General features: G+C 43.3%; 2 protein-coding genes across 2 annotated transcripts in view; one reads left to right on the top strand and one right to left on the bottom strand.

Moving 5' to 3' along the window:
• Positions 1–3,252, bottom strand: part of LOC142954476 (mitogen-activated protein kinase 14) — an 11,129-nt gene extending 7,877 nt beyond the window's left edge. The window contains exons 1-2 of the mRNA XM_076095514.1: positions 2,899–3,252; positions 1,592–1,721 (exon numbers count right to left, since the gene is read on the bottom strand). Of these exons, the coding sequence (XP_075951629.1) occupies positions 1,592–1,721; positions 2,899–3,032 (264 nt within the window). The 5' untranslated portion in view covers positions 3,033–3,252. The remainder of the gene's footprint in view (positions 1–1,591; positions 1,722–2,898) is intronic.
• A 35,232-nt stretch (positions 3,253–38,484) lies between these two features.
• plxnb1a (plexin b1a) lies at positions 38,485–71,879 on the top strand. Its single transcript, XM_076095409.1, has 37 exons — positions 38,485–39,385; positions 39,510–39,752; positions 40,914–41,096; positions 42,899–43,027; positions 45,716–45,816; positions 45,940–46,072; positions 46,175–46,331; positions 47,052–47,160; positions 47,330–47,438; positions 47,986–48,717; positions 50,693–50,791; positions 51,930–52,052; positions 53,256–53,349; positions 53,445–53,614; positions 53,850–54,001; positions 54,329–54,434; positions 56,042–56,178; positions 56,324–56,497; positions 56,713–56,947; positions 58,947–59,189; positions 59,297–59,473; positions 60,030–60,178; positions 61,164–61,264; positions 61,362–61,579; positions 61,773–61,951; positions 62,039–62,105; positions 62,550–62,696; positions 63,770–63,944; positions 64,945–65,048; positions 65,141–65,225; positions 67,094–67,266; positions 67,525–67,685; positions 68,119–68,266; positions 68,361–68,425; positions 69,855–69,930; positions 70,150–70,224; positions 71,775–71,879. Exons 1-37 carry the CDS (start codon positions 38,522–38,524, stop codon positions 71,877–71,879), a joined length of 6,498 nt encoding a protein of 2,165 aa, XP_075951524.1. The 5' UTR covers positions 38,485–38,521.
• The last annotated feature ends 210 nt before the right edge of the window (positions 71,880–72,089 follow it).

The following is a 72,089-nucleotide window of genomic DNA, read 5'->3' as shown; positions in this document are numbered from 1 at the left end:
GAGTTCCCATCCAGTGCAGAGTCCGTAACATTGCACAACCCTGGAGTAACACCTGGTGTAAATGTCATGTTTACAGTGCTGATGTTTCCGTGGCTCCTGCAGCTCTGTTTCTAAGGTATCACAGTCACTGTTATGTTTCTGTCATGTATTATCCAGAGATTGCTTGTAAAGAATTCATGCATCCGGGCACTGATGTTATCGTTCTTGAAATTTCTGTTTATGAAGTTTGGGCTCATGCGTGCAACGGTTCTGAAAAGTGATGCTAATGCTGAAGTGCCTAAAACATGAATTCTCACTAATGGCCACCAGGGGGCGACTCCTCTGGTTGTATAGAAGTCTATGAGAAAATGACTCTACTTCTCTCTTGATTTATTACCTCAGTAAACATTGTAAACATGAGTTTATAGTCTCAATCTCTAGTTTCAAGTCTTCTTCAATACAGCATGATGTTCATTTAGTGAATGATGTTCCATTTAGAGTCAAATAGACCATTAAGCAGGGTATGCTTTAGGGCGGGGCTACCTGGTGATTGACAGGTCGCTAACTTTAACCCTTCCACAGTGTTTTCAGATAACGAAAGTTAATTTCTGGATCACCTGAAAATGCCTTTTTCCGTGTTTGGCTGTACTTGTGCTCCACCCTCTCGTGTCAATTCTGGTTCCGAAAAACCAAGATGGCCACGGCAAGAATGCCGAATTTGTTATATACAATCAATGGAGTGTTGCTAAAAAGTTAGCTTCTCTATCTATTCTAAAAACAAACAAAAAAACTAAAACTGGTAACACATGATACAAAATGAATCAAAATTCTCCATTTGACAAACAAAACACAAAACTTATAAAATGAACTCATTGAAATTGGTCCCTTCCAAAGGTTATCCCAGTAAAAGGAGGTCATGTAGTGCGTAAAGTTCCTCAAAGGTTTTCAGCTAAAACACTGAATCATGAGTGTTAAAGAAGCCCAGTCGTGTGTCTGTAAGCTCCTGAGGTGCTCCTCCCTCGGAGTAGCCTGGTTGACGCGCTTGCGGTAGGCTATGCTAAACTATCTGTGAGGTGTGGTGCTTTTGACACATCACAGAGACCTTTGTTTGCTGATCGATAGCACATTTATTTTCGTCGTGGAACAATGTACAGAAAGCCACTCTTTCTCACGATGTTGTAAAATGTGTATAGTATCGCGGTCAAAACCCTTTGCCCTTCCGGGGTCAAACACCTGACAAACACAGTGATTTCAGGACCTATATACCCGAGCCCCGGACAGGAATACAGCGCCACCCAATGTACACACAAAGAAGTACAGTCGTATTTATAATACCATTTTTGGCTCTAACAATGAGGGTTCCAACAATACACAACACTCCCAGCTTGTCAGGGGGCATTAATGAGATTAAGGGCTCTTGTTGAATGGTCAACACAGTTTGCTTATCCTCCCTGGTTGAGTAAGGACTGAACAAATACAATAGGATCACAACTCCTTGTCTCAACAAAAAGAGTACCTTTGGCCGGCTATTGTACTGGATTGTATCACATCAATTAAATTCTCATGTTGTTGTGTCCAGCCACAAATTTAAGAAGAAACTCGAAGTTCCTACATTTTCATGCTGTATGTGTCGGAGCAGCCTGAGTTCCCTGTAGGCCCGTTTGGTGTGGATGAGGGACTGGAACGGACGATACAGCTTCTTGATGGCCACCTTCTCCTTGGTCTTCTGGTCCATGGCAGAACTAAGAGAACACAGTGTAAAGGGCACACACAGTGATTCATAATCCAGGGCTCCAAATAATAACCATCGGCATAGAGTCGTTTTTTGTTCATTTGTAAAAAAAATTGATGAATCGTTTCTTCTATAAAATGTAGGAAAATGCCCATCACAAACTCCCAGCGACCTCAAGATATTAAATTTTTGAATCATGTAAACAGAAAATAAATCTGCATAAAATCGGCACTTTGTTTTGCTAAATGACACAAATGATTAATCTGTTATCAAAACGTGTGCAATCATTCTCACTTCTCTGGCGGCTCCATTGATTGACTCGTCATTTCAGCTCCACTGTAATGGTGCAGAAATGAGTTCCCTTTCTATTTGCTTCCCATCAAGACATTTGAAGTTTCCGTTGTGGTTTATGGGGTAAAATAAAACACATCTTGGATGTGCTCTGGTGTCATTTGAAAAATGATTTGTGCTCCTTATATCTCTACTACATAGTAATATCTGAAATAAAACTTTCAAATGACTCAGGGCTGATGTTCCCTCTGTTATCTGGTAGCCCCCCCCCCCCCCCCCCCCCCCTTAAAGTCAGTGATAAGATCTCCTCTGTCAGTGGCTTATCATTAGATAGAATGTCTGAGGTATCCTGGATTCCTGGCTGGGTGTCTCCGCTTCGGTGGAGGAGATTCCTGTCGTATCGGAGGACCTGCATCGACTTGCTGACTTGCCTCGGGCGGACAATAGTGCTTCTGTTAGCAGATGTCAGAGTAATCTGGGACTCTCGGACTGTCTGGGAGCGGAATGCATACTTGAGGCTTAAATAGCCGACATGTATAAAACCATGTGATGCCAAGTATTGAAACACTGATAGTGGACAACAAAAAGTGTTAGTACTGTAATAATGACTTATGTGTGTTGGAGGTGGGTCACTGCAACTTTAAATGCCTTATGTGTTTTATTATGTAAAGTAAAACATTTTAATGTCCATATGGGGGATAGTTATTATACCTATAGGATGGAATTCATTGTGAGTAACATTATTATTATATCCAGTATGTTATGACTTCAGTCATGGATGTTTATTAGACCAAAAGATTCAAGCACCTTGCACATTTCTGTCCACAAAAAAGTACTTTCTTTCCTTGTTAGAATAGCCGAAGTCATGCAGCCCCCCCTCCTCCGGGCAAACTCACCAAACTGTCCCGTAAGCTCCGGAGCCGATCGGCCGCAGCGCCGCGTACCTCTCCGGGACGTCCCACGTCGTTTTCTGGACCTCCACTCTGAGGAAGCCCGGTCTGACGGGGGAACCCTTCAGGGGAGACTCCATGGCGCTGGCTCGTTTCCCAGGGTATGGGTTTTCAAGCAATAGAGAGCGTTCTATTTGTAAGAGCTTTGCGAGTTTCAATCTGGCAGGTGAGAGGGTGTAAAAAAAAAAAAAAAAAAAAAAGGTAAGCGCTCGGAAACGCCCCCTGTTCCTCCACTGCCCTGCCCACTCGGGTCGTCACATGGTTGAGCTGTCATTCCCACACTGAGGACAGTGAAATGTATCTGCCGTCCGAAACATGCCGACAGATGTGCTGCGTTAAATAAACTCGAAGCCATTCGAATAGGGCATAAATAACAAGAATATATAGCGTGGCGCAAACACAACGCGTGCGGGAATTAATTCTGCAAAAAGTATAATGTTGATGAGTGAGGAAAACAATTTTTTTATTGTATGTTTTTGGTTACTGACTGAATCACCGGACTAGTTCATGGAAGAATAACACGGTTCAAAGCAGACTGCATGTTAATTATTTGATTTGTTCAAATAACTGTTATTCATTCTAAAATATGTATCTAAAACTTTTTGTTTTTGTTTATGATGTTCATATTTTTTGTTGAGGTTGTTGGGAATGTGTAAATACAAGTATATGCTTATTTAGTCGGTTGCGTACATTATATCCTGTATTAATAAAGTGGCTTCAAGTGATCTGTTATGTTTTCAAAGGATCCTTTTGGGTGAATCAAACCGACCACAGACCAGCAGAGGGCAGACGCACGTCATTCTGGTGGGCTAGACAAGGAGGGGAGTCCCGACTCTGAAGTCATTGTTCATTTTCATCTCGGAGGATTTCAAAACCATGATTTAAATCATAATATATATATATATATATATATATATATATATATATATATATATATATATATATATATATATATATATAGTATATTTCAGCTGTTTGCCACGACTGAACAAAATGACTATCAATCTAAACAAAGAGTTGTTATCGGAACATACAGTGTGCTGTATATAATTGACTGGTATGGTCAAACAAACAAACAAACAAATCTATACTGGGGGCTGGGAATCAGAAATACTGTTAACCTGTCAGCGTGCACACATCCACATTACTATGTGTTGTTTGGTGGAAAAGCACTTTACAGTGTGAACAGGATCACTGAACCAACACATCATATTATATTTCAAATGAGTTTTAATTACGTTCATGTTTCCACAATCAATCCAGAGTGCCATTGGCAAACTGGGGCTTACTGTCTGAACCGGTCTCACCGCGCAAAACTACAGTGTCAAGCCGACAGAGGCATGGCGACACTTCTGAGTAGCATTTTCAAAATAAAACTTTTATGGTGTAGTCCAGTACAGTGAGGATACAAATTGATGAAGACAAACTGAGAGGACATACTTTAAAGCCAGAAGTATTGCAGAACTCAAACTTATTTTTGTAGGCTTCTTTTGAGTTGTTGTTATCGGGGAATGATATGATGTACCCAGATTGGTTTACTTCACTAAAAATAGCAATACTACAATGTAGAAATACCTTGTCAGAATGTATTCTAAATTTTATGAGTGAAAGGTATTTTAAAGTAAAAAAGAAAAGAAAAAAAGGAACGTACTTATGTATTGGAAGGATCACTTAATGTTGCACTGATGTTGCAGCTGGTGAAGGTGGGGCTAATTGTAATCTATACTAATATTTAACAATTTATTAAAGGGGCAGTGTGTAGCATTTAAGGAGACATATTGGCAGCGATGGAATTCAATATTAATAAGTAGGCTGTGTTTTCTTCAGTGTATAAATCACCGGAAAATAATTGTTGTATTTTCGTAAGAATGACTGCTCTGTGGTCGCCATTTTGAAGCCTGGAAGTTTGGCATTTTGCCCGCGAATTATTTACCTCTCAGTTGCGCTTTAGGGCAGCCCTTAATTATATATACTTGTACTTTTACATATTTTCCTTTTCGGGCTTTATTTTGAAGGCGACCCAATAACATTTCCTGTCCCACCCTTTCTGACTCCGTGTATCTTGTCTCCGCTGTCCGCTGCCTCTCTGACTGTTGTTGAAGCCTCTCAGATGCTGAGACCTGCCCGTCCTGAGCGCGAGCTGCGGCCGAACAACCGACTCTGGTTCTGACACACACACACGCGCACGCACACACACACAGTTTGTGGACTCGGAGTTTGTTTCTACTTCTACAGCGGTGACTTCACATAACTGCGCCGCATTTTTTTTGAGGGAATAACCAAACAGTGTGTCGTGAAGTAACAAGCTGGACTTCATCAGGTACATCGTGCTCGTTGGCTAGCGTGGATGTGAGGCTCGGTTCCAATCAACGCCATGGACGGCTGATTCACACGTCTCCACTGACCCAACAGGTACGTCCAATGCCATCATTTGTTCAAATGGAAAACAAAAAAACGAGAGGATGTTTGGTTCGCGGTAAAAAACAAAACAAAAACTCTTCAAAGCATCAGTTTTACTTGTAACAATAACTTACAATAACTTAATATCGACTGGCTCGGCTCGCTAGTATGCTGCAGGGTGTTACATTCAGAAGTCCCATTGTCATCATGAAGTGTTTCATTAGTCTCAAAATGGAGGGTGCAGAAAGTGTGAAAGCACTTGTTTTTGTTTTTTACACCCAAACACCAGACGAGCACACACTCCGACTAGACTGTTCAATACAATGGGTATACATAGCTTTGGACTGTGGTGAGCACTGGGCTTCACGCCACACACACATGCACACACACTTGCATGCACGCCTACACGTGCACATGCACAAACATACACGCACATGCACATACACATTGGCACACAAACATGCACATGCACACGCATACATGCACATGCACAAATACACATGCACACACACACCATGCACACGCTCTTTTGTCAGCTGATGTAGGAATGTGTGTTAGCCAAATGCCTTGTTCACCTGCTAGCATTCTGCTGGACACGCGCACGCGCGCGGGCAGCTGCCTGTTTATTGCTTCACTTAGAAAGCACAGAGGATGTGCTTTGACAATGTTCATTGAACTTGACACGAGTTCAGCGGCTTTTTAGATGTGTGATTAGTTTTCTGGAATTCCATGTCATTGGTGGGTTATGATGACGATGATGATGATGATGACGATGATGACGATGATGGGCAATGATGGAGTTGGGGCTCTTCGCATCGCAGCCGGTCACCCGTAGACGTTACCGATGTGTGGGTGCATGCTGGATTTTATTTCGGGAAAGAGACGGTGGTTTAGAATGTGATCAAAGCCTCTTCGAATATCAACTCCCCTTGTCGTGAAGCAGTCGCTGTTTGAGTGAAGGAGGTTTATGAGGCACATTTCATACACAACCTTTTGTTAAGATTCTTTTAAAACCCTTAAACTTCATTCCACTCTTTTCTCTGCTTTTTGTGGATTTTTGTGCTCGGGGTCCCGGCATCCAGACGTCTTTGAATGACTGGCCATCTGCTTGCTAAGGGTCTGCTCCAGACACGCGGTATCACGTTACCCCCACTTGACTGTGTGTGTGTGTGTGTGTGTGTGTGGGGGGGGGGGGGTTATGAAAGCGTTATGGCGTTAACAGAGACGACTGTGTGTGGAGAAGTTCGATTGTTCGCAGACGAACACAACTGAGCACATGAATAAATCATATTGTGTGTTAACTAAGTGAAATGCATCGTGCTTTTCCCAATCAGCTGGCAGAACGCAGCTTCCTTTCTTTATCCAATCACAGCAGCCTCCTGGTGTTAGTCACGTTCACTGTCCAGGACATTACTTTACAAGACGTCATCATCCTTCAGTAGTATATTTAAGGCGCTACAGTGCTGCTAATGTGAAAACTAACAAGCTTTAGATTTATAACGTATGCTATTTTTTTCTGATACGGAGTACCGATCTGATACCAGTACCAACACCCGGTCCAGCTGTTTGAGTCAGTATCCCATCGATGCTACACTTGCATGCAGTACACAAACACAGCTCAGCCATCTCATTACCACAAGTGCTCAGAAAATTTAATAATGTGTTGAAGCAAAAGAAAAGATATTTCAAGATAATGCATTCAATTTAGATTTATTTCAAAAGCAATACAAATTTGATTTACTTTACCAATTGATTGAAAGTAAGTTCATACACTCCATGTAACCATTGAACCAACAGTACTATCTATTTATCCTGGACACATTTGTGACTTGTCTGATAGACATCAGTCACTTTCAGGGGCTCCACATAACCGGAGATCCAAAAAAAAAATAGCAGGACTCTTGCCATTTCTGCACGCGGTGCTTTTCAAATCAAACTGTGTGGGGGTGATTATTCTCATTAGGGTGGCCCGCAGGAAGTGGTTAGGCTTACCATCCGGACCTCAAACCTCTCAGACACACACACACACACACACATAGAGGGTGAATGGGTCGCAGGCCACTTCAGCTGCAGCTGGTCATTGAAAAGCCGTTTCTCTGCAGCTGAAAATGACTCTTCTCCAGCCCCGTTCGCCCTGAAGAAGCGATGCTGCTGGGTGCGTGTGCAGCAAGGACGGAGTGTAATGATTCGTAGGTGTCAAGTGTCGGGAACACACCGTGGGTTAAGTCGTTTTTTCCTTACAACAGCGTGAGACTGAGAATTAAAGGGAGAGGAGTGCTGTTGAAAGGATACGGCGAGCTGTAGTAGGATGTCTGATATAATTTTAGCGCTTTTGTCGTACAGGCATGTCAGTCTGCTGGGTGGTGCATTCAGAATGATTGAGTTTCCGATAAGCTCTTTAACTTGTCAATGAATGACTACGATGGTGACTTGTTTTGGCGAGACCGGTATGATTTCATTGTAAATATTAGCTTAACCCTCACGACCGGCAGGAGGGCATCTAGATTGAGCTGATGGAGTGTAAAGAGCCATGTTGATCTTAGGTGTGTATGAGAGAGAGGGAATGCATACATGCCAGATTTTGATGATCGAAGTATTTATGGTGTTCCCCATGTTGGTCACTGCGACAGCTGGTGGTCCCTCATGCTACATTCTTCTGTGTGTGTGTGTGGGTTAGTGCTGTAACGGGGTGTGGGAGGAGAGATTCCACAGAGAACACTTGCTGAGGCAGCACTGGAGCCACAGGCCTCCCTGAGAAGATAAGGAAAAAGCCCAAACCCTCTCCTCTGTGTACCATCATTGTGACTTGAAGCCACTTCTTGATCTTTTTTTTTTTTTTTTCCTTGACAAACATAGTGAAAGTTCTTCTCCGATGGTGGCCCCTGGTTCTGGTATGGCCACTGTCGGCTGGGTAGATTGGATGGCAGGCCTCAAACAGCCCTAGAGGGAGTTTGGCCAACGGGCAGATTGGCAGCTTAGTAAATGCTTCTGTTCATCAGCAGCAAGCGTCGATCCACTGTACTTAAATGGAAATCCCCCTCCGTCTTCTCCTCCTATTAACCACATACCAGAAGAAGAACAGGAGTAGAACGGACATTGAACTGTTTTCCATGGTCAGTTTACAAGCACAAAGGAAAATTGCGGTTGTTATCAGTAGTTCCGATGACAACACACGGTGGCTGGCTAGTTAGCTAGCTGACTAGCTTGTCCTTCTGCAGAGTGACGGGGAGTGAGGCGGAGAAACACCACAAATCCACGCTCCCATCCTAAATCTCCCCATCCAGCAGAATACAACAAAACAACCAAATATAATTTACAAGGGAAATAACTACGAGTTGATCAATCTGATTTATTGATCCCAGCATGCCCTTGTGTAAATAGTGCGTTCTGCCTCTACATTGTGCCCACTTTGTTGTCACTTATGGGTATTGCAACATATTTTCTTTGAGCAATATCATCAGTAGGGGACTTTCAATACAGCCCGGCCCTAGTTGCATATAGAAGTGTTTAAAACATGAAGATCTTGATTTAAAAATAAGTTAGTTTCTAAATGACAAAGAAACTCTTTACTGTAATTACATCAGCGTCTAATATCACAGTCTGGTCAAGATCAACCCTCACCAATGTAATCCTTTTTGAAAATCTGCCCTGCCATATGAAACCCAGAGGGTGTGGTTTTTTATTGTTCAGTTGTGTTCGTCCCATGCCACCAGCCCCGGTCCCCTAAACCAGCTCCCTGGAGAGCCTGCAGTCCAGCCTCGAGACAGAACCCTAGACCCCCAGCTGCCCTCTTCTATACCGCCTCCTCAGGCCCTGTCCACTATAGAACCAGAATATATAGATGTTCCTTGTGTGTGTAATTAAAGCGAGTCATTGGCACGCCTAAGATAACTGGAAGGAAATCTCCATCCTGGTCAATGTTTCATCTGTGTTGTTTCACAATGACTGACAAGTGTAGGTTCCATGCAGATGTTACAGTGATGCTGCTGCAATGGGAACTGAGCACTATACTACTGGCTATTCACATGAAAACCGGTCACGCACCAGTCAGGTCTTTGGGGTCAGATTTTTGGTTTATGACAGTCCCGAGTCTGACTTTGATTACAAGGGGATCCCTTGAATTGGTAGTAAAAAAAACAATTATCACTGATGACCTTGCATTGGCTGATAGTGACCAGGCGCTGATTGATGGTGAATAGATCTGCTACCCAGATGACTAGGGCTGCAACTAACGAGTATTTTGATAATCAATTAATCTGTCGATCATGACTTTAACCTCATCCCACTCTGACGGCCCGCAGGCGGGCCGTCAGAGTGTTAACGGCATATTTGTGTTATGTACACAACTGCTCTGTAACGATGAGTATTAATGTGATATCTCATTAGAAAGCTACGGTTCTTGTAATTCGATTTATGCAAACCATTTCAAGATACAATAACAACAGCAGGTACAGTTAACGTCTCTGTCAAACAAGCACTCCAAAAATAGCCGATAAAATATCGCTGTGACTCACCGATTATGATCCATAACGTGCCCCTTGTGCATGCTAGTCCAGCAAAAACGGTCTTGCTAGGTGGCTAAGGGTCCACTCGATCGAATCCAGTAAAAGATTTAGTCCAAAACACATTAGTACGTCCATAAAGTAAAGACCCACGGGGGGCTGTTGCATCATTTCAAATTAGCCAGCAGATATGATAACTCGCAATCATATTTCGGGCATAATTTCACTTTTCATTGGTTTTTAATCAGATAAAATACGTTCCTCGTGTTCTTGTACAATGCTCTTCTAACACACATTTTGAATGCAGCCGTGCACTGATTATATATGTGTGTGTATATACTGTGTGTGTATATATATGTCTGTTTTTTTTTTTGACTTGCATATTTTATCTATTGTTTATTTAGCCATTCTTTAAATGTGTTGTTTTTTTGTAAAGAGCTTTGATAAGTGCTGTATGATGAAGTTTATATTATATCTATTATTATTTTTATTTGATGAGATTTAGCTCAAGGCTGCACTAAAGATCGCCTTTTACTGATGGTATGAAATATACATAATATATATATATTAGTGCTGGGCAACGATTCAAATATTGAATCGCGATTAATCGCATGGATTTTTTGCGATTAATCGCGATTAATCTCATTGTTATGGCAAAGTTCAATAATGAATTCAAAAGTAGTGTATTGTGCACTTTTATTTTAAAAGTACTGCTATATGAACAAAAGGGCAATAACATTTGGTTTGCAAACACTTTAAACACATCAGGTTCTTTTTAACAGCAGTATTCCCTTTACACAGTAGCAATCATATATCTTATATTATATCATATGTATATTTTCCCTTTAACTCACGAGATGCAGGTAGCATGTTTTATACTTAATGTGAATACAACTCATACTTTGCTGGCATCTTATTCTGAAACCCGGATGTTCGTCTGAAGAAACCGGATGTTGTCTCACGTTAATCTTTCCGCTAACTTTCAAAGTCCTTCGCTCGCTCCCGACCTGCGCCGTTTGAATGCGTTTACCGTGAATTTCAGCATATAGGTGCACTAAAATGTAAGTGTCTGCTGAGTTGACCGCAGCGATGTCCAGTAGTCTCCAGGGAGAGCAACAGCTGGTGCACGTTGTAACGCCGTGTATTCTAACCGGCTGCGGTTTGTATCCACTTCTCTGTAGCATTTGTTAGCTTGTCTTGCTTTTGTTTATCTATACTTCTCCCACACGCTGCATCAACGTAGTCTGCTGAAGACTTCCTCCACCGACTTTCAAAATAAAAAAATGCGTTAACGCGCTATAAAATAATTGTCGGCGTCAATTAATGAATGCGTTAACTTGCCCAGCACTATATATACAGTTGTGTGAAAAAGTGTTTGCCCCCTTCCTGATTTCTTATTTTTTTGCATGTCTGTCACACTTAAATGTTTCAGATCATCAAACAAATTTAAATATGAGACAAAGATAACACAAGTAAACACAAAATGCAGTTTTTAAATGAAGGTTTTTATTATTAAGGGGGGAAAAATAATCCAAACCTACATGGCCCTGTGTGAAAAAGTGATTGCCCCCTAAACCTAATAACTGGTTGGGCCACCCTTAGCAGCAACAACTGCAATCAAGCGTTTGCGATAACTGGCAATGAGTCTTTTACAGCGCTATAGAGGAATTTTGGCCCACTCATCTTTGCAGAATTGTTGTAATTCAGCCACATTGGAGGGTTTTCGAGCATGAACCGCCTTTTTAAGGTCATGCCACAGCATCTCAATCGGATTCAGGTCGGGACTTTGACTAGGCCACTCCAAAGTCTTCATTTTGTTTTTCTTAAGCCATTCAGAGGTGGACTTGCTGGTGTGTTTTGGATCATTGTCCTGCTGCAGAACCCAAGTGCGCTTCAGCTTGAGGTCACGAACAGATGGCCAGACATTCTCCTTCAGGATTTTTTGGTAGACAGCAGAATTCATGGTTCCATTTACCACAGCAAGTCTTCCAGGTCCTGAAGCAGCAAAACAGCCCCAGACCATCACACGACCACCACCATATTTTACTGTTGGTATGAGAAATCAGGAAGGGGGCAAACGCTTTTTCACACAACTGTATATAAAACATTCTAGACCATTTCACCATATTGCATTGCTTGGCAACAGCTCAGCTCCATGTTTACTTCCCGTCAGCTGATCCAGTGTCTCTGAGCTAATTTAAACTAGCCTATTAGCGCTTTGACGGACTCGCGCACGATTAAAAATTAATTTCAAAACAAACTTAACAGACGGAAAAACCTTCTGCCCGTTTCCTCGCCTTTTACGGTGCATCAGTGTAGCAGTGCGTAAGCTTTATCCAACATTAGGTTTACAATGGCGTTATCGGGGAGCCGGGCCTTGGCCGCCGGCTACGTCGATGCGCCACAAAACGGAAAGGAAACGGACGTTCCCATTCTGCCTGTTCCACTTCTTGCTACTTCTGAGCCCTTGCTGCCCAGACTGTTGGACAGTTGCGTTGCATATGTGGGGCCCAGTTGCCTTTTGCCAGAAACAGAAACCCTCTTCCCCCTAAGCTGTTGCCCCCTGGCACCCAGCCACAGGCCCCGGACAGTTGCCTTCTGACCCAGTGGAGCTATGCTAGCGATCCGACTTACTCACAGGTGGGGCATTCCCTTTCCTGAAGAAATGCCGCTGCATTTGTCTCCAGTTTTTTTTTTTTTTGGTGGTGTCTGTTGGTACAGACAGCTGTCACAAATGCTCCGAAGTTTAACCCCACCCAGTGACGTTTCATTTGTCTCATTGTTAGTTTTCAAGGCCGGTCCTGAATTAATTACCTCCGCTAACATGCCCTGAGAATCACCCGTGGTCAATAAACGATCAATATCATTTGCAAACTTGTCAGGATAACAATCTGGGAATGGATTGATCAAAACGGACTCCACTGCTTTTACCGAGCTGTCAATGGAGCTAATGGATTTGGGATTTATTCGTTTGTACGCACAGAAAGCTGGTCCAGAGGCGATTGCTAAGTCAGCTTTTCTTCTCTCATTGTCTGCAGGAGCTCATCCTCAGGTTTATCAGCAGTGGAGGGGGTTCTCACAATCTCAGATTAGATCCTGATAGAAAGTGGAAGGGTTTAAATCCCCTAAGGCTACTCAAGAAAAGAGGATCTTTTTCCTGCATCTGTTTGGATACTCTTGATTAGCCCATTGATTATCTGCAAACCATGCAGTCTGTATTTACTTTGTCTGTGTTAAACTGTCACTGATGTTATTGGAGTTTTAGGACCCATGGGTATTTGGATTTCATTGTAAAATGTAGTTTTGAATCTGTTTTTTGAAATTATTAGTATTACCCAATTAACTTTCTTCTTCTGCTGTATCTTTGCTGATGATGTGACTTTAAAGATATTGGTAGTAGCGCCATTACTTCCAGTGCGGGACGTCGCTTTCATTCCATCGCCCGACCTTATTGAATTGATCTACTCTGCTTCGTTCTAACTCATTTTAAAGTTTCTAGTATTTAAGAGGATTCTAGCAGTGTTTACACTGTGGAATCAGCTTACTCAGTGCTTCAGATTTGTATGTGGCGATGTTGGTGGACGTCAAATCCTCTTAAGTCTCCCGCTGATTAATGAAAAGCTGAGGGAAAGAAATAAGGTTGTAAATTAAACCATAATACCTCCAGGGCCACCCGATATGAAGTCCCCTCCAGGGCAGAAAAAGCCGGCCACTGAAAGCATCACAAGCAAACCCATATGTAGGAATGTTTTGTTATGTCAAAATCAATTCTTTGGGATACTGTTATCTACATTTGTCCACTGTCAAAATGTAGGAGGCCAGAACCAACATAAAACTGTTCCCAAATATCAAGCATGTAAGGTTTTATCAGCCATCAACAGAGTACTAGTGTTGCACTTCATACCGATACTAGAAGGGTATCGCAATGTCACGTTGTTAAAGAAGAAGGTACGTTGCACTGTTTTATTAGTACCTTTCAGTTTTTAAATAAGAGCCATAGGGTATTTCAGATGAGTTGCGTGGATGCGACAGTGTGTGGTGTCTTTTTGTCTCTGGTCTACTTCTCACAGAACTTCATCTGAATTCATTATCATTTTGTGGGGTTTTGTTTCGGAAGCCTTTCCCCGTCTCCTGCTGCAGTACCACTCTCTGCCTGAATCAGATTACTGCAAATCATGTACATTTTTAAAATGTTTGCAAATATTTGCCTTCTTAGATGCTAAAACGTGACCAGGCCTTCGACATCATTTGTGATAAGATTAGTGGTTTGGCTAAAATATGTAAGTTTTGTCACTACATGATTGGCTGTTGGACATTGACCTCAGTGATTATTGACATCTTGTTTATTGACCGTTATACTCAATTCTCTAACGATCGCTGCACAAACCCTGCAGTGTAGGACTTGAACCATGAAGGCATACTTGTTATTCTATCAGTGCCCTCCTCTCCTCCATAGTCTATTGGAAGTAATTGGCCCTATTTCTGCTTGTTGTCGTGAATAGAAACATCTGTACCATACATGGATATGGATGCTTTTTATATCTAGAAAGATCTTGAATTGAGTGCTGTAGAATCTGTCACCATCTATAATGATGTGAATGGAATAGTCCATTCTGTCGTGCTGATTGTTGAGTATAAATGTCAGTATTCCACTTACTGTTAACCAGCCAACGGGAAACGCCGATCTCATTCCATTCTGTATCGAACTGAAAAGTGGCTTTAAACTACCCTTCCCTCCGGGAACTGACAAATGGATGCTTTTATTTTTTTCTGCCAAACTATTCCAAAGGCTTTAGTGAGTGGCTGCTCACTCACTGCTTTATTAGATGAGGAGAGGAGAGGGATACTGTTCCGCGCTCAGCGGTATCATTTAGTAAAGGGCCTTGGAGCGTAGCAGGGAAAAGATTCCGTTTGTTCGCTCCAAATGCTGCAGCTGCAGCGGAAAGAGGAGGAAATCATTTGGAGGGTTTGTTTGACCACGGCAGTTGAGAAGTCTGCCTCGTTTTCTGTGATCCAGTTGGCAGCGAGCCACAGTAAAAACATGCGTGCTTATTAACGTAAAGCCAAGATTGTTGACACGAGTAACCTAGAAGCCCCTGTGGAAATTGTTTTTCTATACTGGATTCATGTGCAGCACAAAGCCAACAAGCCATTCAGAATTTACTTAGAACTGTCTCTGGAATTGATTAGTGACGATATTTATGTCTAGTGCTAGTTCACCGATCTTTTCCTTTTTTATTGTGGATGAACTAAACAATAGGATGGCTCACTCCACAAGTACAAAGAGTAATTAATTTGCACAGGAAATCAATACAGTTAACGGAAACAGATAAGCTACGTATTCAAGAAACCGCTATGCAAACGCATCCGAGCGAACCCCTTCAATTATTAATTAAAATGACTGATTCTTGCAGAAGGTACAGCAGGATTCGCAGCAGGATAGCAGACTCGGTTGCACAAACAAAACCTCGGCCTAGTCAAAGTCACACGAAGACCTTTGAAATCGGCCGGTCAAGGGCACGGAATCAAAAATGTCAAATTTTACAGTGTGTGGCTACTTTATCCACATGTATATTATAGCACTGATAAATAGCATCTGGTTTTAAATGTTTTTTTTATCACAGACCAGCCATCAGTGATGCAACAATGTTTTTTCATTCATTACACCCCTTGCACGCCAAATCAGCTCTGGTTCTTGAACCGGTTTCGTTCAGGTTCTGGAACCAGCCTGCGTTTCCACCAGATATTTAGCTGAACCATTGTGATGAGAGATGCACCAATGACTGGATTAGTCAGTCCCCATACCAATACCTGGGCTTTGTGTATACCGCCTACCAACCTGATACCAGGGTTTGATTGGTAAGCTGTATGCCTCACTGTGTGGAAGTGAATGGGATCGTCCTTTGATGTGTAAGGCAACCTGACTTCAACATGCATTTCCTACCTTTGCAAAAGAAAGATGTACATACATGATCACTGAATTGTTATTTATTATAAAATAATAAATCATGCACCAGCAAGCAGCTTTGTACACAACAAGTTGCTCAAAATTCCGTTCCATTTTGTATAGCAGGGGTCGGCAACCTTTTGTGATACAAAGTGCCGTTTTTAAATGTTCTTGTTAATCAGTGTTTCATATCAACATTACGGTTAACATTAGGTTGAATTACGACATATCGACGTATCAAAAATTGGATTTGCAACAGATGTGGAATTTTATTCCCTCCATATCGGCAACATGCATAGCAACATGCATCGGGACATTGTAATTATACGTGAGAGGACTTTACTAGATGGCTGCCATCCTTATGAAAACATCCACATCAGAATCATTAAACCGACCACCAATCTTGTTCATCAGCAATAAACGAAACAAGTACTAGCCAATCAGAGGCAGAGTAGGGCGGGTCTTAGGAAAAACATCAATCAAACTGCGGTAAATAACGGGCTGTGAAACTGCCAATGGCTCGGAAGAGGTCATTTAAATGCGGACAAGAGGGCACTTCAACATTTCTGAAAAACTCTCTTCCACACTTATTGCTAGTGTGCCATTGGTGCCTAAGGTGTAGAGGATAAAAACAAAGAATAGAGTCGAATAGATAGGCCCCATTGTCAGCAATACCCTATCCAGCTATTTGTGTCAGTATTGGGCAGATATCCGATATCGGTGCATCCCTAATTGTAATCAAGGACGTGTCGTCAATGGGTTGTGTTTTACTATTCACAAAGGAAGTGAACAGCGGCAGCAAGATGGCGGCTCGCACTGATTAACCGGTTCTCTGATATTTTTTGGGCTCCAGTTGGGAACCAACTTTTCGGCTTCCGAACCAATTTAATTGTGGTCGGTATGTTGGTGGTAAAGCGGTATGAGCGGGTGGTTTAGACGTTGAGTTAACGCGTTGGTACCGATCAACAGCTCCTTCTCATGAAATAGATCTTATTTCTTGTTTGAAGAAAAGTAATGCTCAGTGCTTTGTGTAGACTTGTTCCCAGATCCAGCAGTGTGGAGGGGGGGGGGGTGTAGATTTTCACAGTGGTTGCAGTACAGCTGACCACACAGTGAGAGAACAGGAGGAAATGAGACAAACACAGTAACCAGATCTTTATAGTCCTCCTGAGTGTGTGTGTGTGACAGCTTCACATTTCTGTCTTCTTTTGTCAATCGTATGCAGTCATTCAGTTTCACATTCGGTCAAATGCAATTCTACGTTATTCCACTGCTGCGGCGGAATAAGACGGATTGCTTCCCCGTATGAAGGAAATGCAACCGATTTCAGGAATACACTTGTCACATTGTTTTCACTTCTTTTTCCCCCCCGAGTTTCAGATTCAATAGCAGACTACAACCATATTCCATGTAAAGACATTTCACATGTCACAGATTTATAGCCTAGCTGACTTTACCTTTCCTTAAACAATAATGGTCAAGAAGATTATAGTATTCTTACCCCAAATCTCTTCATTGTTTAGTTTTTCCTGTTTGCTCCAAATCTGATTCATCAAACCATCTGAAATGGACCGACGTCTCGTAAATTTCTCGTTATTTCTTATTTTGGCTTCCAAACATAATGAAAACCAGGTCATCGAGATAAAAGAATTAACATGCCGCACTCTGTTTTAGATTGATACTCTTGCCAGGTGCATTTCCTCGGTGGCGGTCAGCTGGAAAAGCCCCGGGGCAAAGGTGGGTCGGCCGGGCTGACCAGTGTGTGGTCTGAGCCGTCGGCAGCAACCCACCCGACCTGTCTCGAAACAGGGACCCCGTCTGGTTAACGGTTCTTTCTGGGTGTGACTTTTTTGCATCGTCATCACCATTTATGTGTTTATGGTTAAAGTAATACATCCTTCAAGATCTAGCCTCTTAGTTTTGCTCTCAAATGGCACCAGATTTATGCCTGTATTTTTTTCATTTTCTCCCTAAATGCATAATGTTTCCAAAGTCAGTTGGTCGGCTAATCTTGTTACATAAGCCTGATCTCAATTAAAAACAATCATGATTATGATTTCTGCCATAATCAGACATTTTTACAGTATTATTACAGTAGCACGCTAGATTGCGCATTGTTGGTATGAACATCTTGTTACTTTTGGACAGAGCTATAGAGACATTTACTTTTTTTAACTTTACTACATAGACAGATGGTAGCTGCTCACTGTGCGTCCTTCTCCAGGTGGTGCACCCCCCCTTCTGTTGATTTGGGTTACCATACCTCCCACCAGGTCCAGCCCACAAGCTATGAGGCGTGCTTGTTATTGTAATGTCATGCCTTCAGTGGTTGAACGCAATATGAGAAGCTGTGTGTGTGTGTGTGTGTGTGTGTGTGTGTGTGTGTGTGTGTGTGTGTGTGTGTGTGTGTGTGTGTGTGTGTGTGTGTGTGTGTGTGTGTGTGTGTGTGTGTGTGTGTGTGTGTGTGTGTGTGTGTGTGTTCCAAGCCTTCAGTGGTCTCCATCAGTTCAACAGTAGTCGGATCAAGTCTGCTTGTCCAGCTGTTGAATCGCCCCCCTACCAGGCTCTCACGCACGCGCGCACACACACACTTTTGCACTGGCTTTCATTCCTGATCCTAAACAAACGGGAACTTTAACCATTGACGAACCTAAATCTTAAGCCAAATTTAGTTTTTTTTTCAGGATTGAGACTTTACACCAATGTCCTCACTTTGAATGTCTAATTGGTTTTCACAAAGCGGGTCATCCTATAGCTGCTCCACACACACACACACACACACACACACACACCGTGGCCTTCAGGCTTTGTGTCCCATCTAAATGGACCTTCCTCTCCCCCATCATCCCCACAGAGGCATGTCCAGATAGGCCATGTCCGTCTGCCCCTCTCCCCTCCCTCTGTCCCTCCCTCCTGTCATTCTTTGCTTCTTTTTTCTTTTTCCCGGGGTCCCACAGTTTGACCCCAGTTGCCCTCGACACATGCATTTCTACAGCGCCCGGCCAATCAATGCGAACTCGCGTGGCCCCCCCGGTGTCAGATGTCGGCCCCGCTAATTGAAACCAACAACAACCCGCGGCGAGGCCAGAATGACCATTTTTTTCCGTGCTGATGTGTGTCGCCGTGATGGATGAATGAGGAGCACGGAGGATCCGTCTCATTCACAGCAGCCGGTCATCGGGCTATTGTTGAGTTGTATTGTTGTTGTTTTTGCGAGATTAGCGTGAAATATTGCACCGCAATCACCTCAGCTGTTACGACAGCGAGATGAAAGTGACTTGAGAGTTAAGTCTGAAAAATTTGATAAAAGTAATATTAGTATCTTACTTAAAGGACAATGGTAGTGGCCATCCATTGCTACAAAAAAATGATCTTTGACATATATTTAGATGCATGTGATTGAGGAGTGGTTTGCGGTTGTTGTTTTTGTCTTTGTTTTAATTTGCTTTCATTGTCTGTTGATTAACCAAGTGTAAAAAGAAGAGAATGAAAAGAATGTTTCGGCATATAAAAGTATAATAAAATGTAACTCAAACAGATGTTATGCTGTCCAAAGTCCAAAGAGGAACCATAGAATTCACACGATCATCTCGCCGTGACACACCGTTATAATTCGTGTCTATATGAAGCACTTGGATACATGACACGAGAGAACTCTCTCGCTAAATGGACTTTCAACACGCGCCGGTTGCGCCGCATCAGGCAGCTGCACTTGCGAGCGAAACTGTTGACAAAAGGGGATGCAAATTGGGCGACAAAAAGAAGAAGCTCTGAGCCTTTTAGCTTCTCTCTGTGCGACCAAGCAGGTGACAACAGCACAGCGCATCTGTTGCTCTGCTCAACGTGGAAGAAAGGAAAGAAGAAAAAAGCGCAGTGCACTCTTTACAAAGTGGAGAGTAAATTATCTACCCGGACAGTAATGTCTGTTAGGGTGTCTCCAGACAAAAAGGACTCGCACACTTTAATTCTGATCTTGAATGAGAAGAAAAAATATTGTCCGCTTGAGCAATAAGAAAAAAGGGGGGGAGGTGTCTTTCAAAGCTACTGTAATTAATCCCAAGCATCAGTCCGACTATTCTCATTAATAATGCATTTCTGAGCCGCAGTCCTGACATTGGGGAGTGGATTCAAGTCTTTTATTCAAAGATTCAGTAACAATGCCAGGCAACCCTCGGAGCCAATCTGCTTCACCCCCCAAAAGCCAGCAACCCCCCCCCCCCCCCAAAAAAAAATCCACGTTTCACGTTCTGCCATGTTGTAGGGTTTGAAACGATAAGGAGAACGGATTTGCATGGCAATTCAAATACATTCAGAGGTCAATTAATGCCAGTCCATTATCTTGTCTTCATACCAAAGTAGAAACAAATAAAAGCTGAAATTCTACAAAACAGAAAACGCAGAACTACTTCCTGGTCCAGTTTGCCGGCCCGATGTGCTGTCTTTGCTACGGACATCTTCGTAACATCAATGGAAGAGAAACAAAGTGTGGACATGGGTCTGGCTATGTGACGTGTCCTACTGCCTTCTTGAATAACTTTACCCAGAAAAGGTTCAGACTGTTCCAATCTGACCAATAAGAAGCTTTGCAGTAGGGGCCTTCAGAGTACTTCCTTTGTAGTACTCCTTTGTAAACTCCATCACAATTACAAGTCCTGCTTTCTAAATATTAAATTATTATCAACAAAGTATTACAATTAAAAGTACTGGTTCTACAGAAAATTGGCCCCAGTGACTGATGTATTATTATTATTATATATTACATTAAATTGTTAATACTAAGTGTACAGTGTGTAAGCAGCATTTTACTGTTGTGAAGGTGGGGTTCAGGCCCCCTTCAAAGGTTCACAAGATGAGTCTCTGGGGGTTGTGACATGATTAGTTTGGTTGGAAATCTGTATTCATATTTCATATTTTGTGCATTTTTCTTTTGGTGAAATATTGGAGAACTGGACATTTCTGGGCCAAGAACAGTAAACAGCGTTTAAAGGGAAATAATGTAAACTAAGAACATCTGAAAGGGGACAAGGGGCCCATAATAGACACTATATAAAAAAATAAAATAATAATAAACTTTATTTCGATAAGAAAAATAAAATAAAACCAAACAAGGCAGATATGAGATAAGACAAAAGGTTATGAGCACAGAGGAGGCAGAGACAATAACATGAGTGAGATCACATAATTAGGTACACAAACTGTAAAAAACAAAGCTATCAACCAACCCTTTTAAGACAAGACTTAAAATAAGTTACAGAGACAAAAACATCTAAAATAGGCGGTACAAATAATTACATTTTGTGTGTGTGTGTGTGCACTATTGTGTTCCAGTCTGTGTGGATCGGTCATAGATTGTGTTTGTCTTTCGCTGGTCTGAGCACAGCCTACACCATGTGGGCAAGCCGCTGCAGCAGTGGTTTGGCTTTGATCGGGATGTTTGCTTCCACCGCACAGAGTCTGCCTTCTTTATGTACTCTTCTGTTCTTTCTCTTTGGTCAATATTGATGTTTTTTTTTTTTTCCTAAACATTTCTGTTCCATCTCTTGTTCACTTACCCTCTCTCTCTTTTTCTTTCTCATTGTCTGACACACACACACACGCACACGCACACACACACACACACACACACACACACACACACACACTCCTTTGTATTTCCTGCCCCCTCAGTCCCTGTTTTTTCATCCACCTCTCCCTCAGTTAAACCCTCTGGTCTGATCAATCATTGATGATCCCAGGTGTCCTGAAACCTCGGGGGGGAATCCTGATTGGCTACATCCCCACACCCACTCCACACACAGACGCACCTTCTGCCCCCCCTCACGGCCCCTCCTTACTTTTTAAGATCAGAGTAAAACCGTACTCTCCAATCTCTCGACTCCTTATCTCACTCTTTACCCGCTGCACACAGGAGAGCCTGCTTCAATTAAAGAAGCAGTGGGGTTTCCTAAGCCATTAGCCGTATTAGTGTTGGGTCCGTGCCCGTGCCCCTTCTCGAACAAAGACCTCTCAATGCTTCCTGGAGCCGTTTGGTTGGCATTTGTCTAGATTTACTGATTTATAGCCCCACACCCTCTTGAACGCCAGTCGGCGGTGGCAGCATGGCCGTCTCATGGTTGATTTCATGTAGCTGGTCTTCCAGGTGGAGTTCACCACACTGAAAATTACCAGAGGTGTGGACTCGAGTCACATGGCTTGGACTCGAGCCACAAAGTTTATGACTTTAGACTTGATTTGACAAAATCCCAAAGTCCCAAAATTCTTTTCACAATCTAAAATCTCCAAGTCTGCATTTGACTTGCCTGTGAAGGACACTTTATTTTGTTGGGTATTGTTTTACATTAAACCTTTAATACACTTTCTCACATTAAACTGGTGGTACGGATTTAAAAGTGTACGGCACACTGATTCATGCATCCATATGGGGGATTGACCTTTCAAAAAAATCCCAAATAGTAACTTGATGATGAAACTCAGGCTTGCACCCCAATAACATATAGGGAATCTGCTACTCCATGAATCAATTCATTCCCTTGAATCAACTAACGTTAGCGCTATTGATTCGAAGCAAGTCAACACCAAATTACCCAGATCCATTACATTTATTTAAATGTATTAAAATGGCATCATATTTGGTGAAGAGCACATAATGACTTGTTTAGGAGTCAAAATTCATGGTTTAGGACTTAGAACATGACTTGGGACTTGCTTGTCTTTACTTGGGACCTGACTCGTGACTATTCCGCCTCATCTTGGAACTTGATTTGGGACTTGACTTGGGACTATTCAGCCTTGTCTTGGAACTTGATTTGGGACTATTCAGCCTCTTCTTGGAACTTAATTTGGGACCTGACTTGGGACTATTCAGCCTTGTCTTGGAACTTGATTTGGGACCTGACTTGGGACTATTCAGCCTCGTCTTGGAACTTGATTTGGGACCTGACTTGGGACTATTCAGCCTCGTCTTGGAACTTGATTTGGGACCTGACTTGGGACTATTCAGCCTCTTCTTGGAACTTGATTTGGGACCTGACTTGGAACTATTCAGTCTCGTCTTGGAACTTGATTTCAGACTTGACTTGGAACTTGACTTGGGATTTGTCAGTCTTGACTTGGGACTTGAATGGAGACTTGCACGTCATGACTTGACTTGGGACTTGTCTCAGGACTTGAGTGCAAAGACTTGCTTGTGACTCCCAAAACAATGATTTGGTCCAACCTCTGAATATTACTACAGCTGATGCCCACAATACAACGATGCCATTGTTGATTATTGATTGGAAAAAAAGATGACAATTGAATGAAAAGAGTGAATTTGTGTGATTAATGACGTGTAGACTCCTCTCCATTCCTCCCTGAGAGTTCTATCACATGCTTAACCTTTGGCAATGACTCCTTTGTCCCCAGATCACAATCACACACCTCAGACCTTCAACACAGCCGGGCTGCCCTCATCAATCATCTTTGATTTTCTGCCAGAGATTCAGATACTGGGCTAATGTGTGTGAATAGGGACACTGAGTGTGTGTGTGTGTGTGTGTGTGTGTGTTTATTGCACGTACGTCCGACTCTCACATGCGTGTTCCTGAGCAAGATGGAGAGAGCACAGTCTATTAAGCATTTGACAATTGAAGACCTCCCACTCTAAAAGACCTGCTCTGATTGTCCTCTCTCCCAATCCCAGGAAGCCGTGGGGTGGGGGGGACAAAGGCGTGTCTCCGGGGGGCGTCCATTTTATTTCTAATGAAGCTGTCCGTCACACGGCTTGTTGACAGCAGGCCAGGATATGACTCCCACCTGCCCACACTCCAGAGCCACCCGTTTGGCTGCTAAATGAGCTGAGCTCATTTTGAGCAACTAGGAAATGATCAATATGTTATGATTGGAACAATCTTCATTTAGCTCATCGGATGGACTTTATATTAATTTGTGATGTCTTTACATAATCAAAACATAATCATTTTCATCATCAACACTAGAGGCCTGCTTGTAACTCGGCTCCAGGGATGGAAATGTTGGTTGGTCAGTCTGTTTGGCCCAGACTGAAATATCTCAACAACTGTGGGATGGATTGTCATTCAGACAGGCTGGAATCTGGAAAATAGCTTTTCAGCAGTATTGCTTAAAATATTACTTGTCAAAATAGTTGACTCATCAGTAGCTTAATCATTACAGCACAGCAGTTGATACCAACAACGTTTCTTTCCTTCCTCAACCATGGTAGAAATCACCAATAGTGCTGCTTTGTACTTTGAAGTCGTTTCTTGGTTCATAGCATCATCCTGAGGCGCACACCGCTCAGTGAATTTCACCGCCAGAGCTACTTGATGCTAGCTTAGCTTTGATGTAATTGCAAGAAATGGGGAAAACGGATGCCAAAATAACTACATAATGATACTGATTTGAAGAGTCTGAATTCATGCTTTATCAGGTCTGTCCGCAAAACGATCAAGCAACCAGTTGTTTTCTGAATGGATCAGTGCTATGCTCTGCTCACGTCGTAGCTGCCCAATCAACACTCACAATAACGCTGTGAAAAGTAGGCATGAATACTGCAGTATTTATTTTAATGTTAGTGTGTTGTTTATACAATCTAATTTTTGTCATCCGGTAGAGCTCTACTATATATCGTTTTTCTCTATTTCTCTTTGAAGAATGAGAATCTCAATATCTATCAGACAGCATCACGCAAATACGTAAAACTCGTTGACTTGGTGTAGATCGTGAACATGGAAATACCATGTTACCAAATACCAAATCATACCAGCGACTTCAAAAGATCAAAGACCTCCAGTGCCTACTACAGCTTCAGAGAAACTCTTACTTGACTCTGTTTTATGTCTTTTGATAGTGTGCTTTCTGGATCTGATTTCTGTTAATTGGTGACACAATAACTTGAATGTTGTATTTTTATAAATCACTAATATTTCTCTGAGGAGTTGTATCTTTCTAAATGTTGTTTTTTATCCTTGTTACGTGACATCAGTGTTCTCTAAATAGAGCATTCCTCTCAGCTTGTGACGCGTTCCTCGACCAACACAGCTCAATAAATGACAGATTTCTCTCTACTTAGATACCGGTCCTGTGACAACATGAAAGCATGATCATTTTAAAGCTGTTTAACCAGCCCTTTCTTATGTAAGGCCCACACTGGGACCAGGAAGTACCCGCCAGTAGCTACCCAATGAGCAAGAAGCATGTAGGACGGTAGAGTGTGATCCGGAATGAAATGTGAATTAGGAACGCCTGTCACTGGTCCCTTTTCAGGGATTCAGTGGGATTATGTCTGCATGGGTGCCCTGGCTGCAGATGAAACGCGTCTGGGATGAAAGTAGGCAGTCTTTGCATGCATGCAAAGCCGAGTGGACCAGCCCCGCCAGTGTCTTATTAAGGCCGAGCATTGTTGTGTTGGTTCTGTTGTGGTCTAGCAGTCAGGTAGCCCCCGAAAAAACCAAGGGGTAGAAACAACTGCTGACAAACACAGAAGGTGCTTTTAGAAATGTCTCGGCCGCGAATAGATACTAAATCAACTACATCGTTTAGATCTTAGAAAGAGTCTCCATCATGTTTGATATTCCTCATAATGGACTTGCTATTAGAAAGTTATTTCGGGGCTGAACCACACACACACACACACACACACACACACACACACACACACACACACACACACAAAGACCTTAAAGGCTGCAGGCGCCCACACTGATATTTGATTTTTCACCGGACAGACAGAACAGTCAGTGTGGAGCAGAACTGACCCAACAACAGCGCTTTCATCAGGCTGCCAATAGAGTAGCAAGTTCAGGTCACCACTCCCAACTGACTGCAAGCCCCAACTGACATTACCTCTCAATGCATAATGCTAATAAGGAAATAAGATGGGAGTAGATTACAATTGGAACAGCTAAAGTTTATTTATCTACAAGCTGCAGCTTATTTGTTTCAACAGACCGAACACCTTTGCTGATAATGAAACGTACATGACCGAGTGATACAGGATATTAGATACTTCATCATTACCGCGCAGCAGAGTTGGTGGTAATTGTTTAGGTAGTTTAGTTCAAGTGCAAAGGAAGACAAAAGAAAACAAGCTAACAGACACTCCACATCATATGCCGTCACTGTGTGTGGAGTCATGAAAGGGAGCTAGAGCAGAACATGGTGACATAGTGGGACCCAGTGTTACGGTAGCAGGCTAGGTTAGCTAACTGTCTCTTTGTTAGAAAGCTAGGCTAACAAAGTGACAGTTAGCTAACCTAGCCTGCTCCGCAAGTTAAGTTACGTAACCAGAAGGCAACGTTGACTTATTTTAAATTATATAGTCATTTTTAGGGATGCACAGATCAGACTTTTTCAGTCCCAATACTGATACATGGGCTTTGTTGTGTATTGTCCATTACGGATTACAGATCAGAAAGCAGTGTTTAATTAATAAGCTGTATGCCTCACTGTGGAAGTTTAGATTGATATCAGTATCGGTGCATCTCTAGTAATTTCAACCCAAACCCTGATCTTTTATTTCCTGAATAGAATGTAGTTTTGTTTCCTGTGGCGGCGACACGTCATTTACCACCACCACATAATGCGCGGTTAAGAGGTCGTGGTAATTCCACGTATTACTTTGAGATTACGTTGCAACGCCGTCTCTCAAATGTCAGTCAACCGCTGCCATGGGAAATAGGCCCACCCACCCAGAGGGTTAACGCTTTAAGCAGCTGCAGTATCATCTTAGTGAACAATGGCTTACTCATAAAATCAGGAGAATTCAGTTCAATTTTAAAGTCCTACATGGTCAGTTGTAACCTCTGGAGTATATTTTTCTCGTTAAGGAATGATGTAATGATATAATGCTGCGGCGGCTACTACAGGACAACAGCCGCAGAAAGAATCCCTGACTAAACATTTAGAAAAATGCATGGCATCCAGATAGGCGCCTGAGATACCGAGCGCGGCGGACAGAGGGGGAGAGAAGGAGGGACAGGCGAGAGGATTGGTCTGGAGGGGTGAGACAAGAGGGGACGCGGGGCTGCCTCCACTTAGCATGTTGTGAGTCAAAGGTTCGCCGTGGGTCACGAACCGCAAACTCATTTATGAATAAAACAAATCATGTTCCTCCGATTTCTTGTTTCAAACTCAAGCATCCCAGTTCCTCTGGGAATACATGGGAGCTTTTCTTTCGGCTTATTCTGGGCTTTGGAGAAAGTATACTGCATTTTTCATAACCATGGAACTTATTAAACTGGAGAGCAGCAGACCAGATTTTCTAGCCTCAGCCCCGGAATATGAGCAGTAATACTACTCTGGTTCGCTACCGTTGGTCTTGAGACATGGCGCTCTTTTTTTTTTTTTTTATTTTTTTTTTTTTTTTTTTTTTCATTGTCAACTTGATGTTTGCAGGGCCCTCTGAATCATAAAATGTGCTTACTCCATTAAAAAAAAAAAAAAAAAAAATGCTACGAAGCATCACTGGCCGAAGTGTTTTCAGACCACAGACAGTGTGACAAGCTGATTAAAATGCCCACAGACTGGGAGAGCAAGACCTCCACTCTATTCACTCCACCCAGGCACGTCGTCACGACAACGACGGACCACAAAGGGCTTTCTTAGGCTATTGAGTTTTGTGAAAGAAGAGGCGGCCATGTCTGTGTGTGTGTGTGTGTGTGTGTGAGACTTGGAGTGGAGATGTGGCTGTACAAGCCGTAGGTGGTAATGTATGCAGCCCGTCCACAAACAAATTAATACGCATGCACGTCCCACTGCCACCTCCTCAGCATTCTGCCACACAATGACCATGCCAGCGTCCTCGATGACGTGATGCTTCATCCCAGCATATGGCCCAACCCCAAACTAGCCACAGACGAGCCGTTTGAGCTTGCTTTGTCTCTTTGTAGACAGAATGCAAATGCCTTTTGTCTGTTTATTTTTCCAGTCGGCTACGGTGATAGCTCCGGGTAGTGTGTTTGGTAGTGGCTTTAAACCTCAATCCCTGAGTCAGGGCAGCATTTGTTCTTCTACATTGGTAGTACCAGTCCGATGAGCGTTCAGAACGGGCCGAAGCTTTCTGAAGAACTCCACTGTGCTCCCTTTGGTCCTCAGCAACACACCTGCCATTCCTGACACGGTTGCGTCACGCACCCAAGTCGTGGCTACTCTGAAAAACTGGTGAAATAAACTCTGATTCATGAGAAAAAACACACCCAAGTATGGTTACTCATGGTCGGAAGCATCGGTAAAATACACAATGAATAAAAACACACTCTCAGCTGGTTACTTGCCATCAGAAACTCTGCTGAAATACACTTGTATTTATTTCCAAAGAGGCGTGATCGTCGCATACTTTGACATAACCACCGCGGTTTAGTGCTGCATGGTATACCGATACTAGAAAAGTATTCTGTTTTTACCTTTCACAATAAATGCCCTAGAAATATACACTGCATTACTGATTATGAGAGGGTACTCAACAAATGGACTAGCAGTACTGCTCATACTTATCCCTGCACGGGTTGAACCTGTTATAAGCAACAGCAAAGATCTAAACTAAGAGTTTCTCAAGTTCTGATTGGATATCAAAATGTATTTACACACTATGGTACAATAATTCACTCCTGTTGGTTTCTGGCCTCTTTTCACATTCTCCACCTTGTATTGACACCGTCAAACGTGTCCTGTTTTTTGGGTGTATTGTGACAACACTACCGCGTTTATAACATGAATGTAATTAGTGGAGGTGTTTTGCCGGCGTTAAAGTTATGAGTTAGTATGGCTAACTTACATTATTTGAGTTAGTTTGGAGTGGCGCTGTTCCTGTGTCAGCTATCAGCCTGTTGGTTGTTATCCATCCAGCCAGCAGGTTATATCCAGCAGCAAAAGGGAACTGCAGGCAATGGTTCCTTGTTTCATAGGTCAGAGTAACTGGTCCTGGTGTGTTACTATGGTACATTACTTTGTTCAGTTTTGGATTGCTTGATATTCATTTCAGGTTTGCTTACATTTAAAGGAATAGGTCAACATTTTGGGGAACATGTTTCATTTGATTTTCTACCCGGAGTTATATGAGAAGATCAAAACCACTCTCATAACTTTCATTACATGTGAAGTTACAGCCAGCAGCAACTTAGCTTAGCATGCAGTTTGGAAAGTTTATGTTTACTTTGATTGGGTATATTAACAATGAATCACTAGTGGTGAAAAGGAAAAAAAGTTATGATGATGTGTTCGAATGTAATCTTGTAGTTTTTGGCGAAACAGTGAAAGTGAAAGTTTTTTTATTTTTTAGTTTTTTTGGATGATTTCATTATGTTTTTGCATTGTCATCCCTCCCTGTTTCCCGCGTAGTCATCGAGTGTGGCCGACCGGCTGACTGTCCTACTGGTGGCCAGAGAGCGGAGGCCTGTAATTGTGGCAGCATTTGTTGGCTGTGCTGCTGTGTGCTCTCCAAGCCTGTCAGCAGAGGCTCTTGCTAAGGATGTGACCACTGGCCACTTAACTCTTTCTCACACACAAAGATAATGAAAGCACACAACCAGCACTATATTCAAACATGCATTTTTAGATTTATAACAGGCATGCTTATTAAGTGGCCACGTTTTACTGCACTCCAGGGTCACTTGGGTCCCACAGCCGCTTGCCTGTCCCCGGTTTAAAAAGTTAAATCGGGCCTCGGCTGCTATTGTCAATCTCTCTCTCTCTCTCTCTCTCTCTCTCTCTCTCTCTCTCTCTCTCTCTCTCTCTCTCTCTCTCTCTCTCTCTCTCTCTCTCTCTCTCTCTCTCTCTCTCTCTCTCTCTCTCTCTCTCTCTCTCTCTCTCTCCTCTCTCTCTCTCTCTCTCTCTCTCTCTCTCTCTCTCTCTCTCTCTCTCTCTCTCTCTCTCTCTCTCTCTCTCTCTCTCTCTCTCTCTCTCTCTCTTCCCCCCCCCCCCCAGTCCGCCTTCCTCCTGACTGCTCTTTGATCCTTGAGTCTGCTGAATGTTGAACTGAAGAGTTCCAGCACATATTTCCATCGCTAGTCTCCTCTCTCCTCCTTAGTCCAGATCAGAAGGTCAGAGGTCTTTTTGTCGGATGCTCAGAGAAACCAGTTGCACGTTACGTCGAAAAAAATATATATTATTCATTTTCATGTTGCATTATAATATAGATGGATGTGTTTTATTAATAACAAATAAAAAAAATGAATTTATGAAATATATATGGTAAATCAAAACAGACTAAAATAAAAAGTTTAATAAAATAAAAGTCATTGTTTTGTTTATTTAAATTAAATAATGATATTTCTCCTGAGGACACTTCTGACCTGGTTGATCATTTAAAGTGTGGGGCTCCATAAAGACGTTAACAGTACATTATTTCCTTCTTTCTCATCAGCATATTGATGAAGCTGCCATAGTATAATGAATGGCCTTTTTGGTCTGCATTGATAATGCATTTTGTAAAAAAAAAAAAAAAAAAAGAGCTGGTGTGTGTGTAAAGAACAAGTCCATTGGTCTCACAGTAGACCTCAGGTCGTGTGTGTCATGCTGTACCAAGCAGCGAGGCATAACACCTGCTTATCCCCAGGGAGGGCGTTACTGTCTCCAGGGTGAAAAGAGCGTGTGTGTGTGTGTGTGTTGTGTTATCTCGACGTGTGTGTAGACTCTTTCTAAGGGAAGTGGCTTTTATCCTGTGTCCGTTCAGCGCAGCCACTCGGTGGAGAGAGCTGTGAAAGGGACACTATTCCCTCCGGCGGCGGACAGAGAGCCCCTTCAGCACACCGGAGGGCTGGGGAGAGAGAGACCCTCTGTGTCTGCTCGTGAACCAGAGGGGGGGGAGAAATGGCCATTGACCCCGGAGAAGGCGACGGAAGTGGAGAGGGGCCAAGCATGTGTGCATCTGTCTCTCATAATATTAGCGCTCTCGCTGATCAAACTAAGTAGGGAGACACAACCAGCATCTACACGGTATGTGGATGTGCTCAATAGATGTAAATGTGGATTTGGAGTGACCTCCAGTTAGTTGCATTTGGTCACGAGTGGGAAGTTTGACTTGGTTTACGCAGGTATTCCCTTTGTTTAGTTGGGTTCACACTCAAAGCTTGTTTTATTTGAGTTTCGGTCACTCGTCGTCCCATCAGGCCGGAGAAGTCATCAGCAGAAAGGGGAACAAGTATGATGGGCGGACTGCCAGCTGCAGTGTATGCACGAATCAGGCAACCCGGGCGAAATGCTTGTGAGCGGTCAACGGTTAAACCGTTGATCATTAACAGCCCTGGTGTATTTGTTTAACTTCAACAAGCTAATTCACGTCACTAAACAACTGCAATCTGCCAACCTTGTGGGCAACCAGGGAGAACCGGAGAGTCCGGAATGGAGGAAGCCATTGTATTAGCTGCGTAACACCAGCATCCAACTTAAAAATAATAATGCAGATTGGAGAGCAATGCCTGTAGAGCTACTCGACATGAACTAGGGCTGAGCCACTGAAACAATTCTGTCTACCACTCATATATTTGGAAGGTTAGAAGAGCAGCACGGTTGAATCGTTTTTAGCATCGCGCTAACCAGACTGAAGTCTCTGGTGGGCATGCTCAATAGTAGCACGCAGCAGTGAGATGGCCAACGAGAATTGTTAAACACTTTACATATTTAATCAACCCTCAACAACCTGACCCATTGTGATAATAAATAAATATATTACAAACCATAAATAACCTTCTGGTTTCTTTAGGGTTCTGTGTTAAGGAGAATACTTTTTTAAACTGTAAATTAAATATTTTTATTATTTTTATTATTTTGTTGTGATAATTAACGACATTAATCAATATGAAAAAACAAAGGTGATAGCTTTTTGGCCATATCGTCCAGACCTACTGCCAACGAAACTCGACACATCCAAGAGCTGCCACTAAAGCTGGATTCATGCTTGGTGCTAGAGATTAACAGTCCAGCCAAAGATAAGATGATGTCATAGGGGGATTGAGATGTCGTCTTTCTTCAAGGCTTCCTTCATGTTGTCTTCACTACCAATAGTTTCCTTCAGCATTAGAAACTTGTAGGAGAAAAAACAGCAAATGCTTTGATTTTCTTGTCAAGAAACAAACATTTTTAACTTAACTATCAGTCTCATGAACACCACTCTAATGCATACGGCAAGTCTTTCCAGACCCGACTTTTAAATCAATCCCAATTGTTAACTGGCCAACGTTTGTGCCTGTTCTGTATCGTCCTGCCTGCCTATGGTCATTGCTGATCTCAAAACACTCTGATGCTCTTCTCTCTACTGTACTCTCTGGAGTGTCGCAGAGTTTGGGGGGCCCCGGGGGACGAGACCCAGCCGACCCACCAGAACATAACAATGCAAAGCAGTGCTCCATGGCTCCAGGCCCACTGTCCCCCCACTGTCCCTCTGCTGCTGACCCCACATATTTTATAGGGTCTTAGGCGTTCAGTGGGCTGTCACGGCTCATTAGGAGCTTTAGAAATGAACTTGCACAGCAGACTCTCTCAGCGATTAATAAACATGGACAGAGAGAGAAAGGGAGGCAGATAGGAATGGTTAGGGCAAAAGTTCACTGAAGAGAGCACATTCTGAGAAGTTTATAGGGGGCATGAATACACTTAGCACAAACTCGTATATATCACCTTTTCTACTACTGCCGATCGGGATGGGTATGTCACCCCGCCATCCGCAGTTAAAAGAAAGTCATTCTGGGTTTAAGTGAAATGTTGAAGTCGAGCTTCTGTTTCAGAAGGACAAAAATTCTGAGTGAGTCTGATCATCTGTCCCTGACCCTCAGTCAACTCACAGTTCTTCAAGTCAAACCGTCTCTTTTTGTAGGCTAGACCTATGATGAAGTTTGTGCTCTGGTCCACTGTTTTGTCTAGGAAACAATTTAGTCAAACACGCATTGGTTGTTTAATATATTGTATAAAGTCGCACCCACAAAGCATCCTTAATGAGACGGGTTGGTGGGACACCTTACGTACTTAGGACAGTCCAGCCGGTTGACAGTCAAACTGGGAGCAGAGGGCCCCATTATTCCCTCCAGTGTGAGAGGGCGCAGCGGGCCCTCAGTCCAAGGAGAGGTCCAAGCAAGGGGTACTGTAAAGCTCCCAGCCAGAGCTGCGAGCCACCGTCACTCCAGGCCTTTCCAAGCCGACTCAGAGCCAGTTGCGCCACACCTCCACAGAGGAAATGCACCCAACAAGGGCCAACATCCCAGGGAGAGGTCCCATGAGGGGATCCTCCACAGCGAGTGGCCATACCTGTTGAATCCCCGGGGCAACCTGCATGGACCCCGCTAGTTGAGAAGATTAACAATATTTTCAGCAAATGACCACATTCGACTATGTAATGTGCTCCGAATCATCGCTGAAACTCATGCCAATGATAGTTCATATGAAAAGAAAAGTTTAGAAATGGAAGGAATCATCGTATTGACGAGTCAAATCTTATTCAACTAAAAGAATTGTGATTCGGGTACAGCCCTAGAAATCACTCATGTGTTTATTCATATGTTTGCTTGCATGTGAACATTTGTTCCATTTTGTGACCACCCGTTCCCCTCCCCAATTCAGTTGACAGTCTAATGGTCTACCAGAGGTTATTTATAGGCGTTGGACTGTGCCCATGCCCGAACATGCTGCATTCCAGACACAACTGATAAGCTCTGGAGATTGTTGGTGAACAGCATGACCGACACCACCCTCTGCTCCTCTGAAGGGTGGCGGTGCTATTTGGATTAAGCACTTCCACAGTAGGAGTAAAATAAGATGTTTCTCTTTCAACGGTAGGAGACCGACTGTGGCAAAGGCCTGGGGTCTCATTTATAACCGTTGCACACGCACAACACGGGGTCTGAAAGAGGCATACGCCACTTCCCACGCATGTCACAAACTTGACAGGAGAATGTGCGTACCTGTACTGAAACACTGACCCATGCGTACGAACATTTTGGAGACACGGGAAATTAGCGACGCACATGGTGAGGTGGTGAAATGAAGCCAGACTGTAGAAAATACATGTGAGGCATCATTACACAAATAATGATGCCTCACATTTAATTTCACTTCATATCACACGTTACTTTGCACTTATATATTCTCTTTATTATAAACCAAACCAGTGTTATTTGGTCTTGTACTAGTGAGCCATAACTATAAGCACATTTCAATTGTTAAAGATATAAACCAACTCAAACCTCAAATCAAATTTCATTTAAGATTTTATCAGCACTGTCTGCTCTCCTCAGAGGAAATGAGATTATCATCATATGTAAGATAATCTCAAATAGCTTTAAAGAACTGCAGAACAAAGAACACTCTTCTAATACTTTGCATATATTACCAAGTACAATTTTAGTTTTCATTAAGTGTTGCTGCTGTGAACACGACTTTCAAATCTTCACCACCTGCACATAACGAGTGTGGAAATTAGCAAAGTGTGGAAATAAAGGCAGTGACGGCTCTCGCATGATCACTCCATATCTTCATTATCAGTCCTAATCATAAAGCCATAAGAATAAATATATATATATATTGTGTTCACCTATCAAACTTTATTTTTTAATGATATCCAGGGTGACGATATCACCGATTGTCACGATCATTTTGGAAGCAATCAGTCGTGTTGCTGTAAACATAAATACTAGGGTGAGACTCGTGACGAGTTATGTTGCATGTTAGATACTCTGCCACTGTTGGGACTCTGTAAATGGAAGAATCAGGAGGGAACAAGTGTTCTTCCTCTCGGTAGTCTCCGTGATTCACCGTAAAGAACTACTGATCAGCAGCTCATTGATATGCAATGTTCATAAGGTGCTTTGCATTGACCGTTGGCGTGTAGAGGGCGGGATGTGAGGCTGAACCAGCTGCACACATTTACAGCTTGATTTGGGATTCATAAAAGGAAATTGAGCACTGGCAGGCGTACGCAAGTTTTTGTGACTCTGGATATTTTCCAGCGTACGTGCATTTCCTCCTTTGCACATACGCAAGCATTGAGTGTGGATCATACGCACTGTTTTCTAAATGTAGTGAATAAACGTGAACCTCTTGGATCCACACTCTCACTGGCATAATGTATCTGCTCTTACTTTAAAAGGCTTAAACGTAAGCTTGTTGATTCATGCCATTGAAAATTCACAAACTTCCTCTAAGAATCGCTTATTAAATGGATGATTATTGAAAGAGCTATCTATGTTGAAGGGTGCTCATCTGAATTAAGTGAAAGTGTCTCATAGCCTCAATGGGTCTCGGATAGCTTTTACATCAACCACATCTGTTCTCTGCCTCCATTTCCACTCCCACCCACACCACAGTCATCAACTCTGATGTTGTGGTAGCTCATAGGAAGCCGTCATTGCTGTTTGGTAAGAGGAAGTTCCCATGGCGATGGGGGTCGTCGCTATAAATATGTTGTCCGGTCAAAGAGCAGGTGAGGACGCCCTGCTCAGAGTAGCAGCGAGAATTCCTCTAGGATTCCCAGGCTCTCTGTTACAGAAGCTTAAAAAGTTATTAGTCTAGCTACTTGACACACTAATTGTTTTTAGATGTAGTCCAAGATACGTTCCCGAATAAGGACAATATGCTTTGGAAAGTATTCAATTATTCCATTCCATCCAACAAGTTGAAGGCGCTGCAAAAGATTTAAGGTATCACCAAAGTAGTGACTGAGGTGACCGTGATTATCTGTCAGTGGTGGACCGACCCTAAAGAGCCACGACAGAGAACTTGTATCTGAGAGCTCTAGATGTTCGGCTCAATAAAACATGAGGTTTGTTTTGTATCTATATTTCATGACGACTATTCTTCCCCTGTCTCAAACCACTGTGGATTTTTCTGTAATGGCCACTCCTCTTGACGCATTACACGCCCCAACTCAAATCCTCTGACAGTGGGCGTGGAGGTTATTACTTATTATACGCTTTATCCTGCTCATGAATAAGTAAAAGAGGAGGCCTGGGACACACTCACCCACTTACCAGACACACACTAAGACACATGCAGCTGCTCCTGGATGGCCCCCCTGGTTATGTACACGAGCACAAATCCACACCCACTCACACAGAGATCCACGTTATCCTCCCTTTCGACACCCCTCGTCCTCGTCCTGATTGCAGCCCCAGGGGGTGGACAGTTAGGTGAGATGGCGCTGCATGTCTGATGTCTTAGCAGTCTATTCACACTGCCATGTGATGGTAATCTTTCTAAACATCACAGTATAGTCATAGCTTTCTCTACACATTTTCCTCCTCTGTCATTACGCAGAGTGTTGGGGCATAAATAATACCAACAATGACAATTTCAATTTAGTTAATAGTCTGTGCATCTTAAGTCCCTCTCACACATGCAGTCCATCCCTGAAACGTTCAGGAACGTTCCCCCGCATGGGCTCGTGTGTGAACTGGAGCAGGAGATCGACATTCAGAGAAATCCGTGCCGTCGATGTCCCACCTCAAGGTTGTTGTTGTGGACGAAAGCAGTATCGTAGCAGGGACTGGACGGGGGACGTCCGCCTGACGGGAGACGCCTTCATGTGGAGCGAGCAAACAAATTACAAGACCCCGCTCTGAATGCCACGACTGGTTCATGGTGTATTTGCGGCAATGCTTGGGGGGGGGGATTTGACTTGTATCGCAAACTTGTTGAAAGTCAAATACGTTCCGAGAACATTGGCACCGGACAAAACCAATTCCTCGAGACGCCTCCCACCGCGTACACCTACATCTTCTTCTTCTCATCCGTTGAGTTTCATGGCGGTTGCACCATTAAGTGTTGCATTACCATCATCTTGCCCCATCTATTCCAGCATTGCCTGAAAGGTTATCCCAGTAATGTAGAGGGAACTACGAAAGAAGCTTGATTCTGTTAAGAGCTCTTACACATCTCTGGTTTAAAACGGGAGTTATGTATTTCTATGCAACCTTTCCCAGTAAGGTCAGTGAGAGGTCTGAGGAACCTGTTCAATAATTAAACAGGTTTTTATCTCCTAATGCGAAAGGCTCTCAGTGTCCACAGACCACTCTCCTCTCCAGAGGTGTTGAGTGATGGCTATCCAAATGGGGGAGTGAGAGTTATTGTTTTTGAATGCTCCAGCTGTAAGGGCCGGAGGCGCTTTGTTAATATTTTAGATCCAAGATGAAACTGACAGAGGGGCGGGAGAAAAACGTCACAAATGCAAATCTGTCCGACACTTGCACACACCACAGAGCCATGCACGTTTAGTTCAGCAAGAACAGCTTCACAAGGCAACATCGTGTAAAAGCAATTTTATTGAGGACGAACAACACGATGAGCCCCAAACGGAAGCTCATCGAGTCCGACTTGTTGGTTTTCTCTCATTATAAAAAAAAGTTTAGAATACATTACTACTCTATATACATACAGTATAGATATATATTTTACTCCAAACAACATTGATGATTGATGACTTTCAAGACATGGGAAGTTTTACAGAATGTATAATGAAGAAGGAAGGTTTCTTTTGAAAAATCTAGCAAATAGATATGGTGTCTGTAGTAATAACTTGTATGGATATTTGCATGTGAGAGACTATTTGAGATGTTTTAAAGCTCTCTGGGATCTCCACCCCTTTGTAAGTAACCGGGAGACTAAACATAAATAGACAAAACGACTCAAATATAAATGGGAGTCGGGACTGAGAACAAGCAGAGCTTCAAAGATATTTCCCTCTACATTAGATCACTCTATTGGCAGGAATGTGCTTGGGAGATGAATATAAGATACATAAGAACACCATCGACCATCGAGGGAATGTGGGAAAATTATTCCAATCGTACGCATGTATTCTTTATATGTAAAAAAAACTGGTCAGATATTTTACACAAACTAGAACAGAAATCCAGAAAAACACAATGTACTCCTGGGAACACGTCCCAAAAGTCTACATAAGAAATTCTATCTTTTTGGGATCCTCGACCAGTTAACAAGAAGTGATGAAAAGATTATAATTGACCCGCAGCACATTATGTCAATATTAATTAACTATTTGTATAAATTCTATTAAATTAAATATTTACTAAAGAATATATGTAAAAACACATTTAAATAATGTAAATAGTCATACGTACTGTTACGGTACTGTAATAGTTAGTCACAGCAGTAGTAGGTCTATCTCTAAGCACTGCGTTGTCTGTTGGTGAAAGATACAAATGTATAGAAAGATCAGTTAAAACAGGAAAATCAATTACCTTGTAATTTAGATTGACATCACTTACAGAAGCATGGTGTATCCAGTAAGATTGCTACTTCATTGGACATAATTTTTCTTTTCTATTTTTACATTTTCTAATTCAAAGAAAAGACCCAAACTGTCTCTCAATACTTTACACCTTCCCAAGCCTGTCTGTGGTACTCAGGCCCAAACTCATTTGTTCCTTCTAAGGACTACATCATTTCCTACAACAGCTTGGCACTGTCTATTTTAAGCAGCAGCAACTGAAACAGGAGTACATAGTGCATGAAAAACTACTGTGTGTGTGTGTGTGTGTGTGTGTGTGTGTGTTTATGATACTGATGGAACATGTCGGCCTGTGCAACAGTGAAAACTTTTTTTTTTTTCTTGCTACTGTAGCTTAAATTCTTAAGAGGTTCTTCTCAGCACATCTTAATGTTTCTCTCTAAAACTCTTAAACTTGCACTGTACTAAACTATATAGTAATGTTTAACCTCAAACATCTGCTAGTGAAGGCCTCTAAACTGCTCCGTTTCTTTCCTCAGAATATTTGCCATGCCACATGGGAAGGCTCTGAACCCCACCCTGCTCTTACTCCTCATCCTCCTCGTCTTCGCCACAGCCCGCGGTCGCTCCTACCCTCGCTTCTCCCGCAATGACACTGAATTCCAGCACCTGGTGCTCCACCCAGACCCCTTTGTGGGGACGGTGTACGTGGGGGCCAGGGACCACCTCTTCCAGCTGGACGGATCGGACGGACTCCTGCTGGAGCTGGAGGAGACGACCGGTCCCGTGAGCGACAGCAAGGACTGCCTCCCCCCAGTGACCGAGTCCAACTGTCCCCAAGCCAGGAGAACCAGCAACCACAACAAACTACTTCTGGTGGATCCGAAGGCGCTGGAGTTGATCACCTGCGGCAGCATCCACCAGGGCACCTGCCAGAAACGCAGCCTGGCGTCGATCAAGAAGGTCCGCTTCTCCACCGAGAGGCCCGTGGACACGCAGTACGTTGCCGCCAATGACCCGTTGGTGTCAACCGTGGGGCTGGTGGTGGGGCTTCGCGGCGGTGAGAGGACAGTGATGTACGTGGGTAGGGGCTACACCGCCAGCCACCCGCCCATCTCCACCCGCCACCTCTCATCAGAGCCCGTCTTCTCCTACGAGGAAACGGCCAAGCTAGCGGTGGCCGGGCGCCTGTCGGAATACGACCACCACTTCGTGATGGCGTTCACACGGCGCACGTACGTGTACTTCTTGTTTTACCGCCGCGACATCAAGTCTGCATCGAGGGAGTACCGGACCTATGCCGCCAGAGTGTGCCTGGACGACACCTCCTACTATTCCTACGTGGAAGTTCCTCTGGTCTGCCGTTCCACTTCCTCTCCCTCCAGGAATTACAACCTGCTCCAGGCTGCCCAGGTACTTTATCCTAACTACTTGGTGTGTCTGAATTTCAAGTCTTTCGGAAATGGTTTAACATCAAGGTATTACTGATCCTGGCTGTGTTGAACGGAGTTGTTTTCCCATGCCTTTGTTGCAACAGGTGGGACAAGGCGTCGGCCGGGAAGGCGAGGATCTGCTGGGAGTCTTTTCCACCCGCGGCGGCTCCACAAACAACGCTGCCTTGGACGCCTCGGCTCTGTGCGTGTACCCGCTGGATGAGCTCGACAGACACATCGACTCCACCCGCGACCTCTGTTACACCCAGGATGGCCGGGTGGAGGGAAGAGGAGAGGTGGCCTACATAGAGTACGAGGTCAAGTCCAGCTGCGCCAACCTGCCTATGGTACGGATACTGCAGATGAAGGACAGGGAAGGAAGCTGACTGTTTCCGTGACGGAAGAAGAGCAAATATTTTGGAGAGATGGGCTTTTAAAACTGATTTTGTCAATAACGAGAGCAGGATTGCATGCTGTTTTTTTTTCCCTGCTTTGACTGCTTGTTAGAGCATGGATGCGGGCCGTATAGTAGGGCATCATGACGAATTATATCCTGCTGTCTCTATGTACTTTAAGTATATTGACTCAATTGGTTTCGGTGGTTAAAAAAAGACCAAACAGAAAGCACAGCCCAGTAACAAGGGATGACTGGATTGCCCAGATTAAGTTTAGCAACAGGAAGAATGAAGGCATTGTAATGAGACCCTGGTTGGAAAGCCCACAACTCCCAGATGCCCCAGGAGTAGCTTTGCCCAGCTGCAGCGCTCCGGTGACCCCCTCTGCTATCGCCCAGGTCCTGCCAGCCCTCAGAACCATTTAATGGGACCATTAGGGATCAATAAACCAAGCTAACCCTGAATCAGCTGTGCTGCTGCTTAATGAGCTCTGACAAGGGAGTTTTTTTAAACCCACTGACATAAGAAAATAGAGATTAAGGTTGAGAGAAGGAAGGGGGGGTGGGGGGGCACAAACATGGGAATAGAACGACTATCACACACAGCGACAGGGAGAAGGAAGAAAAGGAAACGCTGAATGACACAGAGAGATGATTGAATGAGGAGAGGATGTATTAGATCACAGTTCCCCTTGAAACAATGATAAGCCATCTTTCTGTCTTTTTTTTTTTGATAAACTCTCTTTAGACTAACTAAAGATGTCTCATTCTACTTCCTCCTTCAGGGCCAATTATGTGCAGCCGGAGCTTTGAGACTTACCAGAAAGCAGGATTTAAAAAGCGTTTGTTTTGTGAACCCAAAACAGCCAGTGGCCTGTGTCTGCATGAGTCTGCTTTAATCTGTGGCGCAATCCTTTTACGGAGTATCAAGAGCATTGGAAGGCTCCTCGGGCAACAGCAGGAAAGAATGGGAACATGAACTTGTTAGTCTGAAGCTTAGGTGTTTGACATATTAAGAGCAATAAAACAAAAGTATTTTTGGTGCGTTCAGTTTAAATAAATAGGTAAGATCAAGGACAACGATAGCGATCGAACTTTCCCTCATGTGTTGCAGAATACCCTCAAGGCGTACCCCTGCGGCTCCGACCACACCCCCAGTCCCATGGCGAGCCGGGCGCCGCTGGAGACCAGGGCCGCCTGGCACACCTCGGCCGCCCGTCTCACTGCGGTGGCCGTCAGTGTCAGAGATGGACACAGCATCGCCTTCCTCGGAGACTCCAAAGGGACTCTGCACAAGGTAGCTAATTTCCACGTAGTGCTTTGAATTTTTGTTCCAGTTTTCTTCAGGCTTTAAGCATGCCCCAGCATGCACTGGGAGGGAGGCAGGGAGACGCCCTGGGACACATCATTGGGATAACAGAGAAAAATTCAGACCACAAAACAAATTTCCTAATTTTCAGGCCCACCCAATGTGTCTGTCACTGCCTAACCCGTCTAAGGATCAACATGGAGTTATTTCTTAGCAAAGCAAACGCACCTCAGACTACGTAAAGCTTTCGCAACCAAAGTCTTTGCCGTTTCCCATATACGCGGCTACAGCTACTGGTAGATTCCAGTCATTCCAGCACTCAGTTTTCCAACATACACAGACTAGCATACCGCCATGATCCCGTGCCTAGTACATTTGCTTTTTGTTCTGTTCTGAGTGCAGAATGAGGTCATTGGAGACAAGAACAAAAACGTCTTTGAGCATGTGTTAAGATAGTGATATTTATGTATTCTTTTGGGAAGACTGGCGGAGTTATATGCCTTGCTTGTCAAGTTCTAAGTACTGCTTTCTCCAGTGTTGTCCAGAAACTGCTTTGTATCGCCACCTTTTTCAGCAACATCTTTCTGGATCTGATAGTCACATGTAGGGTGATTGTAGACATAACGCTGCAGAGGTGTAGTCGGTCTGTTTTTACAGTGTGTGAGTGTTTGATGTGTGTGCAAATGAGAGAGAGGGAGACATTGTGCTTTTCGGTAGCAGATCAAAGCAGCACTCCATGTAGCCATCTGAAGTAAGCTATTGTAACAGGATTATGGTATAACAGCAGGACAAATTCCACAGGGTCCAGATACGTGTGTGTGTGTGTGTGTGTGTGTGTGTGTGTGTGTGTGTGTGTGTGTGTGTGTGTGTGTGTGTGTGTGTGTGTGTGTGTGTGTGTGTGTGTGTGTGTGTGTGTGTGTGTGTGTGTGTGTGTGTGTGTGTGTGTGTGTGTGTGCAAACGTTTTCGACATCCTACCTACCAGTGTATTTGGTATGGACAGTTAAACTGGGGACACGATTTGTGTTGCCAGCTTGATTTTGATACAGTTGCAGTCGATCTACCCAAATGTCCTGTAGGAGTTAAAAGAATAGTTTGACGTTTTAGAAAAATCCTTTTTCTGAGAGCACAGCTCTATAACGAGCGTCGAGCGTCCCGAGAGTTAACGACGCTCATGTTCATTAGTTGCAAACGGATATATTCAGTTCACAAAAAGAGCAACCTTTTAGTGCGTTCATGCACAACACTGTTTCCCAAAATGTTGAGCTAGTTGATCAACCAATATCTTCCCGTTTGTCTCCCTAGCTTAATCCAGTCACACACCTGTTGCACAGGTATTGCATCTTCAATACAGCGTCGCATTCTTTACAAAATGTGACATGCAAAACTGCATAAAAGTCGCTGCCCGTAACAGAGCTACTTCCCATGATGCGTTGAGTGCATCCCCTAATGGGACAACTGATTCTCCATCCTGTTCACAGCAATCAAGTGAGAGCCTTCTGGAAAGAGGCACGGAAACCTCTGCTAATCCCATCAACATGAGGTAACATGAGAGTTTGAGGGCCTGGGAATCACTTAAGCCAGAGGTGTCTTCCTGTGCTTCATATTAGATTTGGCTTTGCCGTAATCACATTCACGGCCACTTCTGCTGCGATTCCTGCACAAGTGTGATTTGATTTGCGTTTGAGTTGTTAGCCAAAGAAGATATTCCTTTTGTATTCTTCTTCTTTCCTTTTTTCGTCAGCTGTTCATTTGAGTCTTACACCAACGTGTCTGATGTTTTCCTATACAGGTATATCTGGGCCAAGACGGCCAGGTGGAGGTATACGCGAACACGACAATCCAGCTCAACTCGCCCATAAACGGTGACCTTTTATTGGACCAGACTGGAGCACACATCTACGTCATGACCAAAACTACTGTAAGTATACAAATGTAACACTTAGAGGTGGTGAAATGCCATTTTCTGTTTATAGCCTTCGCTTTTCTTTGAACTACTCAACAGATGTATGAACAGCCGTGCCCTTCTTGGTGCGTCTGCCCATTAAACCACTCGCCCAGATGTCTCCATACACAAGATCTGAACATGGCTTGTTATTCATCGTCAGACAAATGATCGTTTGTCAGAGTTTTTTCAGGCTTTGATACTTCCTCAAGCTGTGTCTCTCTCGCAGAGAAATGGGATAAAAGAATAAGAGGCAATGAACATAAGAGAAAACCGAGAGGCCAGCTGGTTGTGGGGGTCAAAGGCCACTAACCCCGCTGCAATGGGTACAACAGTCAGCAGGAGGTGTAGGTCAGAAATAACGATGGTATTGATCAGGGAAAGTGGCCTCCATTGTGTTGGCACACTCCCTACTGAGTGTGGAAGCCATAGATGCTGATGAATGGGTATGGGAAACTGCCATTCTATACATTGAATGGCTAGTCTCAATCCCAGACCACTGAAGGCCTTCATCTAATCGAGTTATATTTAACATGAATCTATAACAAAATATGATCACAAGCATTGCAGTTGTCTTAGAGCTACTGATGTGTGCCATGAGCTGATTTAAGTTTAGTTTCTTGGAGTTAGAAATGTTATTATATTTTGTGTGCGAGTGTGAGCAAAGACAGTGAAGCACAGATTCTCTGGCTAGATAAATAACACAATCAAAACAAAGTAGAAAAAGATAAGATTGAATAGTATATAAAAAAACAACTATAGCAATCACTACTTCGTAGCTATAGCAAGTTTATTTCTATGGCACGTTTTGTACACAAAATTCAGTGTGCTTTACATAAATAAATAAAAAGAATCATCCGTACATAAAATGTGATTGAAAGATCATTAAATAGAGCATAATGTAATTAAAAGACAAAACATATAAAATATGGTACAAAATAATGAATAAGTACATAAACAGAATAGAATAAATACATTACACAAACATAGCAGCTACATTTCTAGGCACATGAAAAGAGAAATATTTTATTTGGTGCACATCTTGTGGCAGTTTGTTCCAGTTGTGTGCTCCATAGCAGCTAAATGCTGCTTCACCATGTTTTGTTTGGACTGAGTCCATGGATCTAAGAGCCCTGCTCGATTTATATCCTTTTAGAATATCAGAAATGTATTCCTAAACCATGATTTTTTGTTTTCTTTGGAGCAGTAGTTTAACATATCTATTCTGTAACTAACTGGAAGGGAAGTCAGTGTAAAACTTTCAAAGCTGGAGTTCTGTGCTCTGTTCCCGTAGTCCTGGGTAAAACTCTAGAAGCAGCATTCTCAACGAGCTGCAGCTGCTTCATGCTTCCTCTGGGAAAACCAATTAAGAGGCCATTGCAATAGTTCATCCTACCGGAAATAAAAGCATGGATGAGCTTCTCATGGTCACTTTGGGACACCAGATCTTTCTTTCTTATTCAGATGATGGAAGGCTGTTTTAGTAGCTGCTTTGATATGACTGGTGAAAATGAGATCTGAACGCCAGATTTCATGCTTGGTTTTTGGTTTTTAGAGCCCGAGATTGGAGTTGTTTATTAATAGTGATTATCTTCTCTTTGTTGGCAAACACAATAATGTCATTTTTTCCTGATTTAGTTGAAGGAAGTTTTGGCTCATCCAATTATTTGGATAATGGTAAGAGGACTAGATATATCTGAGTATCATCTGCATAACTATGATAATTAATGTTGTAGTTGTGTGCATGCATGTAAATGAAAGAAAGAAACACAAGTTGGTTATCTAGGAATTCAAAAGTCTGAGAAAAGCCAGTAAGTGAACCTTGAGTTTTATTTTCAGCTTGCAGCTGGCTTAAAAACTCCTTGGCCTTGAACATTATTTAATCATTACTTGCCTGTACCTATCCAGGTAAGCTAGTTTGCTACAAGCTAAGTAGTATTGGCTACAATGAAAGCAAATATAAAGTCATTTTTACTCTATCGATTATGTTTTTTTTAAAGAGCGTTGCATATGAAAAATGGAGCTGGAAACCATTGAAGCGAATTTACGTGTCCGCACAACCAAAGTGACGACACACCCTCGGACACGGACCTTGCAGGGGTTCCCTGCGATGAGTTTTTTGCATGTCCATGCACATCCAACATTTTTTTTAAAAAGCGGATGCAAACGGGCGGAGCGTAACCAAGGCCGAAGTGCTCTCCAGGATTTGGCGAATAGTTCTAGAACGGCAATGATTATTCTGCTTACTCAGTCAGTATGTAAGTCTATAACGATATGGTTGACAATCAAAAGAAATCCAAGGCACTCTGATGTAAGTTAAAGATCTTTTATGAGGTCTCATGCCTTAATGAAGGACTCAGATTTCTCTGAATCGCTAACCACAAGGTTATTGAACTCCACACTGATTGTGAGTGAGCTGAGCAATCATAGCTTTGTTCTTGTTCATGCCGGGGAATGATGAATGATGATGCAGTGAGTTTCCAAAGATAAAGTAGTGCAGCAGCTTTTGCGATGAAGTGTGTTAGAATGTTTTACTTTATTAGTCTTATGAGGAGACCGTGAAGGTGAAAATGATACGATCACCACTAGCAGCACACCCCTGGTGTCAGCCTAAATTCACCACATGGATCTGTCTTCGAGTTCTCACTTACCTGTCATTTTCAGGTCGAAAAGCTTCCGGTGGCAGAATGCGGAGACCACCTGGACTGTCAATCCTGTCTGTCCGCCAAAGACCCCTACTGTGGCTGGTGCGTCCTGGAGGGACGGTGAGTCAGTAGACATGTAACGGCGGGGCTACTGCCAATGCTCACTTGCGTCCCGTCCCCCCCCCCCCCCCCCATCTTCTTTTGTCTGTTCCTTGTCTCTCTCACCTCTCCGTGTTGTTTCAGGTGTGGCCAGCGTTGGGAGTGCCAGCGAGGGTCCGTGCGGGGCCAGTGGCTGTGGAGCTTCAACCAGACGCAGCAGTGCCTCGGTATCCAGCTCCTTAGCCTCTACAACATCAGCCGCGGGGAGAAAACCGATGTAATGCAGGGGGAATCTGTTTCCGGTCACTTTCCTTTTCTTTTCCATCTCGCTCCTCTCTTTTCTTGACGCCCCTGTCCCATTCTGTCTCCCTCCCTTCAGATTATGGTGTCGGTAGAGGGCCTCCCAAGTCTAGGAAAAGGAGAGGCCTACTCTTGCTTTTTCCAGGACACGGAAGCTCCTGCTTCACTCACTGACACCGGTGTGATATGCTCGACCCCTGAAGCCGGCAGCCTGCCTCCCATTACTCACGGAGATGGTGAGTACTTTCTGAATTTGGTCAGTAATTGTACCCAATGGGACACCTTTTTTTTTTTTTTCAGTATGCACAAAACATTAAGGGTGTCACGATACTCCAAATATATGATTCCATTAGACTTTCAATAAAAAAAGGACTGACAGCTATGCCATTGCTAGGTTATGAAATCTTGATTTCGTCCGTCCGTCCGTCTATTGAGCCGCTAGATGGCAACAGCATGCGTGGTGGTGAGGCGGTGTACAGTACGATACGGTGCATGTATGATAGCCTGCAAACTGTAGTTTTTCTGTCAATGTTCCTTGTTTACATAACTTCTGGGGGAAACCAAATTTTGCCACACTGATTACTTCAGGGAAACAGGATTTTCCAGTTCTGTTGTTTCTCTGTCATCTCAGAATCCAGCAGTGGCTGGACTCTAGAAAAGTGCAGATGGAGGCTACCAGTAAGCTACGCTACTTCGTAGTTTTTTTTTTCAGAAAAATGGACGGGGGCGGGAATATAAAAAACTACTGGGAGAATTGACGATCCTGCTTTTCATATCGAAGCGCCATTTTGATCGATTTTCAATAGACACTCGAAGTTGCAACACCTCTATGTACGCAAAGTTGAGTGCAACAAGGAAATTTACAAAACTGCCAAAGCAGCACTGTGATGCTCATAAATAATGACACACAAGCTGGTCAGATCCTTTGAAGTCGACATATATTCGTTCTGATGCAGAGTTCGTGATGGTGGCCCTGTCGCTGCGTTTCACTAACGTGACTGTAGCGGAGACCGAATTCACATTCTACAACTGCAGCTTGGTGCAGCAGCTCTCTGGACGCAGGCCGTGAGTACACACACACACACACACACACACACACATCGATGCATAGTTTATTTTTTTAAATTACCATTCCTACACATTCACTATATGTTGTTTGGGGGAAAATAGCATTTTTTGTAACTTATGTTTTTTTTGTTTGTTCTGCCTGTACCCGTGCTGTGTGCTCCGCTAGATGCCAAGGGTGTGTCAGCAGTCGCTGGGGCTGTAACTGGTGTATCCACCAGCACATCTGCACGCACCAACACACCTGCAGCCGTGGGGTCACCATCTACAACCACAATGTGAGTCAACGTTGAGTCTGTTAAATAGTATTACCTTATATTCAGAGGTTTTTATTTTTATTTTGTCAAACATCATTAACATCAATAAGGGGGCACATTATTAAGAGTATAATATAATTTGCAGCCTCCGACCAAGGAACACATTTGAATCAAAACCTTTGTCAAACTGTTTTAACAAAAGCAAAACATTACATCCTTTATGAAAGTAGGGTTAGTTGCAGGAGAGTTGTTAGACTGCAATAGTTTTAGCTAGGTGTTTACTGTATATTTAGTGTCATTAAAAGGCACTAGGTTTGTTTTGCTGAGCATGTATCATACTGCACTGTGCAACATGCTGCACATATTAGTGTGTTTATGTCTGTTCACTGTTTGGTGTAGTTTGTCTTTTTTACCATAAATCTTTCTTTTTTTTCTCCACTCATGAGTTGCTTCTCAATGTATTTGCATACCCTTTCTGTTTTATCCTAATTTTGTCTTCCCCTGCTTTTTTTTTTTCTTGTCCCCCTCCTGTCCTCGCTTTGTACACTTGTGCTTCTCCATCGTCAAGTTCAAACCGCCAACACCCACCATCCCACCACCCACCAGAAATCTGACCCCTTTACCTCCTACTGTCCGTGCTGCTGCAACAACAACACAGCCATCACTCACAGAGACTCCTACCCCCACCACAGCAGCTGTCCCTTTAACCTCCACCGCAGTGACACCACCCACCACCCCTACCACCAAGCCCACCTCCCCCCTCACCCTGGCCGCAACCTCCCCCTTTGTCGGGATCTTCAGCCAGGCCACTACGACGCACACCGATGCCCCCACCACAAGCGAGGGAACGACAGAGGGAAACGGCGGCATTGCAAGTTTCTCAGAGGACGAGGAGACCGAAAGCTGGAATATCACTGACAAAACCCCCCACACTACGTTACCCAGCAGCACTAGCGAAAAGGTAGACCGTGATGTGGGGTTTTTAGAGCCGTCTGGCGAAGCGTTAGGCTCTTCCTCCGACGTAAGCCCGACCACCTCCAGAGAAGTGTCCCGTTTAATAGACCTCTCTATCAGCGACGCTAAGGACGCCATTCCTCCGGTCAGCTATGAAGAGAATGACTCGCCTCTGTGGTTGAGTGAGTGGGAGGAGCCCGCCGTGGACTCAGCAACAGGTCCATCCGTTGCTGGCGCCAGCGAAAAGCCGCCCATCTTCACACAACCACCTGAAACAGTTATCGACCCCATCTCTGAGTCTGCAGCAGACTATCAATTAGATTCATCGACCAACTCTTATTTTCCGGTGAGTGCAGAAGCCTCACGTGCAGCTAGTCTAGAAATCTTACCGCGCTCCAGTTGCCATGAGAAACTGTTTAAAGTCCCAGTGAAACGACGTGTTCCACAGTTCATATCTCAGCGGTGTGCATTTCACCTGAGGGGTCTAAATCAAATCCTGTGCATTTGATTGGACCGCTAAAGAAAGTGGACGGGCTTAGAGTTTAGCGCGATACGGAGCTAGGGAGGACTGTTTGCTCCTCACACACACACACACCTCCCTCGTTGTTGAGAGATATGGGAGGGACACTTCCCCGCATTACATGTAGAAGAACGGCACCAGGCCTCCCTCCGTGCCACCAGCGCCCGAGCTCCGCTCTCATCCGGCGGACATCCGCTTCCCTTGAATGAGTAAGACCTCAGCCACATTGTTTTTGGAAATGAAAACAAAGTTTTTACCCACAGATATCCAAACACACATTTGTTACTATCTCTCCTTATTGGTTGTATTAACAATCAACAAACAGCAAAGAGCGGTTTTATATGACTGGTTGGGCTAGCTAGTCGTCCAAAGTCTCATTTGATTGGATTATTTTTTAATAATTCTAATTGCCCCTGAGTGCAGGATGGGTCATCAAAGATTTGACATCATAGCAGAAGCTAAAGACACTAACTCACTCTTAAAAGTGAAACCAATGCAGAAGATCCTTAAAGCTGCATTCTCTCTAGTGACCAGCAGGGGGCGACTCCTCTGGTTGTATAGAAGTCTATGAGAAAATGACTCTACTTCTCTCTTGATTTATTCCCTCAGTAAACATTGTAAACATGAGTTTATGGTCTCAATCTCTAGTTTCAAGTCTTCTTCAATACAGCATGATGTTCATTTAGTAAATTATGGTCCATTTAGAGTCAAACGGACCATAAAGCAGGGGATGCTTTAGGGCGGGGCTACCTGGTGATTGACAGGTCTCTACCACTGCGTTGTCCGGTCTGTTTGTCCAGGTTTTTTTTGTCTTACAGCTTCCCCCTTTTCACAGTGTTTATAGTTCATGAAAGTTATTTTTTGTGATTTCTGGTTGCAAAACACCAAGATGGCAACGGACAAAATACCAAACTCAATGCTTCAAAACTGCCCTCTCTAACTCCAGTTCCACTGGGACTTCAAAGGAAAGGTTGTGGGAAATACTATTTTGGGCTTTCTTGCCGAGAGTTAGATGAGAACGATACCACTCATTTATACGTGTTAAATATGAAGCGACAGCCAGAGAGCGCTTAGCGCGTGATAGCATAGAGACTGAAAGCCAAGCCGGACAGATTATAGAATGGTATCCATCTTCTGATCTTGGACTAAAAAGTGCATTGCCCAAACTGTGGACATTTTCCTGTAAAAAAACACATGATAATTAACCCAAGAACATCTCAGCCTTAATCAACAGTAAATATATAACTACTTGGTCCTCATTCTACAGTAAGGCCAACAATGACGAATACTGAATTCTGCACTGATAATCTTTATTAGCTCTCCTGTCAACAAGAGAGGCCAATGACAAAATCAATGTCATCTCAGATGCGAGGATGGAACTGAGAAATTCGAGGCACTTAACCCGACAGGTCTTATTGACTCGTCCACTCACTCCACTCACTCCACTCAGCGAGAGCTGCACTTCCTCCCTTGAGCTCAAGAACATCATGACATTTTTAAGTCCACGTTTCTCGCGCTTCACTCGAACGTCTGATGTTTCATCTATGTGGTGTGTTTTTGTGACTGTGGTCGCTGAGTTATTGTTTAAATAGATTTGGAGGAATGGAGAATGCCCAACTTCATAGTTGGTAAGGAGGAATAATTAAGAGAACGCAAAAGTTCTCAGCAGTTTAGATCCACCATGTACAAATGATTATGTAGTGTACTTGTTCACAGAGACCCCTTTGAGCAGGATCTAGACAAAGGTTTATAAAGTGAAGCTGTATCTTTCTCATTGAAATGGTTAATAATGTTTCTTCAGGAGTGTCCATGTGTGGAGAAAGTTCAGGATTCCTCTCTTCTCCCTGTCAACGTGGAGAGGAAGGTCACTCTGGTGGGACAACACCTGAACCTGTTTCAGGTAATGTAGCCATCTACTGTCTTGTCTTAGCACTAAAGGTGGGCTCAGCCATTCTGGAGAAAGACTTGATGTTTGAACTCAACCACCCGAACAAATAACACTCTTCTCCAGATATACCGTCCCCTCTCGCTCCCACTGCCTTTCTCTTTACACACCCATGGCCTTTCCCCTCTCCTGGCTGGAGGACTGTTTGTTTCCCATTCACACTGTATCAACACGGCGCACTCACAGCGCACTGATGGACAGAAAGTGTATTGAGCTAGAATCGTTAGGTGCACCTTTTAAAGCTGTAATCATGCAGGTTATTCATACATCGTATAGCTTCAGCTACAAGGGTTCAGGGATTTGTTTACATGTTATTATCAATAAGTAAGTCTTAAAGGTAAAAGAAATACATATTCTCCCTCTTACCTGTAGTGCTATCTATCTAGATTGTTTTGGCGCGTCACTCTGGATAATCCACAGACCTCCTTGTGAGCAGTTTCATGCTGGAACTCGGGTTGAAGGAAAATAGTTCCTACATGAAACTGCTTCTCCGAAACTAGGCAACTATGTTGACCTGTCCCTTTAAAGTCCAAGAGAAGCTTTACAAACATTTAGTAAAGTACATTTTCTGTTTCAGTTTATATTAACACAGCACATCATAATAAAACAATGATAAACTATATTTGTATAGCACATAATAATAATAATAATAAACTTAATTGTATAGCACATACTAATGCAATATTAATAACCTTGATTTGAATAGCACATAATAAAAAGAATAGTAACAATACACTTTATTTGTTGTATAGTACATAATAAAAATAATATATTAATAATAATTATGTTAATTTGTATAGCAAACAATAATAATACAATAATACCAAACTTTTAGTATAGGACCTTTCATACAAGAAATGCTGCTTAAAGTGCTTAAAGGAAGACAGACATAAAATGAACATTAAAAAATACTAGTTATAGAGATATAAAGGCTCAAATGAGTTGTTATGCATACTGCCATAACAAAACGTGCATTATTATGTAAAGTCTTCACACAACTTCATAAGCTTTTGCAGTGATACATCAGTTCTCACTGTGCCCCTACTGAGAGGGTGTGTCCGTTCACTTCCATGTGTGTGGTGTTCACATGTAGGACAAGAACCTGGACTACGAGTGTGTGCTGGACGTTGAGAATCAGTCAGTGGTGGTGGACGCCTCCGTGGAGCCGGACGCCACTCAACCATCAGCCTTCTTTATCACCTGCCAACCTCACCAGGTCAGAACACGTCTCAATGTAGTGATCCATCTCGTGTTGTTGTGTTTAGTCCTGGGAATATTTGTGTCTTTTTTTTACAGCCCTTAAAAACTTTGTTTCAGATCTTTGAAAGTATTTCTCCAACAACATTAAATATACATGACTTAATAATCAACAATCACAGTACGGCTGTCATAATGTCAGATTTTCACTACATGATAATCGACAAAAGCATTCATGTTAACGATATCATTGTGACAAAATAATAATAATGCTATCAGTTAAATATTCCTTTAACTTTTTTTCTCTTTTGAGGCAAATATATTACACTCATAATACGAGTGTAGGGAGGAGGAGAAAGAGTCTATAACCATAACTGTGTTTATAATATGATTTTTGAAAATAATATATAATAATTTATCATGTTCAATATTAACATGATATTCATATTTCATGTCTAAATATCACGTTTATCTGAGCTCTTAAACCAGGTGTGTCCTCTCTCTCTAAATGTAAGGTCAAGTGATACCAGTATGTTTAAGTCTCATTTTTAGAGTTCTAAGCATATTTTGATGATTATCAGGATCGGATCGCGAATGATTAGTTTGGCCTGAAAAAATCGTGACTTGAAATTTTCACATAGTAATAAGCTGATTGAGAAAAATAGGCCTTTTATATCACAACGTAAACACAATAAATACTTGGACGGGTTAAGTTTTTAACAAAGTCCTGAATTTAAAATGTGATTTTCTTTCTTAATTGAGTTTTTTAGCCATGGTGGCTGTTGTTCCCATGCTAATCACTCAGATCTTCTTCAGTGTATTTCAAACAGTTGGATTTCATTCATCACTCCCAGCGTGACGGCAAATGTACCATCTTTCATAGATTGAGTCCATAGCGAAGCAGCAAAACAAGAACTTGCCTTTATGAACTGTTTGACACCTCATTTGTCAGTCCCGATCTGATGGGGTAACCCCCCCCCCCCCCCCATCCTGTAGCATCCATAAATCCAGTAGTTTGAAGGAGATGTTTTCACAACAACATAAATAGATATTAGAGATGAATTATGAGCTGTTTACACTAACTCTAATAATACAATATAATCATGTACGTCTGCATCTCCATGTATTTCATTAGCTCTCGTAGCCGGATCATTTGACACATGCTGGTATACCATCAACTCATATACCACATCACAAATATGTCTGCTGGTTCTGGTTTCAGTACGCCTACTCTGCCTCAATGGAGGAATACCCGGCCACCATCAACGTGAGGAGGAAGAACTACTTCCTCATCGACAGCGCCGAGGATCTGTACGGTGCGTGTTTTATGCCGGCGTGTCCGAGACGTGTTGTTTGACGCCAAATAATGCCACTCCCTCACAGAATTTTCCCCGTCTCTGTTTTATTTCAGTGACTCTGTTCAATTGTTCAGTGGGGCGGTCGGATTGCAGCCGGTGTCGCACCGCCGACCACAAGTACGGCTGCGTCTGGTGCGGCGGCGCTGCCGGCTCTCGCTGTGTGTACCGGGACTCTTGCGCTGAGGAGGTCAAACACACCTGCCCCGCGCCCGTCATTCACTTCGTAAGTGTTATTCGCCCTTTCTTTGGAACACAAAGGGCCACTGAGACGCTACAGATGTGTTTTTGCTTTGCTTTCTGTTGTTCAAAAATACAACTTTTAAGCCTTTATGATCACATTGTGCTGGCCTGTATCCACTCCATCTCTACTCGACTCCCATTTTCATGTCACGCTGTTATGCTGTCTGAGGCGATGATCAGGATGTACGTTTCAAACATCTGGTCCTCTTGTGTTCCAGCTGGACCCGGTATCCGGTCCCGTGGAGGGAGGGACGGTCGTGACTATTTCAGGCTCCAACCTCGGCCAGAGAAGTGAAGACATCCAGAACTCGGTCACGGTGGCCGGGGTCCCCTGCAGCGTCATCCATAGCAGATACGAAGTCTCCTCGAGGCGAGTTGTGCTGTTACTCAAGGATGGGCAAATTCTAGTTTGGAGGTCAAAGGTCTCACGTCTGTGACGTTCTAGCAGCGTCTCGGGGAGCGCATCGAGTGTAATTCCCTCAAATTTTGCACAAACGTCCACTTGGTGCTTTAAGACACATTGATTAGAATTCGGAGGTCAAAAGGTCACTGACTTGATAAAACATGCGTTTGGTCTGAACCCAAGATGTCATCTGCTAATAAGATAAAAGGCTGACGTGATGGTGGGCGGAGGCACACAGCAGCGATGCGGCGTTTGTAGTTGTAATAGTGACCATCGTACGTCTTGATCCCGCAGGATAGTGTGTGAGACCACGGGCAGCGGAGGAGAGAGGAGCGGCCACGCCTCGGTCAAAGTGAGGGGGGGAGGAGTCGGACTGTCCGCTCAGATCTTCAGCTTCCAGGTAAACGCCTCAATAGTCAGTCACGTTTACAAGGAAAGGAAACTGGAAATCAGCTGACATTTGTTCATGCAGGTTAGGTGTATAACTGCTGCAGAGCTGTCACCACAGTTCTACCACACTGTTTCTGGCGAGCTCACTTCTCTTTAATGTTTAACACCAGATTATTGTCATTTTTAAACTAATAGTCTAAGTATGAAGATAAGAAAGGAAAATTAAATTTTTTCAAACCAATGATGACTACGTCCACTTCTTATATACAGTCTATGGTCTGTACTAATACTAATAAAGACACCCAGTTATATGAATAACATGTAACTTGCATTCTGTATTCATACTGTGTCCATTTTTGATAACAAGATGCGTTTGTATTATTTATTCATGATTTGCGTCTGTGTCCATTGATGTTGTGATTGTGAATTCATTATTTAATAACCCAGAATATGAATACGGTGTCTTTTGGAAATTATTTATTAGGCTAAATGTTTCAGGGAAAATTTTAATTTTGTAACTCGTATCAAAACCCGTCGCTCAGGAAGTATCAGCCTCGCTTGACTCGATGTAAGATGAGGGTCGATTATGTAAAAAAGTGTTTGTCTCGCTTCTCTCTCTCCTTTTTTTGTTCAGTTCTTTGATTAATTCAGACGTTTAACTCGATGGCGGATCAGAGAACGAAAGAAAAAGGCCGTTGTGTTCTCCTCTAGTGCAGAAATAGGAGCTTTGAGAACTCTTTAAGGTGGCGAGGACATATCAAATAAGAGACTTGGGATGCCCCCAAGGAGTTGACAGTGACTGCACTCGTGCATGAAAGCTTTTCAACTTCAAACACCTCTTTTACGGCTGACCCTAAAACGAAGGATTGACTTGATCGCTTGAGGACTTTTATGAGACTTCACTTCATGTAGCCGCAGCACGCACTTTCAAGCCGTGTGTGTGTGTGTGTGTGTGTGTGTGTGTGTGTGTGTGTGTGTGTGTCTGTGTGTGTGTGTGTGTGTGTGTGTGTGTGTGTGTGTGTGTGTGTGTGCGCGCGAGAAAAGCACGACTCCGCCCCTCGTGCAGAGAGAGAGAAGGTTTGAGACGTGCTCTTTTCTGCGGAGATCATTTATAAAGTACCGACAGCAGAACCGTTAACTCCGGACCTTATCAATACTCTGGTATTTTACTAGTTTAGAACCAAGTTTTGGGGGGCATCCCTACACATGGATGTGTATTTTGGATGTTTTCTCTGCACTCGTCTGAATGAAAACATGTTATGGAAGCAGCTCCCACATGGCTTTCATTAATCAGGCATCACTTGGAACTGTGCCGTGTGAACCACTGAAATGCACTGAAGTCACAGCAGCACGTCTCCTCATTACCATAACAGCACAAGCACTGTAGGTTGACTTAATTAATTAGTCCGAGTGACAAGCAAATTAATTGCTGTACTCAGCAGGCTGTGAGGCGACCTTCTAGCGTTTTCCCAGAATGCCCCTGTGTCTCTTTTATCTGCCCGATAAATCACCAGCTCAGTATCGGATTATTGATTGTATGTTTTCTGTTCCTCTCTCTTGTGCATCTTTTGCATTTTATCCTGTACATCGTTCTTCTCCTCGTCCCTCCACCACCAGGATCCTGTTCTGAGCGGCATCTTCCCACAGAGAGGGCCCAAGGCGGGGGGCTCCTCTCTCACCATCAGAGGCCGGAGACTGAGGACCGGACACCCGAGCGAGGTCGGCGTCCTGATCGGAGGAGTGCCGTGCGTGGTGTAAGTGTCTCCAATCCACAGTGATTTAAGACTATTTTGAGTTATTAACATTAAGAGTTATGAAGGCAGACTTTCTCTTTCTATATTTGGAATACAATTGGTAGAAATGTAAAAAATAAATAAAAAAAGTTCTCTCTCTGTTCAGGCTCAACATCCAGGAGGATCAGATCAGCTGTCTGACCAGAGGCAGTAACAGAACAGGAGAGCATGGCATCACCGTGCGGTTTGGTGGCACAGAGCGCCACCTACCGGGTCTGGTGTATCATTACACCCCCAACCCCAACATCTCAATGGCTGCTCCCTCCAAAAGCTTCCTCAGGTGCTTATCAGTCTCAATAACGCAATCTCGACCCATGCACATAATCTAGATTGCATAACTGCTGTGCTGACGTGATAGTCTATCTTAAGCTTGTGGCCTGGACACTGTGACTTTTGAACGTCTTACTTTAGGCAGAAGTATTTGTCTGTCCTGATTGTCATCTAAAGGTCATGACGAGGAATCTTTTTCTTCTTTTCCACTACTATGCCCTTCAGCGGAGGCCGAATCATCAGGGTCTCTGGTCAGAACCTGGATGTGGTGCAGGAGCCGAAAATGAGGGTGACCCTCAGTCCCCCTGATACTCTTCCTCCCAGGAGGAGGAGGAGTGCCAGAGGGAGGAGTGAAGGGAGCCCGACCGGAGGACGGGATCATCAGGGTCCACTGAAGAGATGGAGGAGGATCGTCCCGGAGGCGGACTGCCCCGAGGGTGCGCTGTGTCACGTCAAACAGGTATGAATCATACAGCTGTGTGCATCTGTGAGCTTTTCTTTACACCTGGAAAGCAAATGAGCGTAAGAAAAATAAGGTTGTAGTCATAAATACAATTCAGAATGGAGAGTAGGGATTATGATCACAATTTACCTTTGATTTCTTTTGTCTTTATTATTATTATTTTTTCCAAAACCATTTTCATAAATGCAGATTTCCAAATGTACAATTTAGAACAAAAAAAAATCTGTATTAAAAAAATAACAAAGGATGAACTGGAAGAAAATATAACCATCTTCTCTACCTAAGTACATATGTACATATACAGTATATACAGGTGCTGGTCATATAATTAGAATATCATCAAAAAGTTGATTTATTTCACTAATTCCATTCAAAAAGTGAAACTTGTCTATTATATTCATTCATTACACACAGACTGATATATTTCAAATGTTTATTTCTTTTAATTTTGATGATTATAACTGACAACTAAGGAAAATCCCAAATTCAGTATCTCAGAAAATTAGAATATTACTTAAGACCAATACAAAGAAAGGATTTTTAGAAATCTTGGCCAACTGAAAAGTATGAACATGAAAAGTATGAGCATGTACAGCACTCAATACTTAGTTGGGGCTCCTTTTGCCTGAATTACTGCAGCAATGCGGCGTGGCATGGAGTCGATCAGTCTGTGGCACTGCTCAGGTGTTATGAGAGCCCAGGTTGCTCTGATAGTGGCCTTAAGCTCTTCTGCATTGTTGGGTCTGGCATTTCGCATCATCCTCTTCACAATACCCCATAGCTTTTCTATGGGGTTAAGGTCAGGCGAGTTTGCTGGCCAATTAAGAACAGGGATACCATGGTCCTTAAACCAGGTACTGGTTGCTTTGGCACTGTGTGCAGGTGCCAAGTCCTGTTGGAAAATGAAATCTGCATCTCCATAAAGTTGGTCAGCAGCAGGAAGCATGAAGTGCTCTAAAACTTCCTGGTATACGGCTGCGTTGACCTTGGACCTCAGAAAACACAGTGGACCAACACCAGCAGATGACATGGCACCCCAAACCATCACTGACTGTGGAAACTTTACACTGGACCTCAAGCAACGTGGATTGTGTGTCTCTCCTCTCTTCCTCCAGACTCTGGGACCCTGATTTCCAAAGGAAATGCAAAATTTACTTTCATCAGAGAACATAACTTTGGACCACTCAGCAGCAGTCCAGTCCTTTTTGTCTTTAGCCCAGGCGAGACGCTTCTGACTCTGTCTGTTGTTCAAGAGTGGCTTGACACAAGGAATGTGACAGCTGAAACCCATGTCTTGCATACGTCTGTGCGTAGTGGTTCTTGAAGCACTGACTCCAGCTGCAGTCCACTCTTTCTGAATCTCCCCCACATTTTTGAATCGGTTTTGTTTCACAATCCTCTCCAGGGTGCGGTTATCCCTATTGCTTGTACACTTTTTTCTACCACATCTTTTCCTTCAATTCGCCTCTCTATTAATGTGCTTGGACACAGAGCTCTGTGAACAGCCAGCCTCTTTTGCAATGACCTTTTGTGTCTTGCCCTCCTTGTGCAAGGTGTCAATGGTCGTCTTTTGGACAACTGTCAAGTCAGCAGTCTTCCCCATGATTGTGTAGCCTACAGAACTAGACTGAGAGACCATTTAAAGGCCTTTGCAGGTGTTTTGAGTTAATTAGCTGATTAGAGTGTGGCACCAGGTGTCTTCAATATTGAACCTTTTCACAATATTCTAATTTTCTGAGATACTGAATTTGGGATTTTCCTTAGTTGTCAGTTATAATCATCAAAATTAAAAGAAATAAACATTTGAAATATATCAGTCTGTGTGTAATGAATGAATATAATAGACAAGTTTCACTTTTTGAATGGAATTAGTGAAATAAATCAACTTTTTGATGATATTCTAATTATATGACCAGCACCTGTATTCACACATACATATACATCATTTTCACTTAAAAAGCTCCTATTTCTATGTTTTATTGCTCCTCCCCTCCAGTACGAGACTCGCTGCACAGTCAATGGCTCCACCCTCATCCTGTGTCCGACTCCGGCGGTGGGTCCAGAGGCCAGGAGGGCCCGGGTCAAAGTTCACTTCCTGTTGGACAGCCTCCATTTTGACTTCGGCACCGTGGGGAACGGGGCCTTCAGCTATGAGCCCAACCCACAGCTCTACCTGCTGAACCAGAACGATCCCAGCAAACCGTACCACCACAAACCCGGCAGCATCATCTCCGTCGAGGTGGGCGCCAATAACTACAATGCAGTAATAATAGTAATCCGCACTTAAACTCCCGATATACTTTGTAAATATTGTAGTTTCACTCATTTCAAATCTCTCCGCTCCAGGGAGAGAACCTGGATCTAGCAATCTACAAGCACGAGGTGGAGGCTCGGATCGGGGCGGGGGTGTGCTCCGTGAAGACCCTGACACACAACCACTTGTACTGTGAGCCGCCAGCTCAGCAGCCCTCGGTCACCGCTGGCAAGAAACCGGATGGCATGGACAGTCTGCCTGAGTTCACGGTGAGTAAATGTCACCGTGGACCTGGAAGTCAAGTTGCACATTCAAGGATTCAAGGATCATTTATTGTCATTCTGAATCACAGGGATGCACAACGAAATGCAGCTGAGCCCATTTTCACACAAACGCATGACAAACAACACAAAACAAAAGAAAAATCTGTCATACATTCCTGTAGGACATTTTTTTGAATTATCATCATAAGGAATGTAAACAGCAGCAACAACAACAATTCTCTGGGCAGATAACATGGCCGACATCTTCACATTAAATATACTACATGAGGAAAACACTGTCCATCAACTGTGACTGTGTTTGAGCACCAAGCATCATGAGGTGAACACAGTCCTCCTCCTCTGGTCCACCTGAGTCCTGAGTCATCAAGTGCAGCTTGATCCTGGTCCACGATGGATCCAGGTCTCAGTGAAGACCTCCTGCTGCTTTCATCCATCTTATTTTTCATCAGAAATCATAAACCGTTTCATACTCAAGTGTTTGATTCAAACTTGATTTTTTACTTGTTTACTGTGTAAAAAAGTCTCTGATTGTGTTTTCCAGGTGAACATGGGGAATCTGAACTTCTCTTTGGGCAGAGTGCAGTACGACAGCCAGGCCCAGTCGACGTTTCCTCTGGAGGCTCAGGTGGGAGTCGGGGTGGGGGCCTCCATAGTGGCTCTCATTGTGCTCATCATAGTCCTCATATACAGGTGAGCAGACAGCATTTGCTCATTTGAACAGACTGTTCCTTATAGTCCTCAACGGGCTGCTATGTACAGTAGCTGGAATATGATTTTCAGTCATACAAGCTATTCTTTAGGTTTGATTGGTATCTGATTATATCAAAATCTGTCCTGCCGATTCAAATTTTTTGGCAATTCTTTCTATAAGAACTATAATTAACAACAAGGCTCCAGAATTGTTTTCTACCCTGTCCTGAAAAAAATGTCAATCATCCGGAAGTCAGTGTAAACCATCAAAATCTCTAAATGTAATTGTTTTACTTTCCTAGTATCAAATATGATTACTTGCATTAAAACACACAATTCAAATGAGTAGCAAATAAATTATTGCATTTTTCATTGTTTTTAAGAAAACCGTGGCATTAGTAGTTTTAGTGATATATTATATATTAAAGCTACTGTTAGGGTGTTCAACATTCATAATTCCCTCTTTAATATCTATTTTATATTGCTGTAAAAACAAATCTCAACTGTATTTATTCAAGTTTCTGGCCGAAAACTACATTTTCCAGATGTCAACGCATCATGACAGCGGTGTCATTTACCTGCGCCTAATGCTCATTTTTACTGATTAGAGCTCGACAATAACACATCATCGTGCAACTCCATCACTCTGAGCAGCATGATGGGAATGAAATACTACATGAGAAGTCTGATCAAGTGATTTTGGACTTGGAGTTGTGACACATTCAGTTTTCACTAGCGCTGAAGAACTTACACACACGTCGTGCGTGCGTGTGTGTGCATGTGTGTGCGTGTGCTGACGTAAAACTAATATGTGGCAATCTTGTGACCATCAAAAACTTCTTCTACTTTTGTCATTCTTCTTCCTCCTGCCTTCTTCTTCTTCCTTTGTTCTTTCTTTCTTCCTTCATCCTTCTCCCTCTTCTGATAACACATTGCTGGTTTATCTTTTAGCCTGAATGTTGTCTGCATCGTTGTCGTTTGTCAGGAGGAAGAGCAAACAGGCCATGAGGGACTACAAGAAGGTGCAGATCCAGCTGGAGAACCTGGAGACCAGTGTGAGAGACCGCTGTAAGAAGGAGTTCACAGGTACACTCCTCTTCACTCTAGGAAATAACATCAGCTCACCAAAATCAGGAACGATACACAAACCAATGCCCTCATTCCCTTTCCTCCCCTCCTTCAGACTTGATGACGGAGATGATGGACGTGTCCAGTGATTTGGTGGGTTCAGGGATCCCCATCCTGGATTACCGGGTGTACGCCGAGCGCATTTTCTTCCCTGGCCACCAGGAGTCGCCACTGAGACGGGATCTGGACGTCCCTGAGAGTCGCAGGCAGACTGTGGAGCAAGGGCTGGTTCAGCTGTCCAATCTGCTCAACAGCAAACTCTTTCTCACCAAGGTCAGACAACAGGGGAATGGATATCTTTAAATAGAGCAGTATGTCATTCGGAAAGGTCTTTACATCGATATTCCCATCCTCTCTGTCAGAATTAGGGCCAATAGAATAAATAGAAACTGTAATACAGATTTCCCCAATAACTCGCTGTTACAGGTTTAAGTTCATCTTCTTCTTATCCCCGTCGTCTCCACAGTTTATCCACACTCTGGAGGTCCAGCGGACGTTCTCCCCGAGGGACCGGGCCTATGTGGCCTCCCTGCTGACCGTAGCCCTGCACGGTAAACTGGAGTACTTCACGGACATCCTGAAGACACTGCTCAATGATCTAGTGGAACAGTATGTGGCCAAGAACCCCAAGCTGATGCTCAGGAGGTGAGGGCGAAGTCAGGTGGTCAGATCATCGAGGTGTCTTCAGCACATTCGTCCATAAATCGTGTGCTTACTTTCTTCTTTTTCCAGAACGGAATCAGTGGTTGAGAAGCTTTTGACGAACTGGATGTCCATCTGTCTGTTTACCTTTCTGAGGGTATGTCCACTAGTATCTGTGACACCTGGCCAGAGATCAGTGAATAAAGTATTTATTTAGTCAGAAAAACAAACAAAAAAAACCCTTATATTTGTGCAACATAACTTTTAAAATTTGATTTCCTTTTTATTTATCTAAGGACCTCATTTATTTATCTTTGAACCCTTTCTTGAGCCCCAACATGTTATTTTACGGTTTCTGTTTCTTACTAAATCACAACTTTGGTTCTGCAACGTTGTCCACAACAATCAATAATGTTAATATTTGTATTATACACAAATGGCATCTTTTGAGTTAGAAACACTTCACAATAACTCTCCATTGAAGTAAGTGCATCTTTGGTTCAGCAGCGTGACTCGGTCAGGACGGTCACTGAACGACTCCTAAACTGATGTTCTGTAGTGGGAGGACACTGTTGACCTTTCGTCTCTCATGCTTGGCCAGGAATCTGCAGGGGAGTCGTTCTACATGCTGTTCAGAGCAATAAAGCACCAGGTGGACAAGGGACCTGTGGACGCCGTGACGGGAAAAGCCAAGTACACGCTGAACGACAACAGGCTGCTGCGAGAGGACGTGGAGTACCGCACGCTGGTCAGCACACACACAGACACCATATTAAATATATTCACACAGGCCGGGTTAGTCATGGCAAGGACATGAAGGGAATCTGTTCTGTATGTTACAAAAGACATAGCTGACTCCTTCTCCTTGTTTTTCATGATACTTTTCCTAATTGTTTATGGAATTAAAGGGTAACATGTATTTTTCAACCTGGATATGTCCCCATGTTTTTGGTGTCTAAATGACTAATGGGGACAGAAATGTATGGAAGGAGAACGCTGCAGCCGCTAAACTGGCTGCAATGTAATCATATCTGGCAACTTCTCACCGTAGATGTACGTCCACTAAAGTGCTTGTTGTTGGCACTGACAGGCTCATATTGTTATTCTAAGTGTCTGAGAACATTAGGGAAAGAACCCCACAGAGAAATAAAACCTTTTTTCCTTTACTTTGCTTCACCATGTCTCGCACAAGAGAAGTCTCGTTCTTTAGTCTCACCAGAGGTGAATTGCTGCCAGGAGACAACGGTGGAAACCTGAGTGAGAGTCAGAGAGAGGAGTGCCGGTGTTGTCACTTAGTTGTGTTGGAGGACAGAAAGTGCAGCTTCGTGTGATTTTCCACAATGTGGATGTGAGGCGAGATTTCAGAACGAGACTTCTCCTTGAGCGAGACTTTGTTGGACACAATAACAAACAGACGGGATCAAGCTAAAAGGTAAAAGGGAAAGAAAAATGTTTTATTTCTCTGTGGGGTACTTTCCATAATGTTCTCAGACACTTAGAATAACAATATCAGCCTGTCTGTGCCAACAACAAGCACTTTAGTGGACGTACATTGACGGACTACATGGAAGCCCGTTCAGCAGCTGGAGGCCGCAGCCCTCACGCTAATACTGGACCAATAGGACTGAAAGTACACAAAAACATGGGCAAATAGGGTCCAGGTTGAAAAATACCGAAAATCCCCTTCAGGTTAGTTGTTGGCCTTCTTTTAGTACTATTCAAATTTGAATGACATAAATTGATACAGTTAGATGACAAGTTTGACTCAAACCAATATTATTTCCAATATTTCCACCACTAACCTGTTCCTAATCTGTCCAGACCCTAAATGTAGCGATGCCGGCCTCAGCCACCAGCGGAGGCGCCACCACGCAGATGGTGCCGGCCAAAGTCCTGGACTGTGACACCATCACCCAAGTGAAGGAGAAACTCCTGGAGCAGACCTGGAAGGGAACCTCCTTCTCCCAGAGGCCACACGTTGACTCGTTACACCTCGGTAAGTCCAGTTCATTTCACAACACCAGGCTTCTCTTTAGTATCAGAGCAGTCCATCACACAAACCAGTAGTGGTGTAACGGACCATAGTAACGGATCCCCCTCACGGTTTGACACGCATGTGAACCGTGGATTAATGACACACTTTAACATTAACCATCACAGTATAAAAATAAAGTTTTACTGACCAATATTCAGTCAAATATGTGATCAGGACATCTTTTATGCTTTTCTAGTCTCTCATAACGTTACATTGTTAACAAATAATCTGTGTTTAAACTGACAGGAGAGCTGTTAGCATTAGCAGCACCGCTAACGGCTAACAAACGAATATTACGTTCAGGCTCTGTTCAGTTACATTACGATGCAGGCTCTGTTCAGTGAAAATGAGTATTGAACGAAGGTAAACTATAACGTTATCATGATGTGTTCAATGTGATCTCGTAAAATGTAGTGTTGGTGAGAAACTTGAATATATCCAGTAGTTTGTAGGAGATGTTTTCACAACAACATAAATAGATATTAGAGATGAATTATGAGCTGTTTACACTAGCTCTAATAATACATCATTAAAACTACTAATGACTATATTTATTTTAATCCATTAAAATACAATCTTTTACTTCCTTATTATTCAAATTGTGTGTTTTTATGAAGAAAATAAAAGGATCATTTTTGATGTTTTACTGACTTCAGAGCGGTTGAAATGATTTTCTGGATCCTTGTAGACCAGCTGCTATAATCAAACAACAAAGAGATCTGTATCTGTTAATATGGATCATCAATGATCATCAGTTAGTGTCAGCAGCAAAACAACAAGTTCTATTTGCTCTCTTTTTTCTTTTGTGCTGATCCGATCTGTGACTCTAATCAGTGATATGATCTGAACCGCGAGCGTTATGATCCGTTGCACCACTAATAGTTCTAGTGAGTTTGTTTAAATTTTTAGTTTTCTTGAAAAAGCACAAGGTTACTTAACATTTGCTTATTTTTCCCTCCAGAGTGGCGTGCAGGTGTCGCGGGTCACCTGATCTTATCAGATGAGGATCTGACATCGGTAGTGCAAGGCTTGTGGAAGCGCCTCAATACACTGCAGCACTACAAGGTGAGCGCGAGTCACACTACCGCTGAAACACATGCACAACACACTGTTTGAGGCAGGAAGCGTGAACGTTGTTATGTGACTGTGCGACACAGGTCCCCGACGGAGCGACGGTGGCCCTCGTCCCCAGGAACACCAAGAACCACGTCCACGACAGCCACGATTACATGCCTGGAGAAAGTGAGTGTCCCCACTACAGCATTCAGATATGGATGGTTATTAACGGAACCCTCCTGTAATAAAAGTGTCACCTTTAACAGATATGTTGATCGGTGCTGGTGAAGCTGATATTCTTACCTGGTGATCTGATATTGAAGCCGGCACTTTGCATTACTTAACAAGAAAAGTGTATGCAAAATGGTTCGGAGGGCGTTTCAGATTTTTTTCAATGCTTTTTTGACTCGGACTTGAGTTCTACAGGATTCAGAATACAGGATCACGGCCGTCTCGGAGCAGAAGGTGTTTCAGTTCAATGAGTGACCGTGTTAACTGGTGACTCTCGGCCAAATGCGTCCATGGTTTTGATTGAAGGCTTTCTCAAGGACGCCTTCATGTTCTGTTGGTGTTTTTAACAGCTGCCGTCACTACGGGCAACCACGAAGCATTCGGCTGAGAGTCACCAGTTAACACGGTCACTCGTTAAACTGAAACACCGGCGGTGGCTGCCAGCTATTGAATGTGCGATCTGACGGATCGAAGCACTCGTATTTGTAGCACCCGTTTTAAAACCTCATGAAGTCTAACCTCTGGGTCTGTGTGTCATGGTGTTTGATGTCACATGACCACAGATAACAAAGTTGGAAGCATCTGGTGACATCTGACAACTCGCACCAAAACAAACTCGATCGATGAACAGCACTACATTGTAAGGAGGAAAATATGTAGTTTTGAATTTGGGGTGAACTGTTTCTTTAAGTGGAACAACAGAGAAAAAGATTGTGCTCACTGTGCTTACCGAGATGTAGCCGCTCTGCAAGGGATGAACCTAAATACCAAAACAAATGCATACAAGAGGTAAGAAGTGGGGAAACAGAACAAGTTGTTCATTTAGATTACTGTGAAATATTACTTTTGTAGTTTTAACATTGACCAGCAGAGGGTACAAAATCAAAGTATGGTCGTTTGTCAAATAGATTTGCTTGAAATGTGTGTAGATATATTTACTGCAGATTGAACTAAACATATTTTACAATCTGTTAGAATAACAGTTGTATTGATCACTGAGATAGCGTTGACTTTGAATAAAGTTGATTCAAAATATAAAATATATTCAATATAATATAATAATATTTAACTCTCCGAACCCCAAAACCCCAGAAAACTTAACCGAAACTAAGCTTAAAATGTTGATATTTTATTCTACGTCTCATTTAAAATCTCGTACCCAATAAACCGTTTGAAGAAACCACATCCTGTAAAAAACAATAAGGAAGCCATGATTGATACGACTGAGACTAACAGTCACATGACAAAAACATCTTCAGTGGAGATGAGCTTCACAAGGAGCTCAGCAAACTACACTTTCACACACTCACAAGTAGTTTGTCATCGCTGCACACTATGAACAAACACTCATATCCACGTGTGTGTGATGTGTGCCAAATGTCACCACTGTACTAGCTAATGCAGTCGTGTTTTATCTGAACAGAGCGTGAACAACCAGGGGGGGGCGCTGTTTGACTACAGTTGTTCTGTTTTATTGGGTAGGATGAAGTGGGAGAGATGAGTCACTTGGCAGCAGAGAAAAAGCCAAAAACATGAAATACATTATTTTAATGCTGAGACTGTGTTTGCAGCCCAAAAAATATGAACCTTGATTTCACACCGTTTGAAAACACTGAAGTTACCCAAACAAGTGCATGAACACATATATGACCCAAGAAATGACACAAAGTGCGTGCGTATGTGCATGCGCGCACGGGGACACGGGTGACAGTGTCAGCGGGGCAGGCACCACACCAGGCCAGCAAAGAGTTTCAACAACACCTTGCTTTGGTGTATCTTAGCCCACCAGCCGTACTGACCCAACCGTTGTCCCCTCTCACCAGAGACCCCCATGCTGGACGACGGGGAGGAGGGAGGAGTGAGGCTCTGGCATCTGGTGAAAGCCAGCGAGGAGTCGGAGCTGCCTAAGCACAGAAGGGGCAGCGTGAGGGAGCGGGGCGGCGAGAGGGCCAAGGCCATCCCCGAGATCTACCTCACACGCCTGCTCTCCATGAAGGTAAACCAGATGATCAGAGCCGGTGTTCGTCAAGGCCGTGCCAGATGTGTGTAGATGTAAAAAACAAAAACATTTTTACAACCGATTGTCAACTACAGCAGCAACGATCGGGCTCAACATTGGTGGTGGTTGCTCCTCTGTAGATACACTAAGTAAGAATCAGCGTGAGATTTTTCCAGACCAGCAGAGGAGCTGAGTGAGACGACCACGAGTGCAGATTTGTGAATGCATCTGGTTCTCTCTGCTCCTCCGTCTCAGGGCACGCTGCAGAAGTTCGTGGACGATTTGTTCACGGCGATCCTCAGCACCAGTCGCCCCGTGCCTCTGGCGGTCAAATACTTCTTCGACCTGCTGGACGAGCAGGCTCTGCAGCACAACATCGCTGACCCCGAGACCATCCACATCTGGAAAACCAACAGGTAAACCAGTTGGTCGCTAAAAGGCCAGGACCGGTCTCTGGTCACAAGTTATAAACACACTGTTCTAAAGATGCATTTGATATTACTAGTACTTTTTACTTCTAATATCAGAAATATCTATGGTGGTTCCTCCAAATATCACCGAAGCTCATGAACTCTTTTATCAAAGGGTTATTTAAGATACGATGCACCTTTATTGACCCCCAGCAGGGAAAACCAGACCATATTCAGGTTCCTCTCACACTCGTCGTTTGGTTCATTCGGTCAGAAAAATATAAATAATTATAACATTTAGTTTAGGTGTGAAAGCGCCACCAACTTTCTGGTTGTATTGAAGCATCTCTTCTTTTTTTTCTTTCCTATTACATATTAATATACTTTCTTAATAAACATCATAACCAGTGGGTCACTGTTTTCTTGTCTTGCCAAACAGCTTGCCGCTGCGGTTCTGGATCAACATCCTTAAGAACCCTCAGTTCATCTTCGACGTGCAGACCTCAGACCACGTGGACGCCGTGCTGTCCGTCATCGCTCAGACCTTCATGGACTCCTGCACCATCGCCGACCACAAACTGGGACGGGTGAGCTCGTCGTTTCGAGGCACTTCCAATGTCGTAGAAAACGTAGGTTATACAAATCCAGGACGCGTTTCATGCATACGTCTTCCTCGCACAGGACTCCCCCATCAACAAGTTGCTGTATGCCAGAGACATCCCGCGCTACAAGCAGATGGTGGAGAGGTAAGAATATGGCAGCCCCACTGACCCCGGGCATAAAAACATTCTGGAGGAGGGAGGGAGGGAGGCCGAGGACAATCTGTCAGTACCAGACAGAGGGTAGACCAAGCCCGCGAGGCTTCCATGCATGGATGGTCTGAGAGCAGACTGCTACACTTGCTACTGTCTGCTGCGCTTTAAACTCTGCAGATTCCACCCGTGGTGTCTTCAAGCTTTGTGACAAATAGGCCTGTTTTATAAGCCTTACTAGTCTGATCTAAATTTGAAAAAAAGGATAAAGCTGCAGGAAACCGTGTTCTTTATATTCTATAGATTCATCCAGTTTAACCATTCCGATTTCACTGGCTGATGATTGCTGGCTTCATTTAAAGTAACTTAACAATCAATGTAAGACTTGTATTTGCTGATCTCCAGTTGTTTAAAGTCTCACCATACTGCTGTGATGTCAGAGTGTACTCGGTACACTCTGACATCACTGCACGGTGTTGTCGGATGAGCAATCGGAGTATCACAAGGCTTCTCAGCTTGCCATTAAATGAAATAAAATGAGTCTTTAAGTTAAAGGAGAACATATCATGCTCATTTTCAGGTTCATACTTGTATTTATGGGTCTCTACTAGAACATGTTGACATGCTTTAATGTTTAAAAAACATTATTTTGCTCATACCGTCCCTCTGAATATACCTTTATTCACCCTCTTGTCTGAAACGCTACGTTTAAGTGCCTGTCTCTTTAAGACACCCTCCTGAAAATAAGTCAAATTTTCTCTGATTGGCTTTCGAGAAAAAATGCGGCGTTGACTGAGTTGTCTTTATTCCACAGTGTGTGGGTTGTCAGGCACTTAAGATGTTAGTGCACAAGCACGAAAGTGAGTTTTTCACAATATGTCCCCTTTAAAAGAAGTCTGTCGGGCCGAGTGGTTCCAGAGCAGCTGTACTTCTACATGTACAGCACATGTATTTCAATGAACAGGCCGAACAGCTCATCCGTACAGCAACACTTCTGTTTCCTGCTCATATTTAAAGCTGCTCTAATCATTATTTTATAACGACAACGGCAGAAACAACTATGTGTTCATGTCTTTGGACGAACCCTTTCACGTTACACAGAGAGAATAATCACCCGGAGCAGACTCCAACTTCCAGCCCATATGTAAATACGTCAATGTTTGTGTTCACTGTAGCAAAAAAAATGTTATTGCAGGTTTCAGATGAAAGTATTCAAAACATAAATTCAATTTGTGCCATTAAAATACTGCCATGAAGGGGCTCAAGACACGCAAGGCTTCAAACTCCATTGAATTTCAAATTCAAGGTTTTGGGTATTTCCTGTAAAACAATAAAATAGCAGAAAGAGCATCTGCTGTTTTTATGTCATCAGTAATTCCATTCAGTTCGTTTCTGTACACGACTCTCCTCTCTCTCTCTGCAGGTACTACGCAGACATCCGTCAGACCATCTCCGCCAGTGACCAGGAGATGAACTCGGCTCTAGCCGAACTCTCTCGTGTACGTTACCCGCTCTTTGTTTTTCGCATTTTAAAAGAGTGAAAGGCTAACGGTTGAACACATGAATCATTTCAGGTCCTGGAAGTTTCCATCTGGGTGGGCGCCTGACAAGCTAGATGTGGAGTGTGAAATAAAATATGAATGACAACCGATGCAGCTTTTAACGGCCTCCCTCTGACGTTTCCTCTCCTCTCTGTTCTTTTTACTCTCACCAAACAGAATTACGCCGCCGAGGTCAACTGTCTCGTGGCTTTACACGAGCTGTACAAGTACATCAACAAATACTACGATCAAGTGAGTATAACGTACAAAAATACAAAGAATGTCGTGCTGTGGTTTGGATGCATCTCGACTGCATGTCAAAGTGATTGAATCTCTGAAATCGTGAAAATACAGAACCATATTAGGTAAATAATAACATACATAACATAAGCCCCGCCCCCTATAGTTACCAAGATACAGTGACACGCTGACATCACATTTTTTAAAAGACGATTCCTTGATTTCAGACTTCTCCGTTCTAGTTGGCGACTGTCGATTCTTTTCAGCTGCAATGAACACTGTCCATGGCAGGTCAGCTGGCTAGTTAGTGAAGCTAACGTTAGCTTCACGAGTAGGTTGTCAACACAGTCTCGGGCCAATATTTAATTTCCAGCGGAGTTGTTTTAAAACAAGAATCAAACTGTTCAAACTGAATCGATCTACTTCACACTTGGCGGGTAGGGCTGCAGATATACCGTCTTAGCATCGACATGCGTCACAGCGAAGGACGTGCGACGTTGGCAAATGAACTCGTCAAGCTATAACTTTTTTTTACTGCTTGAAAAAACTTTTGCTCTCAAAGTCCACAAGATGGATACATTTTACTTTATGTACAAAATGTAGGATTGTTCATATTACAAAATTATATAAAAAAATATTGCAACGTCAGGTTTTTCCAGTTTCCAGTCCAAGTGTATTACTGGGGACCCGAGGACGTACAGTGAGACGTAACCAGGCGCAACCTCCGGTTCTGGCGAGTGAAGCTTATGCAGAAACTTAAAAGGTGCATTCTCTCTACTGACCAGCAGGGAGCGACTCCTCTGGTTGCAAAAATAAGTCGGGTTGTATAGAAGTCTATGAGAAAATGACTCTACTTCTCTCTTGATTTATTCCCTCAGTAAACATTGTAAACATGAGTTTATGGTCTCAATCTCTAGTTCCAAGTCTTCTTCAATACAGCGTGATGTTCATTTAGTAAATTATGGTCCATTTAGAGTCAAATAGACAATAAAACCATAAAGCAGGATATGCTTTAGAGCGGGCTTACTGTGATTGACAGGTCACTGACACTACGTCACTCCTCCGCATTCCAAATATGGTAACTTCAGTTCATTGGTTGCAAAAACAACATGGCGGCGGCTGTAATCCAAGATGGCGACGGCAAACTCGCTGAACTCGAGGCTTCAAAACAGCAGTCCACAAACCAATGGGTGACGTCACCATGACTACGTCCACTTGTACAGTCTAGTTTCAACCCTTGAACTTTGTGTTTATTCGCCTTGATGTCACCATTGTCATAAGAAAACTAGCCAGGAATGCAGACCAATACTCTCGTTAAATTTAATGTAAGCTATAAAATGACACCGCCCTCCAAACTCTTTAAACGCAGAGTATCTCTCTTACTCAAGCACACTGTTTCAAAGTGTAGACACTGGGGGAGGGGTTTAGCTAAGGCCAATTATATATGCGTTGCTCAAATCCCCTCAGCCTTTCACTTCCACTCATAAAAGGATAAGCCTATTGAGGTAATTACACAATACTTCCTAAATGTTGGCCGAACCTAATGGCTTCCATCCTGTCAGATCATCACAGCCCTGGAGGAGGACGCCACTGCCCAGAAGATGCAGCTCGGTTACAGACTCCAACAGGTCGCTGCCGCCGTAGAAAACAAAGTCACAGACCTATGACCCAAAGGACGGGGTACAATTCATCCTTTAACCTTGAAGTGATGGACGATGATGGGGACGAAGGTTCTGTCTCCCGGAGAAAAGTCCTCCCTCGTTTTTCCAAGATGAAGGAGGACAACGGATCATTGTGGCACATGCTGTGATTTTGCTGTCATTTTGACGGACTGATTTTTAGCGAAGGGACAAATGATCTCAACAGGATCACTGATA

This window comes from Anarhichas minor, unplaced genomic scaffold (assembly GCF_050575085.1).
Source record: "Anarhichas minor isolate MPS153535 unplaced genomic scaffold, ASM5057508v1 ptg000020l, whole genome shotgun sequence".
Classification (NCBI taxonomy): domain Eukaryota; kingdom Metazoa; phylum Chordata; class Actinopteri; order Perciformes; family Anarhichadidae; genus Anarhichas; species Anarhichas minor.
The sequence above is the reverse complement of the archived record's forward strand: the minus strand, read 5'-3'. Positions and strand labels throughout refer to the sequence as shown.

Bases quoted from the DNA above. Each gene is read 5' to 3' on its own strand.
- plxnb1a (XM_076095409.1), top strand. From the start codon at position 38,522: ATGCCACATGGGAAGGCTCTGAACCCCACCCTGCTCTTACTCCTCATC. The intron at 39,386-39,509 runs GTACTTTATCCT...TTGTTGCAACAG, and splicing joins ACCTGCTCCAGGCTGCCCAG to GTGGGACAAGGCGTCGGCCG. The intron at 53,350-53,444 runs GTGCGTGTTTTA...GTTTTATTTCAG, and splicing joins CAGCGCCGAGGATCTGTACG to TGACTCTGTTCAATTGTTCA.